This window comes from Bradysia coprophila, unplaced genomic scaffold (genome assembly GCF_014529535.1).
Source record: "Bradysia coprophila strain Holo2 unplaced genomic scaffold, BU_Bcop_v1 contig_138, whole genome shotgun sequence".
Classification (NCBI taxonomy): Eukaryota; Metazoa; Arthropoda; class Insecta; order Diptera; family Sciaridae; genus Bradysia; species Bradysia coprophila.
Window position 1 is genome coordinate 9,882,374 of NW_023503409.1, and position 70,322 is coordinate 9,952,695.

Below are 70,322 nucleotides of genomic sequence, written 5' to 3' on the forward strand. Positions count from 1 at the left end.
GGCCTTTAACATAGATTTAATCATATTACTTACTTACATTGTGTATAGTAAGCAAATTTAGAAAATAAAAGTTTTTCCTCGCATCAATTGGATTCCTCAACAAAATAGACATCCAATATGCGCGCGAAGAACAAATATAAACGAAACAGAAAGAAAAAAAAAAGATTTAATGCTTTCCTCCGGTTATGTGTTTAACTTCATTGTTTGAAAAACGAAATCAATCTTCTCATGCTCCAATGAATGCACCAGAAATATTAGCTTTACGATGAGGCAGCCTATGGAATGTGTGAGCTGTGATTCGATCGTATATTGTTTGGAAGTTGGGGCATAACGAAATGATGGTAAAGAAAAACAAAACAAACTTTTGTATGCGATTTTCTGATTAAAATTGCGATTGCATGAAGACCGGGGCGATATAAGAATTGTGTTGTTCATTTTCATATTGTCATTTTCATTTAAATCGTCAACGGTTCAACATCGATCACATGAGTTATTAGTTTTGCAAAAAAAAAGTATTTAAATCGAGGAAAAATGTTTAGCGAAATTAAAGTGCCTAACAAGAAATGATTTCCACTGGATGGATTAACTGTGAATGGATAACATTGAACGGCGAACTTTTTTCATTTATTTTGTAATTGTTGCGAATAGACGAGATTTGGATTTGAATTTATTAATTTTTTTAAATTCAAACGGCGAATAAGTGAAAATGTTTGCAAAATTGTTGTTTTTGATGAGCTGTTGCATGTTCATCGAAATTGGTTATTGTGGTAACTCAAACGAACAGTACGTATTTTGGTGCAATAAATAATTCATTTAAATTGTTCCGTTAATTGTTGTGGTCTTTGTGAAATATTTTATCTTGGAAGAAATTGATTCGTTAAGCAATGGCTCGACTCAGTGCAATTACTTTCTCTGTTTGTTTTTATTTAAATGATATACATCGGTTGAATAAACGATCAGTTTCGGGGAAAATCGCAGCTATTTTCAAGTTGATCGATTCGCTTTTGCACTGTCGTAACTGGCGCACTGTCAAAAAAAATCACATTTTAGCCTAAGTTCTAAAAGTGAGGTATTTTGCCCAAAGGGGCCTTGTTGTCCTACCTTTTTTAATTAATTTCATTTGCCCTAAAACCCTTATTGAGAATGACTGAACGATCTAAATTTGTCTATTTTCCAGTGTTCATATAAAGCTACACGTCCCAGAGATAATAAAACGACACACTCACGTTCGCACCGTATACAAGCATCTTCATAAGCCCAAACCGCACAAATCAAAGAAATCGCACGCCAAATTGAAACATTCACATTTTGATGTCGCCGAGTCCAGACCCATTTGGATACCGAAACCTGTGCACTACAAACCCAAAGCGAAGGAAGAAACGGTACCAATCAACGAATGGCAACATAAACTAGCGATGCAGTCGCTTAAGAAACCTAAGCATTCGAAACAGAGTCCGTATGCGTTGATAGAGATGATGGCTGAAACGGGCGATGATGGTTATAAGGCTAAATTGTACAAACAGTATCAGCTGCAAGAACAACTGAGAAACCAACAAATGATGCCCGATTACATGGTGATGGATGGTAGTTTGAGTTTCGGTGCCGAGGAAGATGATAACGATGACGTTTATGCATCTTCCCCGTCCGTGGAGCATTTTCACCAACCGCATCTAATGAAAATTACAGAGGCAGATATTCGGCCGAAAGTTAAACCTGCGCCTCAGTGGGATCATGACAGTAAATCGCAGGAAATTGCATACTATAAGAAACCACACGAATGGCCGAAGGTTGAGCCATCGTCCGTGGCCTATCAGTACACGACTTTGGCACCGTTGCATTTAACAGACGATGAATTCGTTCCTAGTGCATTGCTACAGCAAACAAAGCACTCGAGTTTGGATGAGTATCCGAATTTGTTTCAATCGAATAAACCGAAACCAATGGATTTGCAGTACACGTACACCAAATATAAAAACCGTCAAAGTATGAAAAATGCTATGTCCAATTTGAATACTCGAGTTAATTAGAAAAGTTTTTTTTTATTATATTTGTGTGTTCATGCTCCACATTGCACAGTGGCGATTGTTATTTTAAAAAATTTGATTTTTTTTATATTTATTTAACTTTGTAGATCAAATAGTTAGTTTAGTGAGTTAGAAAATAGCTGTAGCTGTATGGACGTTTTTGTTACAAATAAAAGAGAAGACTGTTTTCACGTAAATAAAATTAGAATTTGAAGAAAATTCTTTTTTGAACAAAAGAGGCGACTATAGCCTTTCACAACGAGGTCTATTTTTGGATTGTTTTAACCTGTTACAGACGGCAAGTATATGACCAATATTATTGTCGGGTCTATTACTTCCATCGATCCAAGTATTTTAAATCTGTTGATTTTAAATCTTGTACTTCATTTTCTTAACATGCATTTTACTATATAAAGGATCATATTACCCAGAGCTTGTCATTATTTTTGTCGTCATTATCGATAACAGATGAATAGCCGTATGTGACAGGTCAACTTCCAAAAAAGGATTGTAAGCAATGGCTAAACATAACCAGTAATTAAGATTTGATTTATTTCTACGTTTGTTATTGTATTAACATTGGATACAGTGGTTTGAGCTGAATAATTATATTTATTGTCCGAGCATTCAAAACCTATCGATTGTTAAGTGTCCTACATTTTTATTGCACGAGCGCCTAGATTTTGATATAACAAACTGATAAGATGAATCATAAATCTGGAATGAAATGGTAACCTCATAGTAACGGCGTGGAATTTCCTATTTTCTCCCTTTGGCTAACAAATCACTACTCTTGTTTTGTGTTTTACGCTTGCGCATTTAACATATTTTGTCGTGCCTTTTATAATTACTATAAGTTGGGTATGGGGTAAATCAAGGCGTTGGGTAAATAGAAACTAGCAGACGAATAGTCAGGTGTATCTATTCGCCTGCTAGTAACTACTCATCCCTTTGTCATCCAAATTACGCGACGCGGACGATATTTACTGATTAGAAACAGAATATAACCTGTTACAGACGGCTGTCATCTATTATATCGACAACGACAGCAAGAATAAACGACAAGCTCTGACTGATGAGGTTTTATACAGCAAAAATCATGTTCAAAACAAATGACGTAAAAGATTTCTGAAATTAATTTCTGAAAATCTTCGATAGAATGAAGTAACAGTTTGAATAGTAAAAGAGGGATTCTCTTGAAAATCCACCTATCAAAATCGGACCCATTTCGTCTGGGATGGATATATACATGGTTTGAACGGTCTTTGCCAATAGACCTCAAAACAGGCCTCACACAGTCTCGAGCCACACCTGGTTGCTGGTGGAAGATTTCCGAAGTTGGAAAAATAGTGTTTTTAGCCCCGTACGAAGTACAAAGGGGCTTATAGGATTACGATGCCGTGTGTAATTGATGGAATTCGAAGCAGACGGTAAGGGCAAAGTGTTTGCCTATGTTCATAGATGACGAATCCGCAATAAAAATTTTGTCTGTCCGTCTGTCCGTCACGTCGATATCTTGAGTAAATCAAATCCGATTTCAAAATTTTTTTTTCCCCTGAAAGATAGTCAAAATAGTGAGGCTAAGTTCGAAGATGGGCATATTTGGGTCGGCCCTTCGTGAGTTAGGGCCGCCTAAGTGCTATAAGGTCTTTTGGGGATATTTACGGCAAAAAAAACGTTGGAAATGTAAATGAAACGGCAAAAGATAGGTAATGTCGATACCGATCCAGGAAAAGAAAGTTTATTAAAATCGGGTGAATGGCCCGTGAGTTAGGGCCCTAGAAGTGAAAGGCTATTCGGCCCTAAGTGTATTTTGCATATAACTCGAGTAAATTTCATCCTTTTTTCGTGATTTTTGTTTCATTTGAAAGGTAATCGAAGCCCGAATATAATGTGGCGAAGAACGTTTTAAATTTGGGTCCTTGGACTGAGGCCGCTCCTCGGCGCTAAGTGTATTTTGCATATAAATCGAGTAAATCTCATCCAATTTTGATAGTTTTTGTCTTATATGAAAGGTAATTGAATACCGAATAGAATGTGGTGAGAAAAATGTTTGAAATGTGGGTCCTTGGACTGAGGCCGCTCCTCGGCCCTAAGTGTATTTTGCATATAACTCGAGTAAATTTGATCCAATTTTCCTAATTTTTGATTCATTTGAAAAGTAATCGAACGAGGAATAGAATGTTGCTGAAAAAAAATTAAATTTGGGTCCTTGGACTAAGGCCGCTACTCGGCCCTAAGTGTATTTTGCATATAACTCGAGTAAATTTCATCCGTTTTTCCTAATTTTTGTTTCATTTAAAAGGTAATCGAACACCAAATAGAATGTTGTTGAAAAAAAAATTAAAATTTGGGTCCTTGGACTAAGGCCTCTCCACGGCCCTAAGTGTGTTTTGCATATAACTCGAGTAAATTTGATCCGTTTTTCCTAAATTTTGTTTCATTTGAAAGGTAATCGAACACCAAATAGAATGTTGTTGAAAAAAAAAATTTAAAATTTGGGCCCTTGGACTAAGCCCGCTACTCGGCCCTAAGTGTATTTTGCATATATCTCGAGTAAATTTCGTCCGATTTTCCTAATTTTTGTTTCATTTGGAAGGTAATCGAAGGCCGAATATAATGATGTTGAAAAAAAAATGAAATTTGGGTCGTTGGACTAAGGCCGTAACTAGGCCTTAGGCCTCTCAATAAATTAAAATTTTAGGTCAACTTGAAATTTGTGTTACATTTGAAAGGAACGTCGTACGGGGCTTCGTAATTGCGCTATGCGCAATTTGTAAGATGTACACATTTCATAATAATTTGACTTCAACTAGGGTGACAGACGCACTAGGGTCACGTGCGCAATAGATGTACGGGTTCGTACGGGGATCAGTCGCAGCAAACGCTCCGACTGTTCTGACGGCTCGTTTATACGAATTTTTTGGCCGTTATAAATGTTTGTTCCTGGTGATAGTGGGCACGTTGGAAACCTGACCTTAAGTACTTTCGGGTCATGCCTAGTTTGATTAGATTCATTGATACATGTTTGCAAAATTTGCAAGAAAAATTTTCAAAATCTGTGTGAACTTTAGACAGGTTTGGGCTGGTTCTGATGATGCTTAATGTGAACCTAACATGCTAGTCGTAACAAACATTGTTTAAGCTTTCCGTTGATACCTCATTTGCAGTGCTGGTGATTGCCGACATAACCGAATTTTATGTTAGTATAACCACTACTGCAAATGAGGTATCAACGGAAAGCTTAGACAATGTTTGTTACGACTAGCATGCCTCAACATTATGCTACTCGTTAAACATTTTTCTATTATTTTGATATGAAATGTTTTGTGTGACTGAATGGGTTGAATGCAACACAACTGCTTCATTTGTTGGACGCATTTGTCTCACACAATTCCATAAAATTCCTGTTTTTTTTTATTCTTTAAGGATTGTATCGAATTTGCTGTGAAATATTTTTAGAGTCTTGAGCAAAAATTAATTTGCAAAAAAGCCGTAAGACTGCTAAAAATTCAAAATTAAAAGTGTCTGAGTGTGCACTTACGGCCTGAATTCTAAACCCAATAATGCCAAAATTGATTAACGACATCAAAAACACTTGATGTATGTTCAGAAATGCTAGAGAAATCTACCCGAATCCCAAAATCTAGGAACCATCATGGGAGCACCTCGCCCATGTACAACAACAATACTGTACTGTTCGTAAAAGTTTTTGTTGAATTATACTTACCTTAAAAGGTTTTAGTTATATCCGAGGTTATTTCCAATTTTGACAAATCTCGTTTGTGATTTCATTGAAAATTATTTATTTGTGGACAAAATTAGGAAAAATTTTCCAAAAGCCAACTGTTCACTTCCTCGCCTTCTGCTTCCAACCACCTAACGGCTTCAGCAACTACCTCCATATTGTAATCAATGTCTTCCTGCTGTATCAGTCCAGCGTCACGTAAAATGTTTTGAAAAGCGACATACTGAGAGAGGACAAAAGTAAATTCAAGAGAAATTTCTCTGAAAGTTAGAGGATTCACTCCAATCAACTACTTACACTTTCAATGTGATCGGCTCTGCGGACGATGTAGGAAAGGTTATACACCAAATACCCTCCGAATGTTTCAAATGCTTCTACTGCATTTTCGATCAAAAAATCAAGTGCAACCCCAAGTCCAACAAGACCGCTGTGCTGAACTGAACTGAAAACGGAATATTGCTCATACTCACTGTATTCGACATTGTTCGCGTTCGTTGAATTCAGGGATGACCTCACAAATTCATTCAGTAGTTGTCTGGATGTAGAACATCCCAACCAATCAATAATGTCGGCTCGATCGCCAAATTCATCAATCGGTAGCGACGACAAACGATTCCACATGAAATGGAAATCAGTTCGGCTGGCACTACGAAATGATGCGCACATCAACGTATGCTTGATATTGTGATGGAATATTATGCCAGTTTCTATGTGCCGACGAAGCTGTCGATTTGCATCGCTTCGACAGTGAACGGAGCCCATTTCGCATGCTAATTGGACGACATTCTCGCGCGAATATTTCCGCAATATTGGCTCGTCGGGAATGTCTTCAACACCAACGGATTCATATAAATTTTCCGTAAGACTGCGCACAAAGTCAGCCCAAATTGGATAGTTTTGATGTCCCCGGAAATGCTGGTCGATGTAGTAAATGGCATAAAATGCTGGACTCCAACTGACAAAATCGGTTTCGAATTCGAGAACTCTTATTAAATCCAACAGTACTGTTAGATCTACCTGTCCATCAGTTCTGTAAAACTCGATGGCGTCATCAATCAGTTGTGCTATGTCGGTCGAATGGAAAAGCGATCCATTTCGTAAAATGGCATCGGAGATGAGTCTGTAATTCCGTTCGTCGTATAGAGTCCTGTAATAACCTGCTGACTGTTTGTTTATCAACAAGTAGTCGTCAGCACTCAACGAATCAACAGTTATCTCCACAGAACTGCTGCCTTGAGGTATCCATCCTTCGGCTCTTGTATTTTCAAAACCTGGGTTGCTGGGAGTGGCAAAATTGTACGGAATCCACCATGTCGTATTCTCAGTGTTTGTTGGTGGGTACGAATAGTAACGTGCCTGTGTAAGCGTCACTTGATCGGTCCGGTCATCATAATTCCGTTCGACGGTTACCAAAGGGAATCCAGCTTGTCTCGTCCATGATGCCATAATTGTTGCTACATCTACGCCAGGAGGAATAACAGTTTCCACTTCTTGTTGAATCGAATCATCTAACGCTTCGAAGAGTTCTTCCTCGGCTGCATCAGAATAAGAACTGAAAGAAACAAATGCTTTCAGAGCATTTTGGACTTGCTATTCTACAAGCCGACACTAACTTGACTTCCAGATACGATCTCACACCTCTCATAAATGTGCTTTCACCGAACATAAACCAAAACATTCGTAAAACCGAGCCGGCTATTCAAACAAAAAAGTCCGTGGTCAGTTGGATTTTCGAACCATCAAGTTAAAGTAGTCGCACAAACCTTTGCCGTATGTTATACCGTCGTAGTTATCTTCAATGTCATTAGGAATTTCTATGTGAGAAGTCATTGGCCGAGAGAATTCGTTCGAATCCACGTAGAACACATTGTGCTTTACATCTGTTACGAAAAAGTCCATGTGTTGCCAGTCAGGATAGACCTTAAAATCAAATTTATTTTCGATATAAAATCGTTTAAAAATTCACGATACCAGAAACGGAAAATGAGAAGTGAAAACGAATGAAAACCTACCAAGTCAATGCCGAAAAACTCGAAGAATGTTGCGAATCCCTCCTTCAGCCATAAGTAGGTCCACCATCTTCGAAAATTATTTTCAATATTTTAGAAAATCGTTAAAAATTTAGTTAGAATAAAGTGTTGACAGCATAGAGGTGAGCGGGCCAGTGATTTTTGCAGTCCAGCCTGATTCTCGTTTCGAAAAGTCCGATATGCAAATAGGCCCGCTAACCTCTCTAATAGTCGAACGATCATAACCTTGGAGTAACCAAATTGCCAAACCACTGGTGCGCCAATTCATGTGAAATCGTTTGAACAGCTTCAATCTTTGTAGGGAAAAGATCAAGAGATTCGTCAAACAGGAAATAGTATTCACTGAAATTATTCGAACAATAAGAAATGGTGTGAGGTATGGATCGCCATAACACTAATTTACGCATAGGTCAGTAGTCCCCAATTCTCCATGGCTCCCGATAGAAAACTAAAAATATATTTCTTTTAAATCTAAGTCACTTGAAACACATATATGCTGGTAGACGAGTAGATTACCCAGGAACGGCGACCTGGTCCACTTTCGGTAGGGAAAATTCAATTTCAAAATATTCTCTAAATCCGTCAATAAGTAATTCAGCAGCTTCTACCGCCACATCAGTTGTATTCAAAGCAGTCGGTCTAACGAATATTCGTTGAGGGATGTCTCCAGGAGTTAGGCTTGTCACATTCGGAAAATCGGAAATGTGAAATGCTACAAGATACGTTGACATAAGGGGTGTCGTCTCAAATTCTGTCGTTACGGATCCATCGGGACTGTGTGCGCATAATAAGTTTGTCTAGAGATTCGTAAGCATTTAACGTTTCAGAATTTCGACTCACTTTTGCGTTTCGGAAACAGCTGGCATATTCGAAATAGCGGAGTAAGAGGAAACGTGAGTCAATCGAATCCTAAATGTAGATCGTAGCGCTGGCTCGTCATAGCAAGGAAACGCTTTACGCGCATAAAGTGGCTCAAATTGTGTAGAACCAAACCATATTTGCGTATCGTTGACCTCGTAGTAGTTGCGATAGAAACCGTTGTACGTATTCATAGATCCGACATAGTCGATGTCAATAAAATATCTCGTTCCTTGTATCAAATTACTTCCGGCAATGGGAATCGTTAGAAAATCTCGTTCTTCATCGTACAAGAATTCACCGATGTTAAGTGGCACCTCATCAACTGATAAAACTCTGACACTTTCGAGTCGTCGCACATCATGATGTAACGTAATAAAATCAGTCGCTTCAACTGCTACAATTCCAATTCGTACCGATCCGGTGAATGTCGAATTGGCTGCATCAACCCATGTCCTTATACTAAGGTCGTAAGTTTCTGGTCGTGTGTTGTTCGGTAGTCGAAATGTTTCAAAGTCTTCTTGGGCTAGAGCTGTTGCAATGAATATCGTTGCTAGTACAGGTACAAAGCGAAACATCTTAACTCGGTAAGATAGAACACTGAACTGATTTATCAGTTTGGTCGGGTACAGAAGTTATCAAGCGAAATGATAATTTTGTATCTGAGAAAGAACTGATACTCGATTGATCAATTTACACTCGGTCGTCACATATTACGCAAAGACTTGATAGCATGTCATTATCATTAAACACAATATCAGTGCATGCTGAGTAGTAGGGTGAAGTGATTGGAAAGGTTTGAAAACCTAGGTCAGATTAATCTTCATTCAATCAAAGATTGGGTGATGATGCTCTCATTCATCTTCATCTGATTCTCAATCTAAAATTTCGTGGACAAAAATTAATTTAAAATCTCAGAGGAAAATATTTGATAAACTACAGTCGAAGTCAACCAAATTTAAATAAAAATTTGCTTCAGCTGTTTTCCAGGCGGGGTCCCCTCATATCACATATGGTGGTGCGTTTGTATGAGTAAATCAGCTGGTAAACAGCTGAAGTAAACTTTAACACATATTCAGTTGATGTCATGGAAAGTATAGCAGGGCATATTGCGAGAAGAACAGATGGCAGCTGGACCAAAACCATCATGAACTGGAGACCATCGACAACAAGATCGATAGGAACACCGCCAGAGAGATGGACAAATGAGATCAAGAAAATAGTAGACTCTGAATGGCAACAAGAGGCAATGGACCGTTCGAAACGGAAAGTTATTGGTGAGGCCTACATCAAGCAGTGGATACAAACAGGCTGAAAAAGAAGAAGATAACAGCAGCTCTGCTACTATAGCATGAACATGCAATCGTACACGCATACATCTTTGAAAATTTGGAGGTTTTTTGACGTTGGGAAAATGAAAGTTCGTGCTAGGAGTAGTGCTATGTTATAATTGATTTATTTGTACCAATACCAGAATTTTCAGTAAATTCAGTAAACTAATTTGGGAAAAAAGGCCCTAAATGTGTGTATCCGGGTCTTAACAATCGATGAACTGATCACATTTCAGAAATGTCTATCATTGTCAGCATGGCGAAGAAGAGGAATGACTTTCTTACCTTGTAGAGCACACTTTAACTTTATTGTAGATTGGAGAGCATTATGTTCTCTATTAAAATTGAACCAAGATGTTAACTGTTCGATGTTGAATTGATCACAAATAAAAATAATTAGAGAACCCGATGTTATGGGAATGTTAGTTAATTTACTGGTTATCAAAGAAGGACATATTGTACATGTCAACTTTATTTAAAGTAATTGAAGTACGTGCAATTTAGAGCAAAGTGGTTGATTGTTCAGCAAATGTAATTCGTTCTTTTCTGTTTTAAGTGAATTTTTCTGGATTTATATTAATTCAATCGATTTTTTCGATTTCCAAGTTTCGATGCCATTAAATATGGTGAAACGTTGACACGTAAAATATGTCCTTTTTTGATGACCAGTAGATTAACTAACATTCCCATAACATCGGGTTCTCTAATAATTATATTCTCTGTTGATACAGAATTTTTGCGAATTTTTGGTCGTTTTTTTATTCAAATTTTGTAGGAAAATTTACAAGCCGCTGCTGATCACTTCGAACAGATTCTTTATGATAAATTGGTAAAAATTAGCAGAGAGAGAGAGAGAGAGAGAGCAAGAAAATTAATGAGAAGCAGATTAGCAGAGAAGAGTCAAATATTTTATAGATAGTGAACGGTTGTTTCCATCTCGGTATGGAACATTACTATCCTCTAATTCTATATCGGGTGAATATAGTTAGAGGAGTTAGAGGACCAAACAAAAACTGAAAACGGGTGAGTTCTCAGAATGTTACGGACACAAACTCGCTTCGTTTCCTTCAATTTTTTTAATTTTTTTAATTTTTCAATTTTTTTAAAAACAAATTCTTAGCAGTCACACTTCGCACTAATAACCACAAAAAAAACAACTACGGACTAGGCAGGCACATATTGAGATTTGAAATTGTTCCAAACATTTTTTAGAACAAAAAATCTGACGAAAAGAAATGCAAAAATTTAACTGAGGTACTAACTTAGACGCAATCGTTTCGCAAACATTTGCACTATCGATCGTCTTCCCAACCTCCGTATCCGCCGCCGCTATGTCCGAAATTGTTTTCAATATTACCACCGCCACTATGACCATAACCGCTGCTTAAACCACTGCCACTATGTCCATATCCACTTCCACCGCTGAGATAGTCACTGCTTCCACTTCCACTATGATCATAACCACCATATCCGCCTCCGCCACCATGGTGTCCTTCGTCACCATGGCCTCCACCTCCATGTCCTCCATCACCACCATGATCTCCATACGTATATCCCAAAACCTTGTATTCGTGAACAGGTTTGACGTGTTTGTAGACGGTGTGAGTATGATGATGGTGTTTGATGAAGAGAGGCACATGTATAATCACCTGGATAGCGGAGGTTTTAAGTTTTTTTTAGCACATGAGATCGATTTTTTAATTAAAAAAAAAGGATAATCACCTTCTTGTGACTGCTGCCACCACCACCGGCAGCTGTGTAGTGAATCACATTTAGTACGAGGAAAGTAGATAGCAGCAACTAGGATTTTAAAAACAAAAAAAAAGAAAATTGATGAACAATGACAACTTTTAAGACCAGAAATTCAATTCTCACCGCGAGTAGATAACCCATTTTACTCAAAATGCAATGGTTTAGTTTAACCGAAATCACCTAAGGAAACCGACCGCAATGGATGTTATTATTGTTATGATGACAGTAAGATTTTTGCATTTACTTTTATATACCCAATTCTCCATGATTACTCATACTCTTTTGCCGAAGAAACGGCAGAAGCAAAAAAAGCCAACCAACGTAAATCGACCTCCTCTCGTTATTTTATAAAAACGAATAAAATTGTTATACAATAATAAACAAAATCATTTGCCCGTACTCTACACTATTTTCGTATGCATAGCATTACAGATTCAGTAGAGCATTTACTTTTTCACTCTCGTTGTGATGGAAATGTACACACAGCTCGAAGTATGAAAACAATTATCATTGAAAATTAATTGATTATTCTGCTGTTATACTGTCTACTGTTACTGAAAGCTGCATTTCTTATTAGTTCAGTTGATTGAGACGTTGGGAAATATAGACAGCATATTTCATGAAACTTTAAAGTAAGCTTTTATAGAAACAGTAGATTATGTACTGGCTTAGATATATGTATATTTGATGAGTTAGTTGTTTGCCACTCGAGCCGAAGGCGAGGGATGCGATGATTCAATTAACTTGACTTGTCAAGATCACCCGAAACGAGTTTTATCGCTGCTGTCATTGACGGAAAACGAGTTGGGGGATGTAGCGAGTAGACATCCTCATCCTAGACATTAAGCTCTTTCGAGATAGATAGATTAGAGTTTTGGGAAGTTTCTTTAATTCTTTCCAACATCAAAGTTGTTAGAATGGATTGACACTGATTTGATGTGCATCTGGAAAATGGTAACAGTGAGAAGTAATGACTTCAAGTCCCAATTTTTTGAGAAATGACTCAAATCACCACTCAACTGTTTCGATTTCTGTTTTTTTTTGTCCTATTAAAATTTACGATCACATATTGCAGAGCAGACACAATGCTGGGTGAAATTCATGCAAGGTACTCTTTTCTTTAATTTATCCTACGTGCATTTGTCGTTCACGTAATAAACGAAATTGTTGGTGCGAAATAAAAATTAATTTTATGATGAATGTGTACATCGTCACACAATTAATGCATAATAACAACATCCATTGCGGGCTAATTAAAATGTGGAAAACAATTCAACTCATTTGTTTTACTATGGTCCACAATTTTGAACAATTTGTTGTGAAGAAAGAATTACGAAGAAACTGATTAACAAATACGACCGTGTGTGTTATACAGTAATTAAAAAGGAAAATTGATAATAAGCGACGCCTGTGGAAAATGTGTATACATACACCATTCAGGTGTCATTGCTGATAATAAATCATATTTTTAGTTCATTTAAATTGTATACCTAGGAAAGGCGGTAATTAAATTCAAAATAATTCATTAAGAAATATTTCTGTTTCATTTCGCTTGTAATAACATCCACTAAGACACGAATCGACGATCATTTCCTCTAGACTCAAATTACATATAAAACTTTCTTTCTGATTGCCGACAAGACTTGTCTGGTGGATGCCAGACAGTATTGCAGTGTTAATGGTTTTATATGTGAGTGTTCCGTCAAAATCAGTACTTTGGTCACTCCCGATACATCACAAGTTGCTAGAACGGGCTACATTGTGAATCGAGAAAATTCAGTAAATTTGTTTACCCTTTTGCAGACGGCAAGTCTTTCATAACAATAGTTATTGAACATTGTTTGCCACATTAAAACCGAATACTAAATGCTTTCCAGCGAATATACGATCTGTGAAACATGAATTTAAACTGAATACGAAATGAAAAATTACAGATTACCCTTGATTCGACTCCTGTTCCCAAATATCCTTAAAATTCCTTAAAATTCCCAAAAATTCCTTAAAATTCACGAAAATTCCTAAATTTTGTTTTCTCGTAAATCTTAAGAAATATCATTTAAAATCAATTTGTTGGCTTTCCTAATATCAAATCCAACGAAAAATCCACAGGTTTTTCAATACGTAGCCTTAGAGGTGAATAAGTTAAAAAAAACGTCGAAAATTGTAAGAAATTTTAGGGAATTTAATTCCCTTAAAATAGGCCCTGCTCCTGTCCCCACTGGGATTCGATCCGGTGACGTCTCGGTTGTGAGTCGAGTGCTCTACCGTTCTTACCAATGTAACGGGAAAAATGTAATTTCTCAAACCGCATCATGTTATTGGTTCTACTACTTCCTTTGATCTAACAATCTACGAACGATTAAGGCGAAATCTTTCACTTCATTTCTTGCAAGGTACAGTTTGCTATATAAGAAGTAAGAGTACGTTAGTGCCAGCTTGTTGTTTATTTATATGTTATCGAGAAAAGATAAATATCAATCCGTTCGCAAAGCAAGAATTAGTCAAAGAAATTATGATTGATCGCATAGCCTATGGCATTGCAAATAATATTTATGAATTCATTTCTAAACATTGACTTAAAGTGCTTTGATCTTCGATTGACACGTGACAATGGGAAACCATTCGGTCTCCTTATGATCCTTCGTTATTAGTTCGGTCTATACTTAAGCAATCTTCTCTTGACAACCGAATCATAATGAGAACTACCCGAAAGAAATACTCAGTCAATGGTTCTCTGAAATCCTATAAACCATTCAAACGGAAATTTCTGTTGCCGATTTTCATTTCTCTTTGCATCCACAATTCGTGTACATACATCATCCTTTCACTTTCGATAAAATTACTTCAATGCATATAAAATTCACATCCAAGCGCCACAAACGGTAACGAGACAAAATATTGAATTACCTAATAATGAAATTAAAACCCAAAACGAAATGCTTTACTTTACATACGTCTTAAACTCTTCCATTGCTTGTATATGCTGATCGATATTACTTACATTGTGCGTAATACATAATAATGCCATCATCATAAATATTACCATTTCCTCTCCGTGATCTTATGCACATTAGTAAGAAAAAATTGTTTTTTTGTTGTTGTTGTTGATATTTTTGTCATGCTTCTGCGTTCTTTTTTTTACATTATATCCACATTAACAGAGGGAAAATAATAAAAAAATAGAAAAAAATTGAACTTAATTATAATTACAATTTTTTCAGTTATGAAATAAGTCTCTTTCATTGATCAGAAGAGAGCAAAAAAAAAACAAATTTCTTTCACTTATTAGATAAGGTTTACTGTCTACTTTTCGATTGTTTCTTAAATACTTTTAAGCTTTTTTCTCTGTGAAAATAATTTCATTTCTGTCCATGAAACCGTTCGTACTACACTTCGCCAATTCAATGTTGCGAATTTAATTCGATTTAAATTTGCTAAATCGGTGAAAAAGCATGAAAATTGGCACGTCTTTCGAAGAAAAGAAGTTTTTTTTCTTCGTTCGTCCATTGGACACAATGGGTGGATCCACGATAATAGATTTTGTAACATGAAATGAAATGGACATCCACAGAAATAGAAACATTGACCTTAACATTGCGTTTGGATAATATGATATATGGCGCTGCAATTAAACTAATTTAACTGATAAAATGTTGTAAAATGAGTACCCGGCATTGAGTATAATCAAGAGGAATTGTTATTGTTTTGCTGGTAGTTTATGCTTTTCACACATCTCATACAGTGGTGTAATGTATTTCCATTTATACATTTTACAACCCTAGGGTTGTAATGGATTTCTTGTAGAAGAACTGTCGAATTCTTGGGATAAAAATGTAAAAATCAAATGTCACGTTTAAGTGTGATAACTGACCTCAGCTTCGCCTCAGATCAGCAAAATTCACACCTAAATCTCGACTTTTCAACTTATACTGGGTTATGTGATCATGGTGCAATTACTACATATAAATCTGCTACATCTTTAACGATTCAGGAAATAGTAAATCTTGTACTTCATCATTTTTAACATACATTTTTCTTCCTAAGAGAATACAGTCAGAGCTCATCGTTTTTTTTATCTTCGGAATCGTTAACATAGGACTAGTTCTAAGAAATGGGTGATTTGAAATAGTACGTCCCTTGGATTTATAAAACGGAGAGATTTATTTCACCTGAACGTTAGCCGATTCAACATATATATCTTTCGTCGCTGATCTTGACTTACAGTTTTCAGTGCCACTTAGAGTATAAAAATATTTTTCCATTCGTTTAATTTTACAATTATAATACTAAATTAATTAAACTGCCTTGCTAATGACACGCAGTCGGGCATGTAAGTTTGCAATTTTTTGCGTGAATCTGTACATCACGTTATAATATATGTAGTTCCATGTCGTACTATGAATGTTGTAGAAATAGTAAAACAAAAAAAATCTTTAATTAATACGCCAACAATAGCGCACGGTCAATTAATTTTTTGGTGTTTGATTTTGATTAAAGAAAGGTTTTGTTTGCCACTTTGCAAATTCGGAATCATTTACCATAGGATGATCCCCCGCATTTGCGAAATATTTAATAAAAGTGTAAGCGCTTCATGTTTTGCGATCAAATTGATTGTTATTGTTGAAGGGATACATTTAGCTGTTACTGTTAGATTTAGTGTTTGCTCTTAGCTCGAAGTAGCTTTTTCGAACAGTGTTGTCCTGCTAGATATAATGGTATGTCGATTTATCGTGAGTGTTTTCGAAAAAGGACCAACAAGTGAATTGCTTAAAACAATAAAAGTTTTTGTTGTAGGATCATTGGTCGTGCATGTTAATGATTGGACTATGTTTGCGGTTTGTGGAGGGAAAAGTGGTGTAAGTTACTTTTGGCATAAACCTTGAAAAAATGTAAATTTAGACCAGACTTCATCTACCTATGTTCATGCGCCGCAATATATTTTGGAAAATTGGTTTTTTCGAGCTTCACATCTCGGATAATGAGAAGCCGGAAAAAGAATTTCCTTTAAATTGATTGACCAAATGTTAATTAGCTGCTTGTGAAGTATTGTTTTTGATTGTTGTATTAATCAGACGATGCTCGATGTTGTTGGATTTCCAATTGAATCATCTAGTAGACCTGTGTAAAACTCTAGTATGCCTTGTAATATTGTACGAAACAGAACGTTTAAATTAAACTCTTCATATATTTTGCATTTGCCCGTCTATTTGTCGTTCATGATGACCTCTGAAAACCAACATGTTTGGCTGAGCTGAAGAAATTAAAATTGTGAAGCGATGGAGTTATGGAGTTATGGAAGCAGAAACTTGTTTAATAATTAGAATTGATCATGGGGACCAGAAGTAATCATGGAATTTGAATTGGTTACGGAATCTGGTATCTGGAATTGATCATGGAAGAATCGAATTGGTGATGGAAACCGAAGTCACCATGGCAGAATAGAATTGATCGTGGAAACTGAAGCGATCATGGCTGAATTGAATTAATCATGGAAACCGAAGTGATTATGGCAGAAACAAGTTTATGTAGAAATCGGATTGGAAAACGGCTACAACGGTATTCACGCCGTAAGTGTGCCTAAAATTTGAATTTTAAGTGAACGATTCGATGAAATAGTGAACCGAAAAGTACATTTCAACGCTTCCTTGTATGAAAATGACGCTACGTCAGAAAGACCTCCGCACTTTCCATTTTGAATATCGACCGCACTTACGGCGTGAATTAGTGGTATCGGAATTGGCCACAGGAATATGGAAATGGAAGGAATATGGAAATTGAGGCAAATTGGAAATGGAAGGAAATCCAACACACCTCCTTAGTTCTCTTATATTAGTCGATTAGTTGGGACGTCTTTCATTAAAATTATTTATATTTTGTATCCTCTGCGTTTATCTATCTACCTGGAAACTCTGGATAACTAACAGGTTATGGGCCCAGAGTACGCGGACGGAGGATTACAGAAAATTTACAGATTTCACATGGTCGAATTAAAATTACAAAATTTGTGACAAAACTTGGAAAGGAATCAATTGGAAAATGTTTGGAACTAAAATGATTTGTTGAGCAAGGAACAAGCGGAACATCCGATATCAGTGGTGTTGGGAGTGGCGTAAGCCATAGTCCAGCTGATAATCGTGAAAAGTGTGGAGGTCTGGATCGGTAGAAACAATAAATATGGTCGATGTCGGATTTGAGCAATAGATGTGAGCCAGAGGAACGGCAAACGAATTGAGCCACAAGAAGAGCAATAAAATTGAGCAACAGAATCCAAATCGGAAACATTATAAAATTGAATCTGGAACCAATCGAGATGGGGAATTAAGAGGATCGTTAATTGAAGAATTACATTTGCAAGTTGTTGGAAGTGTTACGAACATGGATTGAAATCATTTGAACGGAGTAAAAGAAAATGTGAACTTATGAACGTTAAGGAGGTGATCCGGACGATTCAATTGAGGAGGTGTGTTGGATTTCCAATTAAATCATCTAGTAGACCTGTGTAAAACTCTAGTATGCCTTTATGCAATCGAGGCAATCGGGTTAGTTCTCTTATATTAGTCGATTAGTTTGGACGTCTTTCATTAAAATTATTTATATTTTGTATCCTCTGCGTTTATCTATCTACCTGGAAACTCTGGATAACTAACAGATGTGTCTATGTGTCTCTCTAGACCAAGAGGTACCATTTTCAGAGTCCGGAACCCCTAATGAAGTTAGATTTTGTATTTATTTTTGATACTTCTCATCTCATTTCTCTCTCTCATTTTTCCATATATTTTTGGGCAATCGTGATCTCTTTGCTAATAATGCTGTCATACTATTGTCGACGCTCGGTTGAGTTTAATTGTTTGAGAAATCCAGAAATTTCACTCTTACATTCCTGGGTTGTTAAGGATTGGTCTCTGTACATCTAATCATCTAATCATTATGCCAGCAAAACTAACAGTTGTGTCGAGTTGTGTGTCGTCGAAAATCAATCTTTTTCGTATAAAGACAAAATCCTCCAATAAATTCAACAATTTTCGACTCACTCCCCATTCAAAAGATTTTTTTTTGTTCAATACCAAAATCATTTCTTTAACAATCCAATTTCGAGCCAATACAATGTCTGTCCCTCCGAACATATAAATCATAATTGCGACTTTACATTCAAAAATAATGGAGACATGAAAATAAATTAAATTGCCGTAAAACGTATTGATAAGAAAGAAAAGTACAGCAGGTACTTTATTGTCTCAAACTTTCCAACCGTACGACGTACTTATTTACAAATCGAAATAAACGTTCGCCATTTAATCGATAATCTCTACAACGGAGGCAAACAAACAATAAAAATTTCATTGTTTGAGTGAACCTCAAATCATCGAATTAAAACGTCGATGAAGTCAAACAAAAAGCATTGAGAAATTGCAAAACCGTTCTAATGAAATGGGATTTTTTCGGTATTTTAATTATGTTTCCAATTTGTTCACTTTCTTCCACGATTTAATAAAATCGATAAGTACGTATAGGCAACGAGTCCAAAAAATATCGAGAAATTTTTTTTTAAAAACCGACCTAAACTCCACACAAAATCGGTTTCAATTCAATATGTACACTGAACCGAATCACTTTTAAGTACCTGAAACGTTAATTTACAATTCATCTTGTTAACAGCCAACCGTGGCTAAGGTCAATGTAACTTACATTTCACATAACATAATAACAAACATCGAACGGCCACGTTCACGATCAACAAATATTTTTACTTTTCCTTTCATCTTTCTTCTATTGCACAAACAATTGCTCTGTTTTTCATTTCATTTTTCTTTTTTATTCGCAGACATCATCATCAACCTTACCATTCGAAACCATTAGTGCATGGTAATGACATTAGGTTGATATCACTTAATGACGGTGAATACCAACCAGCTGCCGGCGAAATACTCGCAAAAGATTCAATTTTATATTCACAAAAGCCTGAAACGCGACTATTACGACGGCAATTGTGGCCTATCATGCAGGAGACAATGGATACGTTGGTGGATAGTGTATCTGTAGGGGCAAATTTATTCAAAAATATGCTGGTAACGAATTCTCATCCGATGGCAACGAAAATTCGTAATATCAAAAATGCCTACATATCGTCGTCGACGGTACCGCATAAGAAATTGACTAAATTTCCAGCAGCGAAAAAGGTGAAAAAGATGAAAAAGCTTCCAGAATCGCACCGAACGAGAACGGTATCGGAAGACTATGTTCACACGTATCACGACGAAACTTATACCGTTCCGACATATGTCACCAAATCGTCGTCAAAGAATCCGTATTTGGAAATGGGATTGAAAGATTATAAACATTTCGAGGAGACAGTCTTGAGAGAGTTGGAGGAAAAGGAAGAAAAGAAAGTGGAAGCGACGATGGGTTCACTGTTGCACAAGAAAGCGAAAAATATGGAGGAAGATTTAGTGCAGGGTGTTCCAGCTGACGGCTGGAGACCGGTAATACCAAAACATGATGTCCATGAGCAGACCAATAAACCAAAAGAAGTGGGAAAACTTCATACGAATTTCGTATCGTCGGGTCATGACGTGATCGATGGATCAATGTCACAATTACACGAATCCGTCATTGAACAGCCTATGACGAATGGTGCTGGTAAATTGAGAAGACGCAAGCCAAACCAAAATCGTTCCACAACGTCGACAACAACTGTTTCACCACCCAAACCATTTACTCGTAGAGTTCCGACCCAAGATGCACCCAATTATCCGTCGCATTTTCTTAACAAACAAAGGGATGTGAACAAAGAGAATCAGAATAGTCCGGACCTGTCGCAAGAGCTGAGTTACATTAAGCGAATGAAGTTCTATCGCGAACAAATGGAAGGTCTAACAACGTCGACAACGAGTCGTCCGCCGAACGCAAAAGATTCTTTGGTAATCGACGCAAGTGAAGAAAAGTTTGTGTTCATTACGCCTCTGCCAAAATTGTCTACTGATCGAAAAGTACAACGACAGAAAACTAAAATGTATGTCCCGTCCGTTGATGGGACGAATTCGGGAACCAAGAACAGAGGGAGCATAAAATTCAGCGATAGCCTGTCGTATGAATGAATTACAATAGTTTAGCATCTAAGACTGACAAATCGACGCAAATCCCACAATGATAAATTATTTTGTAGTTTTAACGGTAGAATTAGCAATAAAGACGTAGATACACTTAGGCCCGCGGCTAGAAGATTAATAACTCATTTCTACAGTGACGTATTTATACCTAAAAAAACATGAAATAAAAAGAGGGTGGGAGGCTCTTGGAAGTTAAAAAAAAGTTCGAAAAAAACACGAAACGAAAAAATCGATTCGCCATACCATTTTCCAAAAACATAAACAAAGAGACAGTTCGAATGAGAAAAATTCTATTTGCTCCCCATGGGAAATGTCATTCTACCAGTCGTCAAGAAAGCACAATTTTCTCATTGCCTATTGAGGGGAGAAAACAAGGCAAAACACAACGCGTGCATGAAAATGTCTTTTTAGGCTTAAATCCATCATTGTAGAAATGATTTAGTACTCAGAGATCTTCTAGCTACGGCCCTGGATGGAGTGTTGCTGGGTCTAACATTTAAAAAAATGTTTTGGTTTTGCTCATAAAAGACGTCCGGGCGATTTTCGATTATTTCGTCTTCCCTAAGACCGGTCGTTTATCTAGAGTATCTACACTTCAGATGGCATAACTCAAACGTTAATCTAGTTCCATAGAATATTATTTAAAAGGAATTGAGTGTAACCTAGATACGAAACTGTAATAATTCCTAGAATAAAATCGTCTGAAAAAAACGCTACGAAACAGGTTCAATTATTTAAATAAAAGAAAAACTTCAATCCGACAAAAAAATACTTCATTGCTTGCCTACCGCAACGTTCCTTCACATCCAACATAACAATAATTGAAATAATTATCTCTTACACAACAACATGCAAAAGTGACTTTTTCATACCTTTTCCGACGAACGAAATTGAGAGTCTCACAAAAAACTACTTTCTTCATCCTTGAAACGTCGGACATACCGTTGAAAATAAAAAACCATCCACAGGCATTTCGACTTCACTCTTTGGTGCTGGTATATTCATTATTCGTTGGTGGCTATCGATGTACCTGTAATTTATTTTCAGAAGAAAAAGGTGATTCATAAAGGCTGCGCAGTGTCTAAGAAATAACTTTACAACAATACAAAACGAATGTCCAGTCAGTGAAAGTTGTTATAAATTCTCTGCGCACTTTTAGTAACAACCATGAACGTTTATAATCGTTAAACATTTTGGGCTTTTTGTTCTTTTTTTTTACGCTTCTTTCGGTAAAAATACACACAAAACCACTTCGAAAGACACATATATGCGACTCATACCCACCAACTTATACATTACGATCACAGCTTGTTAATGACCGACGAATCTCTTTTCACAAGACAGATATAAAAGAATCGCTTCTTATTTCCGTTGGAATCGCATTTGAATGTGGTTACGCAATAAAACAATTTGTTCGAAAGAAGATTAAAATACCAAAAAAAAATGTTCAATGAATCGCTAAAATCTTGCAAAAAAATCATATCACGTTTTATCAACCTACACAGCCACACACACAAGAGGCAGCATTGACTGCATAAATAATCGCATTCGACCGTTTCGTGTCTAAATGGATGTTCGATCTTATGTAATCGAATATTATACGAGCTAATAAAGAGGTGCACGGCATGTTTGGGTCGTTTATGTGCATTTGTTTACGTTATCTCGGCACAGGATATAAGTCGATCGATATTGATGTTAATTGTTGCACTTAAACTTAAACTCAACGGTGAAGATTTAACCTGTCACAGACGGCAAGCATATTAACAGTTCTACTATTCAAACTATTACTTCATTTGATCGAAGACTTTCAGAAATTGATTTCAGAAATCTTTTACTTCATTTACTTTAAACATGCTTTTTGCTATATAAGACCTCATTAGTCAGAGTTTGTCGGTTATTATTGCTGTCGTTGCCGATAACAGATGATAGCCGTCTGTAATAGGTAAGGTACTATAACCGTTTCGAGAAAATGTAAATAAAAATTCTTGGTGTTAGGTCTGGCCCTAAAATGGCGGACGCAATTGCAAAATAAAATTTTCGTTGGCAGGTCCAGCGTCCATGACAAGTTCTGTCAGAGAGGCAAGACGTGCAAACAAAAATTTTATTTTTCAATTGCATTCGTCATTTGCAGCTTCGCTACCTTCCTTTTGTTCGTTTGACGGCTGAAATATAGACTAGGGCTATCCTTGTTAGCTTCCTCACAGTTCTGAAAAATTATCGTCCTACAACAGTCATCTTCAGAGACGTTCTGGGAGAAGTGCAGAAATCTCAAGGGATGCGCTGCGTACCTTCCACAACCTCAGTTGTTTTTCGTAGAATTCCATTTTGATCGAGAAAAGTCAGTTCACTGATTCAACTAGAATTAAGTTTTACTTTTAGCAACGTTATCTTGTGTGTATTATGCCGACTCAATGCCGACTCAATGCCGTCCTGTACGGGTTCCCAAAAATATCGAGGGTAACAGTTAACTCAGTTCATATCCAAATCCATAATTCGTGTACGGTCCTTGTGCTACTATGGGAGTGCAAATAAAATTTAGTAAAAGTATTGCATATCCGTACACCTATCCTGATTTCAAAAATCGTGGAGTCATTTGTGGGCTCAGCCCGCTTCAGGCGTTACATTTTTTTCTTTGAAGAAATTTCGCATGTTAACTTATAATTAATAGCGAGAGATGAATGAACGTGTATATACAGCCTGTCTAAATTTAAAAAACTCACGTCCATAATTTGATACATATTTTCGTACCGACAAACCTGATCTTGAGGTCCGCTGAAAGTCGAATTACTTTCAAATAAATAAATTTGACGAATTTCAAGTACAGTCAGAAAAAAGTGATTACGAACTTTATGTACTTTGCATTGACCACATAAATATTTGATACGAAATTACACATTTTTTTTACAATTCTTTTTTTTTCTCTTCGTCGCTCGTATCAATCGGTTTTTCAACAGTCAATGTAAAGGTTACGGCAATTTCATTTTACTTTCAACAAAAAAGTTTTTTTTTTCGTCTTTTTCTCAAAGAAATTAATTCAGATGATCTTGGTACTTGGTTTTAATGTTCGATCAGCTAATTATGTGGTCGATTTAAAGTAATCGGAAAACGTGATTGCTATAACAACGAAGTCGGAAGGTGTAATACCACTACCTCATCAATAAAAATTTGCACAACAATTTCTATAGCACACAACACCGTTGTCGTTACATGAAATTGTTATATAAAAATGAGGATAAGAAGGTTCTTTAGAAAGAGGAAGATAGACAAAGGTAGATCATGGTTTAAGATACTGAACAACAGATTTCCTTCTTTATGTTGGTACACAGCGCCACGGTAACATTCTTCACATGCTACATGCGTCGAAAACCGTACTTTTCATGTTTGGAGCACGTCTTTCGACGACCTCAGCATGTAAAATCTATTACATAACTCGGGATAAAAATGAAAAGTCTCGTTTTCGTGTGTTTATTGACCTCGGCTTCGCCTCGGATCAACAAAATTCACACGAAAACTATACTTTTCATCTTTTTATTCCTAGTCATGTAAAATACTATTATTTGCTTTTGATTTTCCGAAAGTAGCTTATTACACACCCAGGGAAAACAAAAAATTTGGTTCACGTTTCAAAAGCATGTAAAATCCATTACATAACTCGCGATGAATGTTGAAAAGTCTCGTTTTCGTGTATTTATTAACCTCGGCTTCGCCTCGGATCAACAAAATTCACACGAAAACTCTACTTTTCAACTTTTTATCCCTTCTTATGTAAATAACTATTTCATTTTTTTACATGCTTTTGATTTCCCTAGGTTCGAAAGTGGCCTATTACATTACCAGGGAAAGGAAGAGAACTGGCTTGGGAATCACTGCACGTAATAGATATTTATGTCACAAGGACAAGGACGGAGGAAAAGTTGACCTTTTGCGTGAAGTTTGTTGATTCGAGGCGAAGCCGAGAGCAATAACCACGCAAAAACGTGACCTTGTGACGAAATTATTTTGCATGCTAAGGGCACCGAAAAAATGCTTGATTGATTAAAATGAACCATTTTCGGCGCAGAACCATATAAAATTACAAAATTCTGGATAAAAAGTTGAAAAGTCACATTTTCGATTGATTTTTGACCTCGGCTTCGCCTCTGGACTGTTCAAAGTTTTATCCCTTGTCATGTAAATAACTAATGAACGTGGGAGTGGCTATTTTTTTGACTTGTGGTGTCACTTTTTTCTTAGATTGAAAGACTATCACGTATCTTCAACTTTGTCATATTTTTTAATGGAAATCATAATAAAGAAATAGATTTGGATCTTTGCTGCCATCACCAACATTTCGTAATAGCTGCGACAAGATCAATTACGTTGGTTGTGTCCCATACACATGTTAAACTCAAGTCATGCGTACGTTCGGATTTGTTGTGAGAATAATAATCAAAATAATAGAAGAGCAATCGTTAAAAAAACCCGTTAAAAGAAAAGGAAAGTAATTTCTCTGTGCAATGGAACCAATTTTTGGGTATGTGCTCACAGTCAATTTTCAAAATTAACGAGTAGCACGTAAAGTTGTAACACCTTACCACACAACACACCAATCCAAATTACACTTTTAGGAAGCATCTCGCATGCCGACTTTGACTTTGTCTATAGGTATACACATTGCCAATAATTTTATTGTTACATAACAGCCAGTATGAGAGAATCAAAATACAATTTTTAAATTAACTTTGGTTATAATTAAAGATCATTTTGAGAGTAATGAAAGTGATTTCAAGTTAAACAGTCTTTTTTCGTTCGTCTTATTGTTTCGATGTTGAATACAACACAACATACAACCAGCTTGTAGATCAAATTATTTAAAATTTCTAATGAAATTTCGGGAAATGCCTTTTTCATTACACAAATGTGAATCATTTGGAGGAAAGGTCAATGTATCGCCGCTGTTGCATGCGCGAAATTACTTAATCTTTCAATTTTTAACTTTTTATTTCATATAGCGCGTCTGCATATGGCAAAAACGTAAACGGAAGAAACATAAATTTCTGTTTTGCATATACGCACGCACAGCGCAGGTATGAGAAATTTTTGCGCATTTCTTTTTTAAAGATGCTGTTTCCGAGCACAATTTTAAATTAATTATGGTAAAAACCGTATGTCGTTGCAACATCAATAAATAGTCTTTCCTGATAAAATAATTTCAGATTTATGTGCCACATTCTGCGTTATGTGGATTTTCGATGATTGTGGAACAGGAAATGCATAGGTTTTTACAGAAAGCAAAGCTTGTCATGTTTCGTAAAGGATATTATAAAGGCCACGACGGTTGGGAAAAGTACAGAAATCTCCAAACAATTACTTTGCATATGTTTATAGCAATGGGGGTCTTTGCAACTTTAACAGCTACTGTCCGTGAGAGGGATTCTTTTGAAAAACAGCCTACCGAAATCGGGCGTGTTTTCCAGTGGACTTTTTTATATGTGCCTAGAAAGGACTTCGACCCTAGAACCCAAAACCACTTTCAAAAAAATTCTTCGAAGCTTTTGTGACTGGTGAAAGGTGATCAAAAACCGAAAACTTGCACTTTTCTTACCAAAATTTGTCCGGGTACACGAGCCGTACAGGGTCGTGTGGGGTGTCATTAGAAAGGTAATCACATGTACTATTGAGCCGAATAGAGACTCATTGGTTTTAAAATTAATCCACACTGAAATATGTGCAGTTGAAGTTTTCAACAGAAAACTTGCACTTTTCCTACCAATATTTCTCCAGTTACACGAGCCGTACATGGTGGTGTGGGGTATCATTTGAAAGGTAATTTTATGTGCTTTTGGGCCAAATAGGGTCTTATGGGGTTTGGATGCATATGCGATGAAATATGAGAAGTTGAAATGTTTAAGTGCCCATATTTCATCGCATATGAATCCAAACCCCATAAGACCCTATTTGGCCCAAAAGCACATAAAATTACCTTTCAAATGATATCCACACCACCATGTACGGCTCGTGTAACTAGAGAAATATTGGTAGGAAAAGTGCAAGTTTTCTGTTGAAGACTTCAACTGGACATATTTCAGTGTGGATTAATTTTAAAGCCAATGAGTCTCTATTCGGCTCAATAGTACATGTGATTACCTTTCTAATGACACCCCACACGACCCTGTACGGCTCGTGTACCTGGAGAAATTTTGGTAAGAAAAGTGCAAATTTACGGTTTTCGATCACCTTTCACCCAGCCATAAAAGCTTCGAAGAATTTTTTTGAGAGTGGTTTTGGCTTCTAGGGTCGAAGTCCTTTCTAGGTACCTATAAAAAGTTCCACTAGAAAACACGCCCGATTTCGGTAGGCTGTTTTTCAAAAGAATCCCTCTGAGGGAAATGAGTTTATGGGAGATGCATTTTTCCTGTCACCTATATATGCTCACGCACACATTCAAACTCATGCAGTCATGACTCACTTACTTGATCATAGGTTGTAATATACTAATTACATCTTAGCGTACGGTAAGGTGTACTTTACTTCACTGTTTGTGATTGTGACAGAGATGGCACTTACCGCCATCGATTTTACGTAAAATAACTTACTTGATTGCTTGACATTTATTTCTTCGGCTAGTGTGCATACTTCACTCGGCTTCGACTCGTCCCGCAACCGCAACACTTGCCACAACAACAAAATCTACAAGCAGGAACGTAACATGCAATTAATGCATACGACAAGAGTGTATTAAAGCACTGAATCCGTTGGAAGGAATTATACTTTAAAACAGGCCAATAAACCTTGTGATGCATATTGGGCTATTTCGGAAAGCACTATTTGTCTATGAGGAAAAGGTTGTGCAGATTAGAAGAAATAGGACAATCTGTCAAAATAATGTCACAAAGGATATCCTCAGAGATCATTTCAGCCGAATTTCTTTGAATAAATCCAATGCAAACTTTTGTTGCGACTTATGCTTCTGTTATTGTCATCTCATCATTACTGCGATTTTTAAAAAAATGCTAAGAAAAAGTGTGAGGAAAGTCGGTCTGCTCACACTGAAATCATCGTTTTTTGAAATTAACCTACCGCCAAGCAAAACAAATTAAAACTGTGTACGTACGCTCTGCACACATTTACGGAACAAAAAAAAGAGTGAAGATAAATGTTACAATGCATAATCAATTAATTCAATAGGAAAGCACCGACTTGTCAAACAAATTAGAGTTAGTAATTTGCTTCATTTCACACATCACAACAAAAGAAAATTTTAATTACACATTTTGCATGAAATTCAACGAAAGAAACGATTCGACCATATGTGGGGTGTTGTCCGCACTATACTCGCGAGTACATTTTTTGCATTCATTTTTGTTAAGATATTTAATTGGCAATGAAAAAGTGATCTCGTTCGACTTGACCTTACCTGTTATATGAATAGCAAAGACCTATTCCGAGGATAGATAGTAATAGATAGTAATAGATAGTAATAAAATAAAAATGTGACAGGTACACTCTAACTACTATAGGATGACTGAAATAAATGATAATTATTTTAAGCTTGCAAAAATACCCAAATTCGAACTCTGAATCTCAGGAATTGTCAGTCTTATTAAAAGGCATTATAAACAACTTAAATATTCGTAAAAAAAAGCATGTTTGTGATGCATTGCCTGTGCCTCAGCAGTAAATACGCAAGAAAATATGTCCTGATAAAGTCCTGACTGACGCTATCATCTACTAAATCTATTACTTCATTAGTTTTAACATTAGTAAGAGACGCCCATTGTCAGAGCCTGTTAAAGACTTAAGTATGAACAGTGTTAACATCAAACACATGACTGATGCCAAATCAATTTTATTAGAACAATGCAATGTGAAACCAATTCACCAGAGCATCAATCCCAATAAACGACGGCAATTGTCATCGAATCCATTTACCGTATAAAATAGCGATTATATAACGATTACCGATAAAATAACGAGATATATTCACAACTCTGCACTCGTTTCACACTGCAAATACGAGCAATTGCCGTATATACGTACATGTAAAACATAAATATTATTTACATTTAAGACAATAAAATTTAATCTCCTGCGAAACCAGAATTGAAAAATAAAAATAAAAAAATCAACTCGATCGTTTTGCATTTACATTTAACAGCAATGCATTTAAAATGTAAAGTGATTTTGCTTCGTCAAAATACTTGTGTATCTAAAGCATATGATAGACCGGGAAATAGTCTCTCTCTCAACACCATTCACTTATGCTAAAGATTTTAATTCACATTTCTTTAATTAAATGAATTCCAACTTTCCTATTCGATGATGCCGGATAGTTCTTTTAAATACCTGCTCTACATGCAGCTGGGTTGTGTTTTGCTCTATGTAGGTATTTTGGTTGTTTTTTTTTTCTTTTCTTCAATTTTATTTTTCTGGTACTTTTATAAAAGTGCAGATTTTCGCTAATAAAAGCAATTTAACAATATTTATTGTGTTGAATAAAATATTGTCTGCATTAAATTATCATGTCATCTATATGATGAAGGCATAATGAAAAAACCACTAATAATAATGCATACCGACCAACATCTATCTATATGCCGAATAGAGAAATAATTGTTCACCGTACTTACCGGTATAATCTGCAAAACCAGTTCATATTGAAACGGAAAGTACGAGTACATGAGTATATGAAGTGCCATTCTTCTTATGAGCTGGTAAAGATGATGGATTGATCGTTCATAAAGCTTATCACCAACACGATTGTCTATTACTTCAATTGTTTAATTCACGGCAGAGTAAAATAAACCAGGCAGGAGCGGTTCATTTTCGAAACGTCAAATAAGGGACCTAATGCATGGGATAAAAATGAACTCAAATGAACACTGACATAAATTGAAAAATTTTATTCGCAAAATATCAAGGGCTACTAGATTATTCAGGTCCCTAGTCAAACAAGCGCTCCTGCCTGGTTAACTTTACTCTGTCGTGTTTAATTACTTTCAACAGATTTTAGGTAGAAAATCTTTTACTTCATTATTTTTACTATTTTAATATTTATTAGAACATTAACAAGTCGATAACAAACAGTGACGGCAGACTCACTGGTTTTTATGAAATTCTTGAAATTCTCCCTCGGAGTAACTACTTTGATTAACCAAAAGTTTGATCTCGACTAATCAGTGAATTATTCGGTGATTAACGTTGATTAATCGCTATTTTATGTTGATTTATTATGATTAGCAGCTAACTAACGACGATTAACAGAGTTTATCACTTGTTAATGGCCTGATTAACATTTGGTTAATTATGTGAATCATCTAAGAGATGTTTCCTCGGGCACTACAGTGTAGTACTGAACTGCTACACTTGCCTTTAAGTACCTATAATTGTGTTGTCTAATTGATCCACATAGCCAATACTCTCTCTCTCTAGCAAAGAAACTTCGTTTTGACGCAGTCAAAATACCATCTTTTTCCACAAGTACGACAATGAAATTTTCTATGACTTATATCATAGCACTTCTACTAGCACGAACACTCATTTTTTAAACGTCTAAAAGCCTGCAACATTTTCTGTCATGCCTCCTGTCTGTAAGACAGAAATGCAAGGCCTATTTTTATTGCATAGTCTCCGAATATTTCTTATATTCATGCTAGGAGCAGAGCTGTGCATATACGGTTTTACCACAATAATTTTCCTAGTTTTGGGACAGTAGTTTTCCTAGGGATAGTATTGACATAACCAATGGATAAAAATTATCTTGTTCACTATGTTTTTATCAAGCAGTTGGAAGCACAAGTTTTCAGGGTGTATAGAGTGTTTAAGTGAGAGAGATGGCGAAACGACAACCTATTGTTCCATCTCGGGGTCTGCTGTCAGATTCTTTTACATGCTACATGCGTCGAAAACCGTACTGTTCATGTTTCAAGCACTACTTTCGACGCCCTTAGCATGTAAAATCCATTACTTGACTATGGATAAAAATAGGCCTCGTTTTCGTGTGTTTATTGACCTCGGCTTCGCCTCGGATCAACAAAATTGACACGAAAACTCTACTTTTCATCTTTTTATCCCTAGTCATGTAAAATACTATTGTATTATCAATGAAAGCAGACCCTGAGTTGATTTTCCATCTCGGTCATCTCACTTAAACACAGTATAATGTACTATTGACCTGTGGCGACTCGATTGTCGAACGAGTACTTCGAGAACTAATTCTTTGCTCTATTTATGTATCATTCTTTATATGAAGCTAAATATAAACAAGAAATCGACTCATATACATTTAAAAAAAAAGTCCTCACGATCGGGATATCGATGAGCGAGGAATTTTTAATAACACAACAATTATGCAAATGGGTCGTCAATTGAACTCTACGCAACAAGCATTAGGTAATCCATCTGGCAGATTCTTAGCTTCGATTAAACGAAAAAAAAGAAGAAAGATTGTCATCTGACTGAGAAATTTACATTGCCTATTGTATTTGTTGAGGAAACGTTAACAATTGTAAAATTGTAAACATAACAATCAACGGAACAATTCGCTACCGAGTCGGTAGTACCGACGTCGATTCAATAATAAAATTTAATGAAACAGAAAGCTTTTACGAGAACTATTCGTCAAACTCAAACATAATAATAATCAATGACACATGACCGTGACCCAACGGCATTTTTCAATCTTAGACACAAAAAAGGAGACGAAAAAGTGTGGATAAGGTGAACTGGTCGGTGGAGTTTTTCTTTTCTTTCTAATAGACCTTCCCCTTCAATTCATGTATAGCATTGTAGCCTCACCACTTTACCTATGTAAAAAGTGATTCGTTTAGCTAAAAGGTAACGTGGTGGCAATACAAATCCCATCAATATCGATCTTACAATACACATTTCACTCCGTTGATGATAAATATATTTTTTTTTTTCAATGGCCCGGTCCATTATCGCATAGTATAGCGATGGGTATATAAGCTGGTTCGGTGAAAATTGGCAACTCAATTCATTTCGAGTAGTGAACGGATTAACAAGTAGATTTAAGTTCTTTTTTCTCGTGTTGTGGTTGAATAAAACTTTTTGTGAAAATGGCTTCATGGCTTATAGTAAGTACCTTTTGCATCGGTGAATGTTTGCATTTATGTTTAGATTTGTTTATATGTTGTGCTTCGTCAGCGTTTATTATGCAGGAAATGTGATTCAATAAAAATTATCGAAGTCAGTGATTAACATTGTATTTGAGGATTTATTTGGTATTTAAGGTGAACGAACACTAATCAAGTCACTTGATTGATTGATTGATTTTTTAATCTGTGGATATAGTCGAAGCTAGGTGAATACCCGTGTAATGGTCAAGGGTTCCAGATGAATTGACCAGTCTTAGTTAAATGGATTAACGAAAATATTCGAAATGTTTATTGTTACGCTCGTAGCATTGAACTCGTTAAAAAAAAAACTGTAACATTCTGTAGACGCCTCGGAAATTGTCTAAAATTAAATTTCTAACCAAAAAAAGATCAGAATCTGTTAGGTTAAGAGCGTGTGCATTGACAATGAAAAATAAATTATAGAAATAAATGGACGGGTCAAAAACCGACCTTGTTTATGGGACAGGGATGAAGTATATGAATTTTAAGGCCATGTACCGAAATAAATAAACTTTTAAAGAACGCTGGGTATGTTATCGTGCTTTCTATTGCACAGCTAAACCGATGAGCAAACAAAAAAAAGGTTAGCTACGCATTAACTTAACTCATTAAAGAGACCATTTTAGAAAAACCTCTCAAAATTTTTGGTAATTTTTTTCTCCAATTTCCCAAAAAAAATTTATGGAAAATTTGTAAGAAAATCTGGAGAAACGGAAAATTTTGTGAAAATGCCTCCCACAAATTTTGTACAAATAATGCAGAGGGAGAACAGATTTCGCTGGATTCCTTGTCACATATAATTAGAGATGAAATTAAAAACTTTGCTTCTCTATTAGTTGACCATGACTGGAAATTATTGTCGAATGGAATTAATTGTTGAAATCGATAACTATTGCAATTTTGATTCTGACTCATTAAAACCATTAAAAGTTGATTGGTTCGATTTTAATGGCTTCTCATTATCTTTAATTTCCATTTTAAAGAAATTGGTTGAGGAAAAACCGCCGACACGTAATCCATCTCGCGTCAGCAAGTTCAATGACAGAATGTTTTACGTAAAAAAGCATAACCGAGATGATAGTCAAATCAAATGCCATATGCTCTAATTAAAAAGAAATTTTATGAAAATAAAAACAAAATAATAAAAAAAAACTTTAAAGCCGTAGGTACAATGTTTTTAGTTACTTGAATGCTTCTATAAATTCAAAGCCAAAGACGAAGACGAAAACGAAAGCAAACTATGAAAAAAAAACCTGTGTTACGTAACGATCGAATTTGAGAAGAGAAAAATAAACAACGAAAATAATTCACTTCCTTTCACCTCTCTCTACTTCCGAAACCGAATCATACTGTTACAGTAATAATAATAAGTATAATGTGGTGACTCTTAATGTATCAATTGCACACGCAATTTGATGAGCACTTCAACTTACGAAACGTTTGTGGTCATTTTGAAATTAACGACTTCACATCCAGCTATTTACCTATACTGAATTAAATTGTTTTAGGTTACAATTTTGACATTATTTTAATTGAAAATCGTTTTCGTTACTAAGGTCAATTAATTTTTGTTTTCAGTTCACCTGTGCTTTAGCAGCAACTTTAGGTATTTCTGGTGCCACCTTCGGTGACAAAGAACAGTAAGTTTATTTGATTCAGTAAAGATCGATCTGAGGATCTCATTGACAATAATTTTGTTTCTGCTTAGTGTGCATATTCGGATTCACTTGCCAGAACTACATGAAGAAACGCATAGCCATAAAGAAGTTATCATACACGACGATCATGGCCATGGTCACGGTGGCGGTGGACATGGAGGTGGCGGACATGGCGGAGACGGCGGCTTTGCTGAAGGCCTAATCGGAGGATTTCTAAGTAGTGGAGGTGGACATGGTCATGGACACGGCCATGTAAGTCATGGACATGGTGGTGGTGGTGGATTTGGTGGTCATGGAAGTGGTGGACACGGACATGGCGGGCATGGCGGGCATGGAGGACATTCGCATGGTGGTCATGGTAACGACGATTTGCTGATCGCAACAATAGGTAAGATATTTTTACGTAACGGCTGTCTTAAATTCTAAGTTGTCGTCATATCGTGTATCTTAACAGAAATAAGAAACACATACATTTGATAAATTCTATCCATCGTCACAATACTAAGTCGGGTAAATTCCCCTTTAATCAATTCTTTGCTTTATTTAAAAACGAAATTATCGTTTAGTTTCTCTCCATTCTCCCAACGAATTCATTTATCTCTAATTGCAAACTTTGCACTAAGTGATGGAAAGTGTAATTTTTTAAGATTCGGCTTCGCCTTGTTAAGTCGAATCTAATAAATTCCTCTCTTGGTCTTTTGCATTCAACATAAAGCAAGGACTATATTGTTATCGCCGTACTTTTCAAGGCGAATTTGGTTTTCATATTGTCCTTCCAAAGCAGATTGTCAGGAAAAAAAGACTATGACTTTAACTAATGATGCCATTTTTAAGGGCCTCCACCACTATTTCATTTTGACGGAAACGTACACACATTTAATTTAAAACATTTCCGCCAAAAAGTCGTTTTTCAAATTAACGGTGAAAATGATTTCATATTTTATGTGCCACTTGCGACTATCTTCACAACAGGCATGTAAAATTATCAGGGAATTTCTTAGCAAGTAAATTCGGGGAATCGTACACCAAATTCCACAATTGAAGCCAAATTAATTATAAAAATCAAATTTACAGCTCACCAACACTTTTGACAGAATTATTTCCGAGAATTAGTCGTAATTTTTGTTTAGGTAGAAACTGCACACGCGAAACTATTTTTTGGTCGAAACTGAAAACTCTAATCACTTCGCTTTACGCGAAATACCTCTAATCGACTCGTTTAAGGTTAAAAAATGTAGTTTGACAAAAAAAATTCTTTGAATAAGTGAACACTGGATGAACTGGGTGAACAATACTACTGTAATTAAAAGGTCACAAACTTAAATCATCTGTTTAGCGCAGAACTTTGGTTTACCCTTCCGTTTACTTTTCAACAATGAGAAGTGGGAGGAGCTTCCATTGTTCATTCGTATAAACAGAGACCAAAACGTCGTAGGTGCGTGGGCATCTTATGTGGAATTTGGGTGGAAAAAGGCGCAGAAACATATTTCAAGAATTTATAAAGTGAAAATCATTTCTGTCTCAACTTTTTTGGCTGAGATACGAATACCTTCATTGTGAATATTCAGCTGCTTTATGCAAAAAAATTGCGGAAAAAAAATCGTTTTGGAGTAGTCTATATAGTCAGCAACATTAATTAATACAAAAAGAATTTTTGTTAAAATTCGAAGCATTGAAAGATTTGTTTTGCTAATTTTTCTTTTTTTTTAACTCAACAGCTAGTAGTTTAAGCAGTGGAAGTCATGGTCATGGTGGACACGGAGGTCATGGTGGACATGGAAGTCATGGTGGTCACGGAGGTCATAGCAGTCACGGAGGATTTGGTGGACATGGTGGAAGCGGTGGTCACGGTGGTCATGAGGAAATAATTGTTGTTCAAGACGGCGGTCATTCTGGAGGTCATTCTGGCGGTTTCGGTGGTGGTCATTCTGGAGGTTTCGGAGGTGGTCATTCTGGCGGTTTTGGAGGTGGTCATTCTGCCAGTTTCGGAGGCGGACATTCTAGTAGTTTCGGAGGTGGACATTCTGGTGGATTTGGTGGTGGCCATTCTGGAGGATTCAGTTCAGGAAATCATTTAGGCGGTGGATTTGGAGGACATTCAGGCGGATTTAGTGTTGGTCATTCTGGAGGTGGACATGAAGAGCAAGGACACGGTATTGGCCAGGAAGAACTTTTGATTGCTAGTGTTGCTGGTGGAATAGGAGGCGATCATGGTGGTCACAGCGGTTCTACTTCTGGTGGTTTTCACGGTGGATTGAGCACTGGAGGTGGATTCGGTGGTTATGCAAGTGGCTTCAACAGTTACAGCAACTCAGGACATGATAGTTATAGTGTAGGCGGAGGAAGTGGACAAGGACATGATAGTTACAGTGTAGGTGGAGGAAGTGGGCAAGGACATGATAGTTACACAATTGGCGGAGGAGGGATACAAGATAGTTACAGTTTGGGTGGCGTAGGAGGTGGTCAAGATAGTTACAGCATTGGCGGTGGAAGCAATTCTATTGACGCTGGTCACGATAGTTACAATTTGGGCGGAGGTGGAGGTGGACATGATAGTTATAGTGTTGGAGGACATGGCAGTAGCGGCGGTTTCGTTGCTTCAAGTGGATTCGGACATGGAGATGTCGGAGGATACAGTGGTGGAGGATTCGAAGCATCATCAGGATTATCAGGTGGCTACAGTAGTGGTCACGATGCTGGTAATTCTGGCCATGACAGCTACAGCTTGGGCGGTGGAATTGGAGGCAATTCAGGCTTTTCCTCTCTTGGTCAAAGCAGTTTTGGGGGCGATAGTTACACAGGAGTTGATAGTTACAGTCATGCACCATCAGGGCATCATACGCAAAGTTCGGGACATTTAGGAGCAGCTCCAGAAGGATACGATTACCCGAAGCCATCTGTCGGCTTGCACCATTGATAAATCCATAAAATTGTATTCGTAAACTTGCATTGCCATCATTCATCTCTTGTTATGTCCGTTTTTCAAAGGACACTACCTTGTACATAAAACTAGTCTTCCATTACCCTTCTGTACATTATTTATCATACCGCTAGCGTCTTTATTTTTCCTCCCTCATTCCTCTATTTTTTGTGCTTAAGTGTGTTTGTAGCTTTAAGATTCGTAACTAAGCTTTTGTTTCAAAAGTTGTTATTTCGTTTGTAAGAACTTGTTAGCTTGTAAAATGTTACGTTTTCGTTAACATTACTTTCAATAAAAATCTTAAAAAAAAATAATTGAATCCACTCAAATTCATCATTATATCAACTACATCGAGTAAAATTTCATCAATTCTTTCATGGATATTGATCAACATGGAAAATTTGAAATGTTAGCCCAAGTGTTGGTTGTAATCAGATCATAGGTTCGACAAAAATTCATCGACTTAATTTCCCTTTTATTTATTAATTCTGATGGCATCAATTTTGAATTGCTTTTCAACATTTTAGTCTTCGGCGACCACTACATACTCATCGATACAAATTGATTGGTGCAAGCCAATGTTTATCAAGAATTTAGTCAGTTCTTCCAACCTCTCGGCCAACTTCTTTTTCTCGGCTTCTTTTTGTGATCGTTCCTCTTTCTAATTGTTCTGGCAATTCATTCTGTAAAACGAAACATTTTGACTACTTAAGGATTTCGCAAATATCTCTGCAGATCTCTGCCTATTCTAGTGCGAGGTTTATTTTGTATTGCAGATTAGCAATGGTCTTGGAAACAAAAAGTGATAAGTAAATAGCAAATGCTTAAAATTGCCGTCTGAGCAATTAATAAACATTCTTGTGGTCCTTGCACATGTATCATGAATGTGTCCAATGTTTTTCGAAAATCAATCATTCACATTCATTGAGCTATTCACATCAATGAAAGTCTAGAACAGGTATGGTCGATCGGCAAATTCGTCTTAAACGCACTCACATTTTATGTCAAAATAATATGAAAATGAGTGCGTTTAAGTACGAAAATCAAATTTTTATGTCCTCCGGGCGGACCATAGACCATACCTGTTTTACACTTTCATTGATTCACATGCCCTATGCTTTATATTTGGTTTGGAATCAGCATAAACTCGAATAATTAGTATTGATAACTTCAAAAATAGTGCATACATAACTGATGTTAATTACCAAGCACGTGGTTTTGAATAACTTCTTAATCATAAATTTTTTGGGCTGTATTAGGACATATTCTCAACGATTTGCTGCTCAAAAAATCAAATTTCAATTATGAACGTGATTGCTCCAGCGGGTGTAATTAATTCGATATTTCGAGTGCAATTCGTCGAAAGCTTTCAATGAGTATTTGTATTTGTATGAATATTTGTTATTAGCAATTCAACTAAGCTCAGCTACTAGCACTGTCTCATGTTCCATGTTAGTTTTACAATTTCATGATCTAGTATTCGATTTGCTAAGTTACAACGAATCTAGTTAGTCCGTTTATACTACTGGATCTATTCGGTTGTCTATGAATAAATTCTTTATATTTTCTACATCTTGTGTTGTCTTATTAGTCTCTGGAACCTGGAAAACCAACATTCCAAAGAGAATTCAGTGCACTTGGAAATGCGATCCTGTTCATACTTAATCTTTTTTAAATGAGTCTCTGCTGCTGCAAATCTAGAATGCTCGCCATGAAATTGAAATTGATATTGTAAACATGTTTTCATTAATAATAGCAATTGACTCAGGTCAGGTATATAAATGTGAGATTTTCATAATTTTGACGAAGTTTCGGTTACATTTTATACCACTACAAATCGTACAGCAGTTACAATGACCGCGAGACTATGTTTACTTACTATCGGAGTGTTGGGGTTGTTCCTGAGCGGTAAGCGTCGAATAACTTCTCTGATTGCTAATTATAATAATTTACAAACATTTTCTCTATCTCTCTCTCTCCCGTTATAGTGAGCGGAGAAGGAACTTGCCAATTCATTGTGGCATACGAATTCCGTGAAAGTGAATTGTCCGGATGGATATCACTGTGATGACAGGTCAAACTGTGTCTGTAACGGAAACACTGCCGGTAGTTTCTGTGTTCACGATTCCCATTGTTGTGAAGGGATGACATGCAACGTTCATGAGCAAAAATGTGGATGCATTTCGGATACGTATATTCCTGTAGAGTCTAATTGCTGCAGCAAGAGTGGTGCATACTGGCCTTCTTGGAGTGGTAGTTATTGCTACTGAGAGATGATCTCGAAGGATGTTCTCACTTCTAAAAGAATATTTTTATTTTTTAATTCAATTGTGGATTTCATGTGATGTCACGCAATAAATAAAATATTCAAAAAGTGTATTCTTAACATTTTTCATCGCTCCAAATATCCTTACTTTCGGCAAGGGGAGCAAATGCACACGGTTGAACCCCTAGCTTTTACCTTGATGTGCTACGTGTCAAACATAGATAGATATTAACTAGACCAATCAGTAAATCTATGATCTTTAAAAATTGGGTTTGTGGATCAGTAACCAGGTGCTTTTCTTATGTAAAACTTCAGATGAAATAATTGTTGTAAAGAGTTACCGATGTGAAAGTTGTTGTTATAATTTTCCTGTTTTCCCGCACCTCCCACTGGCGAATGAGCCCTCACTCGACTTTGATGCTATTAAACTATGTGAAATAAATAATTCGTTCAAGATTACGGTAAAAGTGTAATATCTCCGGTATATTGGCAGCACTATGCACCAAACTCGAGTGAGGGCTCATTCGCCAGCACTAAATGAGTACATTACCGAGCCTCAAATACGAAATTAAAAATTTTGATAACTTCTATCAACAGGCAGCATTAAACTCGGGACAGGTTTCATTTGCCAGCACTAAATTATATTTATACTCCAATATGTTAAGTATCCATCCTGAGCCAAATGTCAAAAATGACACATGACATACTTTCAAGTAAGTTTTTCTCTGTTACCTGAACAACACCAAACTCGAGTGAGGGCTCATTCGACAGCACTCAACGAGCACAAAATGATAGGCATATACCTCGAAAAACAAACGTACAGATAAAATCGCCTGTGCACCACAATACTGTAAGACCATGTATACTTCGTACGGGTCTAAAAATCGTTGCTTATTCGATCGCAGTGTCTTTATTAATATGAGAGCGCCATCAAGTCTTCTTCTATTATGCATAAAGCCTCAACTTTCCAATAAAAGAGAGATACAAATAAGACAGGTAGAAACACCTTAACGTTTCATCTGAAAGTTCGTGCAATGTTGACTTCACACTTTACTGGTAAACTTTTTCAAAACAAATTGAATGTGAATATAAGAACCTCAGACACGGCGAGAGCTTTTACCGTGCATACTTTGAGGCTGGTAGTAAAATCGAGTTGAGTGTAAAGGAATTGTTGAAGCACATGAATATTAAAAACTTTTTGGATTATAAGGTCATCTCCATGAGTAAGTTGTGTTTGCTACCAGATTTAAACGTTTATCTAACAGAAAAAAATGATTTCAACTGAAAGCTCTTGATATTATGCATTATAAATGATGGACTTTGTTTATGTACTGTCCGTTTGACAAGAGGATCGCCACGGTTCAGCAGGGGGTTTTGAACATTTGTTTTTTACACGTTGGCACACGTGCTCTTGTCAGATTCAAGATTCTTTTTACGAAGGTTACGCTGATTATGCTTTGTGAAAAAGGCCAATACCTTGCAAATATGTCACATCTTGGACAGAATTTGACACTGCAATATCTGCAACATGAAAAAACTAAATGTTCGAAACCCCCTGAAACCCCGTGCTTCCACCTACGTAATACACACAAACTAGGTGAGCCAATATTAATTTATTATCTCAGATTTGGAGATTTGTCCTACAGATATAATCGCAACGAAGGACGTTGCCTGATAAGCGATTTTAGCTGCGTTTTCAGCTTAGAATAATCCATTCGTAAAGATGTTCCGGTTGAAAATTAAAAAATAAAATTCTATTTATAAACACTAAAAGTATATCAACCGATGGTTTCAGGTGGATTCGTGAATTAAAATTACAGTCCTTGCCTTATTGTGAACTAACTTCACTGCTATGACATTTCATAGATAATTACCAGAGTGAAGTTATTTCACGACAATAAAGTACTAAAAAAACTTGTAGCACCTCTAAGAGCCAACGGAGATTTCCAACAACATGTCTTATTCAAAATGATTTTGATGTTTAAACTCATGATCACCCTGTAACCGTGTAACATGAAAAGCTAAGCATAAAACAAAACTCCGGACGAAATAAGATCACAGCAGATGAATTTGAACAATTTGAATGCAATGATGACAGATATGTCGAATTGATAACCATGATATATCGATATGTTTGTGATGAGGAAATCTTTTCGCTATGTGTATGCTCGCGGTATACACGTACTAAGTATACATTCAAATCAAATGAATATCGAATCGAACTTTTTCTTCCATCGCACATAATTACACAATGCGCAAACATATTTAAAGATTCGTTTCGGAAACTTGTTTGCAATGAACTTGGTTTATTATATTGATTGCATTATAATTATACCGATGATGTTAAAATAGATCTGAAATGCAATTTTTATCCAATAAATGGTATGGTATGCTGTGCCTATCGTCTTATAGACGTGCAGCTTTTGTATGGGGTGAATTTTTTTATTTTTATTTTCATTTCATGCAAAAAAATGAACTTGTTATAGACAACAATCCATTGTGGTTACACCGTGCAACGTTTAACTGCTGCAACTCAGAGGAAATGGATCATTATTTCCTAAAGCGGAGATTGTTATTTTTAATAAAAATATTGAAAACGAATTTCATTGGCAGCGTTTATTGATTCGAGATCAACATACCTCGAAGATATACATTAGGGTGCCAGAAATTTGTTGTAGTTTTGTCAATTTGCATAGGGACACATTTACACAGCATGAATTCGAGAATCTTTTTTACTTCTTATGCTTGATTTCCACTTACGAAAAAGTACTCCGTGAGAGAGACAAAAATGACTTTTTTTCAATTTTTACTTTGTTTACTTAACAGTTCACGGCTTTCTCACGGAGTACTTTTAGTTGAGTGGAAACCATACCCTTTGTTGTATGGTCATTGGATTCAAAGTTTCTTATGTCCAGCCGACTCTCATCGGTTGAATTTTTTGACACCCTAACATATGTGGTACATACAAATGCTTTCCTTAGATGAATCCAATTTTAACAATAATTTGGTTAATGTAAAAAAGAAAACAGTGTACTATACGTAAGGCAAACCGTATGCGTACATCGATGACCATATCCCACACAGTTAGTTTTCATATAATTATGTAAAATTGCGTAAATTTACCGTACTTAATGACAAAGAGTTGTCTGGAGAGAAAAAAGCCACAAAACTTTTACTTATATTCCGTACAACAATAACAAATATTTAAATTTAATGAGCATCATAAATGTGAGTGATGTTAACACTTCTTTTTATGTTTCATTCATACTTAAAATTAACAGATTTATGTTTTCAACGACGAGAGGTAATATGTTTAAAGACACACTTTCATGTAATACTGCAATTACCGCCGTGGTAGAGACTCAAAATAATGGAATGATGCAAGAAATTTACAGGTTTTCTTCTTGGGCTTGTAGATACTAATCTATGAACATTTTCCAATACAAAGTTCTAAAATAGTTATTGGTTTACCGATAATATATATTTTTTATATGTTTGGTTTACCGATGGAAGAAAATAGGAATTTCCAACGAGAGCGAAGTTTTGCGGTCTGAGGAAAGAGGGCAGCGAATCGCTTGAGTTGAAATTTCCAATTTTCTTCCCGAGGTGAACACAATGCTTTTTCAATTACAAAATTTTCCAAAAAAGAGTTAGGGTGACAAAATTTCTTCTTTGTCCCCTGTCAAAACAAGAGGTGAGAAAATAGACATTTTCTCCACCAAACTGTCATCATAGATTTTCTCATGGCTTTTTACGTGGAGAAAATAATGTTAATCACACTGCACATACGAAACATAATTTGCATGTCTTGGGCATAAATTTCAGAATTTTTCTGAGAGGTGAGATAACAGTAACGTATAAATGCAGTCTACTCAACTCGACAATCTTTATAAACACAAAATATGAATGAATTACGGTAACGTTAACAACTAGCAGATCAGTTGAAAAAGTTTTGATAAAATAATGATCAAGCACCAGATCCAACCTGACCGTGCTTTCTTGTGCGGCTGAGCCAAGATGAACCTCTCAGGAAGAAACTGATGGTAGAAATTTAAAAATTTCATTCGTTTATTCAGTAACAAAAACGGTTCTTTGCCATTGAAGGTGCAAAAATTTTACTTTATCCTCGAATTTGCATATCTGAACTAGTTCGTTCTACTAGAAAAATATGATTCATGGACCATTTTACACACATTAATGTTGGCTATGTCGATGTAGACTAAAGTTTCAGAAGAAATTTTCATTTTTTTTTCGAATATTGACACATCCATAGTAACGATACCCGCGAAAATGTTTAGATATTAAGCAAAAATATGCATTAAACCTCCTCCCCCTATTTCTTTCCAGCTACTGAAAATGTTTTCCGATTTTTCTTTTAATTGCTTTGCTTCTCAATAAAAAAGTTGATTTTCTTCCGTATCAGAATGAAATAACTCAACGGACTTAAACCTCTAATCAATGGGAATTCAGTCAGAAAGAAATCATAATTTCTTTAATTTGATATGAGTAGTTCCACTACCATCGACCATCAGCGCAAAGTAGAAGAAAAAAAATCTTCATATTTAACCAACACTCAATAAAAACCACGTTGCACAGCATCTTTGATCTTCGAGAGAGTTGAACAGAAAAACGTTTTTTTTTCTCATAACTTTTTAAATTGAGCCGTCACATCAAGAAAAGTGGTTGTGATCACACGATAATCGGTCTGCGAAAATTGTGTAATAAAATTATCTCATTTTGATGTTAATCGGATACTATTAACCATGGCAGATCATTTTAAAAATGTAAGTGGATAATGGAGTCATTAAAGTTGACCAGAGACAGTGAGAGTAATTAAGTGATTCTGTGTTGTGTGAATTGATAAATTGATAACTTTTGCGTTCAAAAAGTGAAATAATTTCGATTAATTTCAGATGTATTCAATACCGCTGGTGATACTAATATTTGTGACAATATTTGCAGCTGCTAAGCCAGTACCAGATCGATCCAAGTATGATAACTGACCTAGGTCTAATATTGAAGAGTTAATTCACTGAAACCTCTTTGAACTATTCTTTTTAGTGATTTTCTTCAGCGAATTTAAGTGAATCAATTCCTAGATCTTATGTCCCGTGTTATACGCAGTGCTTATTGCAGCGACTATTTTTGAGAAAATATATTTTTTTTAACTTTCCCACATTTTCCAGAATTTTCAAAAAAAAAACATTTTTTGTGAAAATTCAGGAAAATGTGAGAAAATGTTTTCTCAAAAATAGTTACTGCCCTAATAGGGCAGTGCCCTATTGTGAATTCAATATAGCTCACATCTCTGTCTTCTCTTTGTAGAATTCGAATTCACGTTCCCGTGAAACATCATACGCATTACCACACCAAAACAATAATCAAGCACGTTCCAGTAAAACATGAATATGAAGAGGTTCATCACAAACCATACAAATATCCTCATCATCACCATCATCCCCATCGCTCTGTAGCTGCTGTCGATGATGACGATGACGACGAAATTATATGGCCGCAAAAGTCTCACACCAAGAAGAAGAAATTCCATCATCCCTTCATTAAGAAATAATGTAGAGGATTGAGTTAATGCGTTGATATACAATAAAGGAACAACATTTACCTGTCTGTCTATACCTGAAAATGATTAAATTTAATTTTTAACTTTAATTAACTGTTGAAAAGTTACGAAATGTGCAATTTTTTAAAGCCAAATTCCTTTTATTTAATTTAATTTAACGTTAATCAAGCGAAAAATGCTGATTCTTTTATATTAATGAAATTGAAATTGAAAGAAACAAAAAAAAAACTTTTGACTCATCGACACTCTCATATTATGCATATCAAATAAATGTATTGAGATTGAATTGGGTGTTATGTCATTTGTGGGCATAATTTTGATATTTTTATTTGTTAAAGAAGAAAAAACTTTCTTTTTTTTCATCTGTTTCTTTGATTTCTGCGTAAACAATGTCACTATGTTTTAAGTTGGATTTTTTGTTGTTGTTGTTGTATGTTCGCTGCTATATATGTTATGTAATGTAAGTCATCCATAAAATTGTTGTTTAATTTTGTTAAACTTGTTGAATAAAAAACAAAATTTCTTAAATTGATACCGTTTTGAACTATTTTGAAGTGCTGGTCATAAGAGCGAATTTTTGAGAAAATATTTTCCCAAATTTTCGTTATAATTTGTATCAAGAAATTTGAACCAAAATTCGAGACAGGGACAGAAAAGTGAAAAAGGACATGTTTTCTGATTTGGCAGTTTGTATTTGACCCCACAAAATTTCGTTGAACAAATGAAAATCTAGATTTTTATTTTTCAACTTTCAGGACGTGTCCTGAAAAAATTCTGCTTTCGTCACGAGTCACGAACTGCGTTTTCTGTGCCGTAAGGATCATAATGAGACGAAAAACAAAACAAAAACATAACAATTTCAGCTTTTCTTAGCAATCACTTTTCGATCGTAGGTGCAGTGACGAAATACGTCGAACTATGATTCTAAGGCACAGAATAGTATTTTTCGTACCAAGGCAGGAAATGACCAGGCAGAAAATTAGGACGTGTGCTGAAAAAATCCATTTCCTGTCGAGGTACGAACAACGTTTTGTGCATCGGACAACAGAAATAGACAAAACACATCAATTTACTTGAAAACATACACACTTCACATTCACCATATTAAATTTAATCAATCGTATAGTCCTAGAAAAATTCATGTAATTCTTTATGTAATTCCCGCACTATAAATCGTAAAGAAATGAAGTTTTTTCCCGCACGTTCGGGAAAAACTGACATTTCTTAATGAAAAATCATGGCAAAATAGGTCGTATTTCAGTTGTCGGATGCACAAAATATTTTTTCGCATTACCTGTGATATCTGCCTAACAGTAATGTTAGGAATAGTAGATTACGTTGGATGCTGCGAAAGTAATTCATTACACAAGGACACAATTTTGTGATACGAGCAAACTCACGAGTAAGTTTTTGAGCAACAAGCTTCGGTAACTGTTTTCGAGGCAAGTGTAGAGTTTGCATATCTGAGCCGACGGCGAGGTATGCAACTACACTTGTCGAGAAAACAGTCACCGAAGCTTGTTGCTCAAAAACACGAGTGAGTTTGCGAGTTCTACAAAATTGTGTCCGAGAGCAATGAATTACGTCGCAGCATCCAACGTATTCTGGTTTATTGCCTGCTCATGCGAAAATTGACTATTACACAGCTGTTCTTCAGAAATTCTACATAAATTCAGTATCTCAATAAACCAACAAAACAAAAATAAATCTGTTCTTCCGATAAAACGTTTACAAACAAATCTAGTGTGCTGACGAAATCGGCTCACACGCTACACGTCTACTAAAAAATTGATCCCGAAAACAGCACTTGTGTTACATTAGTATTGTCGCAACAGTAGTTACAATTGCGTTGGTGACATGTTGACATTGAATAGTTTTTCGCAGTTAGTATCGATGAAGACGCATTGTTTGTGCAATTATTTTGTTAGTCCTTTTTAATGTTTTCAAAAAAATGTGCAACAAAGTGTAGTGTTTGTACTATTATAAGCAAAAGCATTTAGTGTTACAAGTGAAAAATACAACGAAATGTGTGGCCATAAAGTGTTTATTGTTACAATAAATATGGCCGACAATTCTGTGTTGCTAATTCTTCTAAAAGTATGTTGTAACCAGATTACTTGCGTAACAAGTTTTTCTGAAATAACTGTGTTCATCGATCAATATTTTTATCGAAAAAATGTTATTTTAGCAATATTTCTTACATTCTTTTTCGATCGATCGATTCATTCAACAAAAAAGATAAAATGAAAGCAAGGCAAATTTTACTTGAAAGAACTGTCAACTTGAAATAAACCCCAAATATCCCTAGTGTAATGGATCACTTTCGCAGGGGGTAAACAGCCGTGTAATAGTCAATTTTCGCATGGGGCAGGTAATAAAAGTTATAATTATCTGCCACAGATAACATTACAGAAATGTATTACCTGTGATTGTTAACGTGCCCCAAAACGTTCTGTAAGTAGGCAATTCGTCAAAAATTACCTGTGGCAGATAATGTGACCGGCCAATGTTATCTGTCACAGGTAAACTGGTAGGTAATCTACATTGGCTGTCATAGCTTAAAGCCATGCAAAATCATGTACTGAATGGCTCAGTAAGAACGCGCTAGGCTGGAGATCCGAAAGTTGTCGGATCGAACCCCGGCGCGTGCAAATTTTTTTTATTTCATTTGTCACATTACCAGTCACAGAAAGATTACCTGTCACAGATAGAGGGATTCTTTTGAAAAACAGCCTACCGAAATCGGACGCATTTTCCAGTGGACTTTTTTATATGTGCCTAGAAAGGACCTCGACCCTAGAACCCAAAACCACTTTCAAAAAAATTCTTCGAAGCTTTTGTGACTGGTGAACTCAAGCGATTCGCTGACTTTAGTGGAGAGCAGTCATCACACCCGTATCTCATTTTCTCCAAAAAAAATATCTTGTTGATAAAGTAGAACTATTCTGACAGATCTAACTGTAGTGTCTATTTATCGTTGACGCGCCTCACAACGACAGTAGATTTATCAAGAATCAAACATTTTCACAAAAATAATGAATTCTATCAGCGCATTGTTGGAATCTGCCGTAGAATCTGTTGATTTAAAAGACTTTCGTTTTGGTATATTTTTGTCTATGTCAAGGTCTGTGCAATAGTGATTATTAACAAAGCAAATGTTTCTTGTAGGCAATGTGAAATCGAAAGACAATGATGAATGCCACGTTGTGCAAAATTGTGACGTAGACAGGAGTTGTTTCATAGATAAAATTATGAACCACTACTTGAGACACAATCTCAGCTTAATTTGCCTGGAAGACCTAATGAAGTTACTTAATGATAATCGAGAAACCTGTGACCGATTTCCAACGTCAAAGGATACAATACTGAAAATGTTCGGAGAGCAACGTGATTTGTTTCATATGTTCAACTTCATAAAATGTGAAAAGTGTCATTGCATGAACAAAGTCTGTTCAGATGTCACAATATCTAGTTGTGCGCGATGTAATACAGCGCTAAAAACTACTGAAACAAACTTTTTTGTTGTGATTCCGATCGAACAACAAATTAGAAAAAGTGTAAAAGACAACTGGTCGCATATATGTGAATTCGAAGCAAGCTACAATAAAAACAATCAATCGTATTCGGATGCGCGCGATGGCAAAATATTGAAAGATATCAACGAACAGTATGCTGAGTCTGATATAAATATTTTATCTTTATGTTTGAACCTGGATGGAGCAAACAAATATAAATCAAACACGCTGTCTGTATGGCCAATTCAATTGATCCAGAACTACTTGCCACCAAATATCCGATTCCTTCCGCACAACATCATTGTGAGTGGGCTATACTACCATCAAAAAAAACCGGATTGTTACGAATACATGCTTCCACTCATAAATGAATTGAACGAATTAAGCCAACGGAAAATCACATTGAATATTGGCGGTGAAGAATTCGTATTTAAGCCGATTATTACACATTGCTCGGTCGATTTACCTGCCAAAAGTTTGCTTCAAGCGACGAAACAATTTGGGGGCTACGAAAGCTGTACATACTGCGATATTGTTGGGGAATTGATTGTACTTACTAATTCCAACCGCTGCAACGACGGAAAAACAGGCAAGAAGAAAAAAAACATTAAAGAGAACACCAATAAGCCCAAAAAACCGAAAAAATTCGTTCGTTACACTGAAAGAGATGAACCGTGTGCATTACGTGACGAAGTCCAAACGCTTCAAACAATGTTAGCGGTATCGACGTCTACTGCTGGCGAATCTATCAACGGTGTGAAAGGTAATTTTTTTTGTTGATTTTGTTCGTTTCCGCTTAGTAGTTTCTTAAGTAATTTCGTTGAATGTACTAAAAGGCCAGCAGATCGCCAATCAAAATTTTCGTAAAATTGTTGAAAATTCAAAACTGTAAATGTCAAGTCAATACGGCTTTAAGCATCACTTCACTTGCTGACGTTAGTTGAAAAAGAATTTTTTATCTTTCAGATGTATCGTGTCTAGTCAGTTTGGAGCATTTCAATATCATCTTTAGCATAGGAGTGGAGTATATGCATGCAGTTCTGCTTGGAGTTACAAAACGTTGTTTGAATTACTTCTGCAACCCAAACAACAACTCCAAAACATATTATATTCCACCGAAGAGTCGAGCATTACTAAATGCGAGACTTTTGGCTATCAAACCGACGAGCAATATTACTCGCAAACCGCGATCCCTCGACCAAAGAAAAAATTTTAAGGCCAGTGAGTTTCGATCGCTGCTGTTGTATTATCTACCAGTATGCTTACCCGGTCTCGTATCAAATGAGTACGTTCATCACATACGCATTTTATCAGCAGCAGTTTACAAATTACTGAAAGCCGACATCCCGTACAAGGAAGTGGATCAGGCGGAAAATTATTTGCTCCAATTCGTGAAAGATCATCAACAGTTATTTGGCAAGGAAAATATGGTGATGGTCATTCACTTGCTGAAACACTTGTCGAACAGCGTCCGACAATTGGGACCTTTATGGTGCCATTCTGCTTTTTCGTTTGAGCGAAATAATGGATGTTTGCTGAAGCTGGTGAACGGAACGACTGATGTGCTTGATCAGATGTCGAGCAAGTATACTTTATCAAAATCGGTTCCGAGAATTTTCAAGCAAAAAAAATTTTGTCGTGGAAAGCCGGTTATCATCGTGGAGACACATTTGGAACTCCAATGTATCGAATCATTGGAACGTTTCGATTTATCAAACAAGTCAATCAGTGCATTCAAACGAATCAAGCTAGACAACGTAATCTATACTAGTTTGTTGTACACACGGCCGAAAAAGACAATCGACTATTTCATTGGACTGAAAGATGGAGTGAGCATTGGAATGGTAAAATTTTATTTTGAACTGAATCACAAAATGTGTGTGTTGATCGAACAATTCGAAGTCGTGGACTATATTTACCACATCGAAAAAGTTATCAAGTCTAACAAACTTATTTTGGCACCCGTAGAGAACATTGCGAAAAAATTCATTTTCATGAAAGTTGGTCTCAATCAGTATATTGTTACGCCTCCGAATCCTTATGAAAACGAGTAATTTACCGACAAGAACAATGTAAAGATTAATTTGTTACTCTGCACTGTATGAATTGAATTGAGTAAAGGACTGATGTTAATTGGGGATTTTCGTTTTTTTTTCATGCTATTGTCTAACAGGTTCCTTACTTTTCAACTTAGTATCTGAGTCTGCGTCTGCAAGTAATTCAAGGTTGAAATTTCTGTTTGACCATTAGCGAAGTTTTTGGATGACTCGGCAATTAACAAGAACGCCTGTTTAATGTACTCTTACTGGAGAAACTTCTTTTTCATTTTAACTTCATCAAATCTCTGGTGAGAGCCCATACAGCATGGCAACGAATGTCCAAAGTAGGTTTTATGTTAAGTTGTCTTGTTAGACTTGCTAAGACTTCCCTTATTTCTATTTTAAACCCTGAGAACGGTTTTGTGCTTGAATTAAGAAGTAAACTGACTCATGTCTGACATTTAGTAGAATCTGGACTGAGATTAGACTAAGACTAGACTAAGATTAAACTATAATTCTGTTCCTTTACTTAAACCTATACGAAGTACTGAACTTATAACTTTATACGTTTTCACCGATAGTCAACAGTTTACGTAAACCAAAACGATTTTGTAAAACCTGATTTTTCCTAATAATTCTAAGCATTTACCAATTCTTGAGTCTAGATAAATTTGTATGAGGTTGCTGAACGACAAATCCTGTTACAAGTATTAGTTGCGACAAGTATTGTAATCAAACGAATGCAAATCGACCGATTTTCATCTAGGACACTAGTGTTGTGAGAACGAATACATACCTGATTCAAATCGTACTGTCCGGCTTATTATCAACTTATGATTACTTATGACAGCGTCGCTTCTCATGCTGCTGAATGTTTTTAACGACGAATCCAGGTTCAATATTTCATCCATTACCTCACAGGAAAACCACAGATTTTCAGACACAATTCAATTTGTATTCAAACAAGTTTTTTCAGCAACAATATCGAAGTCACGAACTTCCTTTCTTTTTAGCAATGTTTCGCACACCAGATGCTATTAGTCGGTTAAGGTATGCATCCTTGATGCGCTCAGAATAAGAAACAGCATCAAGCTGACATTTAGATACACGCTGAATGAACAAATTTCTGATTTGTTCAACCTTTCCCGGTGTCATCGGATCTTTGCCTGGAATTATCTCGCCGATTTCCCCATTTTCTGCAATATGTATGACCTCAGCTGTTCCCTTTAATGATCTTTGGACCAGGATGAGCGGATTGTCTTTGTACGCGTACTGGATGCAATGGTGAACAAACGTCGAGTCGGATGTCTTATCTAAGGGCATGCACTCCAAGAATTTTAGCTCTCTCGCTGAGAAAATGTCATCCGTAGCCGCAGTGTCGCTTGAATCTGGTAACATCTGATTTTTTCCAGATTTAACTTTCAGCAGATCTTCAAATTTTAAGTCCATGTCAGCGTTACGAATCGTTAACCGCAAGCATAACTTCTGCAGATTGTCGTACTCTTGTTGCCATGCTTTGCATCCAGTACACTGTGGATCTTTTCCACTTTTGTGGAGATCAGCGGGCGTTTCTTTGGCAGTTGACTTAACGGCCGTCACTGCAATTTGGCCTTCGGTGCCACTTTCCGCATCACATCGATCTGCTTCAATTATTTCTTGCGCGTCGTGTCCAGCCAAACCTGCATAAATAATTGTTTACGAAAACGTCAATATGATGGACTCTACTGTTTATTTCGATTAAAATAAATGAAAGACTAGTACAGCACCGAACCACTTTAATTCTTTTAACTCAACTAGAAACTCAATTTTTATCTAAAAGCAACAAATGTGTCGCTGATATTTATTTCGATTCCTTTTTTGGATATAATCTACCACTCGTATTTCCTTTAGAAAATGTCGGAAATAATCAAATTGGAATATAACCAATATGGAAATTTAAGGCGCTCCAAGGAAAATTTCATCGGAAATTAACATTGAACTCCGAATACTCCAATTTGATAGTCCAGAAAATAGATATTTCTTTACCTTGTAACTTCATTTTCAACGCGTCAATATAAATATTTCGCACAGCGGTTTCATCGGTTATGTTTTTTTCTTCGTCGACATTTACATCCAATTGTCTCGCAACCGCTTTAAAATATGTATCAATTGTTGGGGTCGATCCATTACCATTCACATCTTTCTTATTAGATTGACCATCTTTCTTTTTTGAGGCTTTCATCTTCAATCGAGGCAAATAAAAATGAATTTACAAACGATGCGATATACAAACAGCTCGAATTAGTATTTCAGTTTAGAAAATGGATGACATACACTATCCCCACTCTTTCCTATTTGAAAATCGATAACGCAGTTTTGCTAGCATTCATATCAGTTTTTTATGGCGCGAAATTGAAAACAAAATTATATTTGACTTATATACTACTAGCACTGTTACTTTTATTTATTTAAATTTTACTCAATAGATTATGATAGATTTTCTTTCTAAAACATGCACCTCACAAGACTGTGTTGTGACTGTGAGATTATAGCGGCTTTTTTCTATATGAAAGTATTACTTTTTCTGTGGTATTACTTATGTCTTATTTTCATGCCTTGGACATAAATTACGGTTTTGAGGCTCTTGGCATGAAAACGTGTCTGTTGTGGACGATTTATTTTAGGCACTTTCTCTAGTCGCCCTCACTCAGTGCCTATTTTTAGTGAAATTTTCATGAAATTCGTGAAATTTCGTGAAATTCGTGAAATAAATTTTGAAAATAGGCACTGCCCTCACTACGTTCGGGCTACGACTCGCGAAATTGCGTAAAATATACCGTCCACAACAGACACGTAAACAAGTGTTTGGTTTTCTATGATGACCCGCTAATTCATTGTAGGCTATGGTGCAATGAATTGACGCGTGGTTACACGCGGTAACTGTGCAGAACTATTTTACAAGACAGCTGAATATTACCATATATGAAAGAGTGATACGACAAAGTTGAATATTCGTGGAATAAAAAAACCTGTGTTGGTAGTACCGAATTTGAGCTAGTTAGCTGTCAAAATGTATGGGACTTTGTAGCTCCTACAGCGCTTCAGCATCTACACCATCGTCTCATACAATTTTGACAGCTAACTAGCTCAAATTCGGTACTAATAACACATTCAATTTTGGCCTATATTTTTCTTCTACATGTCGTATATATCTCTTATTCATATATGATATTACATTCCGCACATATGTACATTTTACATACTGGCCACACTAAGTGCAGCTAAGATGTACTTCGTACAGCTATGTTAACAAATGTACTTGTCCTAAAATTTGTACATTATAGCAGTACGTTTTTCGTAGTAGGCGTACTATTGTACTGTTGAACAGTACTATTGAGCTACACTATGCACAGGATAGATGAGAATTATGGCCTGCTCAGCTGAATAGTAATGCATTTCAGTTGTAAGTCTATACTGCTACGTTACGTTACACATTTGTACTTTTCTCGCTTCAAAAAAAGTGTTCAGCTGTGCTGAATATAATTTTCTGGGTGTGGTGCACCGAGGTGACGCATGATGTACCGAGGTGACACGTGGTGCACTGAGGTGACGCATGGTGCACCGAGGTGACGCTTAGTGCACCGAGGTGACACAATGTGAAATGAAGTCGATCGATTTTAAGATTTATATTATTGAGAAGACACACTTTCATGTTTGGTCCAGTAAATCACAGTACATCAAAATTGATATTTTTTGTTACGAGGAATGAGAAGTGTAATTTTTCAGGACTAGTCGTTGGCTTGCCCTATCGAGTAGAAGCCGACCATGCTGAGGGATTTGAAAGTAGTGATTGAAACGTACAAACTACGGTTTTCGACGCAAGTAGCATATGTAAAGCTTAATACGTAACTCTTTCGACCTACTCAATCGTTGCGTAATTAACTATTCTAAGCATCTTCATCCTTAACACATAACAGAAAATTGGGTGAGAGCACAGCACTGCTTCTAGCATGAACACTGAATTGACAAGTGTCAAATTTGGAGGCTTTAGTGATAAGAGCTACAGCTTAAGATTGTTTGTATTGTATGTTTTAACTCATACAACGAAACGAGTCATCTATCTATATAAAAGCAACGCGGTGCCAACTGTGATTTCATCAGCCTCCGAATATGTTTTATGTTCATGCTAAGAAGCAGTTAATCTAAACCTGAAGCGAGCCGCCCACAAAAAATTACAAAAATTCCTTAGGTGTTGACCATATTGAACTTGTGATATTAGAGATATTTCCAAAGGAATAGCTTTCAGTAAATTTAAATGTTTGTGGTCCGAGAAAACTCAAAATTTCCCGAAAATTGACACATATTTTGAGTTTTTTCGTAGTTAGGTAACACCACCACAAACATTTAAATTTTTGCTGAAAGCTTACACATTTTAACACCAAACCAAACGATGTTCATACTTTTCAGCTTTAGAAATACTAGAATCGAATTGGATTTGAAATAAAAATTTTGATGTGGACGGGTGAGACACGTGAGACACGAACTCACAACCTTCAACTTGCCGGGCTGATGCTCTAACCAATTGAGATACCGTGGACATTTTTATTTCAAAATCCAATTTTGAACCGTTGGTACAACACATGTATGTTCTTTCTTCTATGTGTATTTCAATCTCCATTAGATGTGTATGTGTTAGTTAGTATACATCATATCAATAAATTTTCCAGAAACTCTAAACACCGCTTGCAGTACAGAATGTATTCCAAACATGGGAGAACATAGTGGACAAATTTCTAGAGAAACGCTATATTCCGCGACGAATTCTTTTTCATTTTCAGCTTTAGAAATACTAGAATCGCATTGGATTTGAAATAAAAATTTTGATGTGCTAGGGTGAGACACGAACTCACAACAGAGCATCAGTCCGGCAAGTTGAAGGTTGTGAGTTCGTGTCTCACCCGTGCACATCAAATTTTTTATTTCAAATCCAATTCGATTCTAGTATTTCTAAAGCTGAAAATTAAAAAGAATTCGTCGCGGAATATAGCGTTTCTCTAGAAAGATGGTCGTACTTTTTCGAAAAAAAACTGCGAGTCCAAAATTATCATCAAAATAATAATAATTTTGTCCCGAAATGTACGCACCAATTTAGTCATGTGTAAATCCGTCTTTTCGTCTTAAGGCAACTGATGTAACCGACTTTGCATAATAATTTGAAAATAGTTCGATAAAAAGGAGTAACAGATTCGATAATTTTACTTATAAGAATATGTCTGTGACAGGTTAAGGAACGTAATGATAGTTAGAAGCGCTGCCGGTCGGGGAGAAGCGACTTTTCTGACTCAATGGTGGTTGGTCTTATGCACAACAAATGTTCATAAGCTTTGGTTTAAAAACCATTGATCTCCTCCTGTATCAAATAAATTCTCATCTTACCTGACATTTTTAAATGGTCAGACTGTTATGTGTTGTGTAAGTTACTACGTGTGGTGTGACACAAACTTTTTGTTATCGATCAGGAAAAACTCTGTTATATGAACCTGTTCTTTACCCCTAAATAAATGTAGTTTGTTTCCTAGAGAGAGTATTGGCCTAAGACAAACCTACACTCAACAAATTAAAAAAAAATATATTCGACTAGGAATGAAATTCGTGAGGTTAAGTTCAACGATGCGCTATAATCGACCTAGCGAACTTAAGACAAAGCAACACAAAGATAAATTGTAGCCTAAATTTGTACCAACACCATACACTTTGGCACAAAACGATGGTCCCACTTTTTTCAGAAAAGAAGCTGATACAAAGTTATCATCGAAAATATATTATTTCTATGCATAAAAGGCTACAATTTAGCGCTGCGTCGATTCTTCTTAAAGATAGTTAAGAGAATATCTGTCTGGTCTCTTTATCAAAGGACAACTTGTGTAACTTGTTCGTTAATAGATAATACTGGATCTAGGATTTATTCTTAAAAGAATTTTTTGCGTGATATCTTGGTGTCGATGATTATTCAACAGGTAAGCAAGAAACACTGCCTTTTTTGAGATTCTTTTAGCAGACTAAAGCATCGCTTGTTTGAAAATGAAGTTGCCTTTGTTTAAACTGAAAAAAATAGCTGAAAAATAATGAACAATTTATGGCAAGCAAGACATGCTTTCGCTTTGAGCAAGTCCGTTTTAGGGTAATTTGAGTCATAAATATATTGAGAAAATCAGTCAGTCAAGGGATCTGACCCACCCAACTTGTGTAAGTCCTAACAGTATTAAGTTGACATTTAGATATACGTTTAATGAAACGATCTACCAGCAAGACCAGCATTATGCTGGTATTTAGTTTTACGTATACATTCACTAGAACAATGGTCTTTTTTAATCTATATGCTCATATACAGACGAGTACTCTACATCCCAGTGGAGACAGTTGCGCATTAGATTTATCTAAAATGTATAGCAAGAAATTGACATCTGTAAGCACACCATTTCTTCATAATGCGGGTGGTTGGAGTGGTTGGGCTCCAACGAATTGTACACAGAAAAAAGACAAAAAGAAACGACAAAAGACATAAGGTGTAAGGTCCCTGATCGTGATTTGTGGTATTGTAACAATTTTTAACTTTGTGCGTTATTTTCTTGGAATCTTTTTATATCCAGAAGTAGGGGCTAACTTTATTGTGAAGATTGAACATTTGGCTTCGTAATTAATAAATAATTGAAAAATTTCTTTAATTAAGTTTAATATTTTAATTAGATATTTTTATATGAAGCTCAATAGAGACCGATATTTGGAGGTATTCCAAAACGTTATACAAATAATACTGCAAATCTATGTACAAGAGAATCGTGATTTGCGGTATAATTTATTTTACATGTAAATTTACATAAGCAAATCATGGTTTGGTTTCGCGTCCGCAAATCACGGTCAGGGACCTTATATAACATCATCAATATACAATGAAATTTGTGTACGTAAGTATTATCTGAGTCTGATGTACTTTGTGCCTAGTTCGTATAGGCTCATCAGGCTTATTCAGTCAGTTAGGCGAAAAGCCGGTTGACGGTGCTGTATTGTTATTAATTAATTATGATGACCTCAAAGCGACGAGGGGCCGTGGGTGTTAATTTTTTTTAAATATTTTTATAATTCAATCTAGATCGTACTTGTTTCATAAATGTATGCAGAAGTGAATTTCTCCGCTATAGTTCTGTAGTTCTAAGCTCATTGAAATGTCTAAAAAAAAATTACATGCAAACACACAGTTGCATGTGGTGTGTCTTTCAGCTTCTTTTAGTTCTTGGAAGCTAGAGTGCTATGCCTCTACAGCAATGGAAGGGGCAATTTTGGAAGGACCAGCTTACTGCTATCAAAAGCCGAAACTCACCACTTATTTCTTTAAAAACTATAGAATTTCATCTAACTGTTGGTAAAATATTAGAATCAATGGAGAGGAGATCCTGGTTCTGTTCAATTTATTTTATTTAAAAACGTGAGGTAAAGTTAACTTTACCTCACATTTTTAAATAAAATACCTTGTTTTAGTGTGTTCATTGACCTCGGCTTCGCCTCGGATCAACTAAATTCACTCTCTAATTTTCATATTTTTTTCACTCGTTATGTCAAAAACAATTTCATTATTTCTACTGATCTCCCTGCTGTGAATGTGTTAATGTGAAATTTCAAGAACGTTCATGAATTGTCAATTTTCGTATCTAAGCTGCTGGTCCCATCCGTTTCCAATGGGGCAAATGATGGAAATTGCACTTCTTGTGTGTTTACCAGCAAAATTTCACACAAGAAGTACCATCTCCATCATTTGCCACATTGCAAAGTAATGTACTGCAACAACACGTTTCATTAGTTATCTAATGTAATAATGCTGCAAACATATCATGAGTAGTGTTTCTGAAAATTATTAATTTTATTGTTTTATTTGATAAACATCAACTTCGGGATTCCTTTAGCACAAAAGAAACCATTCCACACTCAACGTGCACTCAAGTTTCGAATTATTGTGATTTTGACACTGGAATAGTTAATGCACCTACTAAATTTCTTATCAACATTACAAAGCTCATTAGGTTGGGAAATTGAACCTGAAAATATTTTGCTCGTGAACTGATCAAAACAAATGAATAAAAATTTCAACTACATGCAAATGATATGTCAAATATACGAATTAATCTGTTGTAACTCAGAACTATCGATTGTTCGTGTAATTATTGAAAAATTCAGATTATTTGAATCAAAGTCACATAATGAAAAACCATTAGTAATATACTTAGGCCTATCTACATTACATAAGTATTATTATTAAATCCGGTTTGATTATCATCTTTGGAAATCGTGTCATATTTTTACATTGTAGACTTTTATCCAAATCGGTAAAGAAGATTTTGCAATTTCTACAACGCCGAGATTTTGCAGTCATATTGGCGTGAACTGCAGTAAGATTATAGTCGTTTGATTGCTTGAGAAAGGTGATCAAAAACCGAAAACTTGCACTTTTCTTACCAAAATTTCTCCGGACACACGAGCCGTACAGGGTCGTGTGGGGTGTCATTACAAAGGTAATCACATGTACTATTGAGCCGATAGAGACTTATTGGGTTTAAAATTCATCGACACTGAAATATGTGATGTTGAAGTTTTCAACCGAAGACTTGCACTTTTCTTACCAATATTTCTCCAGTTACACGAGCCGTACATGGTGGTGTGGGGTATCATTTGAAAGGTAATTTTATGTGCTTTTGGGCCAAATAGGGTCTTATGGGGGTTTGAAAGCATCTACGATGAAATATGAGAAGTTGAAATGTTTAAGTGTCCATATTTCATCGCATATGCATACAAACCCCATAAGACCCTATTTGGCCCAAAAGCACATAAAATTACTATTCAAATGATACCCCACACCACCATGTACGGCTCGTGTAACTGGAGAAATATTGGTAAGAAAAGTGCAAGTTTTCTGTTGAAAACTTCAACTGCACATATTTCAGTGTGGATTAATTTTAAAACCAATGAGTCTCTATTCAGCTCAATAGAACATGTGATTACCTTTCTAATGACACCCCACACGACCCTGTACGGCTCGTGTATCCGGAGAAATTTTGGTAAGATTTGGGCAAATTTTCGGCTTACGATCACCTTTCACCAGCCATAAAAGCTTCGAAGAATTTTTTTGAGAGTGGTTTTGGCTTCTAGGGTCGAAGTCCTTTCTAGGTACCTATAAAAAGTTCCACTAGAAAACACCCCCGATTTCGGTACAGTGAACGACATCTCAAATGTCTCACTGTCAAATTTTTCTGAGAATTTTATTGTGTCATTGCAAATTCACAATGACATTCTCTGAAAAAAATGACAGTGAGACATTTGAGATGTCGTTCACTGTAGGCTGTTTTTCAAAAGAATCTCTCATAATGTAACGAAATTACATTACCTGGAGACGCACATTACCTGTGTCCGCTGTTTAATTTTCTGTCAGTGTGGTAACGAGAAGCATTTTATTGGAGAATGTCTCTCGAGAACTTCGTGATGGACCTCCTGTAGTCACACGGAAATACCAAGAATGTGAATTAGATTGAGACGGATATCCAGCATCCAGCTCCTTTGAAAATGGATGCCGAATCGATTTGAATCGAAATAACTGGAAATGGCACTGATCGGCCAAAGTATATTATATCGGCGCACAGGTCTACTTCAACACTTGTCGAATTGCAACTGATAACAACGAGTATCTTGATTACGTAGTTCAGTTTTGCCGGTTTTTTGTGTCAAAGAGACTATATCTAAATTATCGTCAAAATAAAGGTAATCTTATCAACGGAAAGAAAAGACAATTTTGTGTCACACATTTTTCGTAGAGCTTCACAGCAACGCCAGTCAGAATTTGGATTTCGCTACGAGAAATGGTTCAATTAAATGATCTTGAGCGGCAGGTTTGCATCCAGTGATCGGAATTAAAATTTTGTAAGTTGATCAGTGGCCGAATCTATTTCAAGGTCGATGAAATCATCATCAACGTACCGTGGGGTCATATTGCCGGGAAATGGTGGGGTTCGAAATCGTGTCGGCCGATTATTCTACTTCATGGTTGGCAGGACAATGCTGGCTCATTTGATCCGCTTGTTGTCGAGTTACCGAATCACATCAGTTACCTGGCAATCGATTTACCGGGTCATGGACTATCGTCTCGAATACCTGATGGAATGATGTACTCAATGGAAACACACTACCTTGCTCTGCTGTTAGTGTTGGAACATTTCAAATGGGACAAAGTGTCGTTGATGAGTCATTCGCTGGGATCAGTGGTGGCATTTTATTTTGCGGCGAATTTTCCCGACAAATGCGATCTTCTCATTGGACTCGACGGATTGAAGCCAATTAACATAAATTACGACATTTTGAATCGATATTTTTCTTTCGGTGTGCTACAAGCCATCAAAGCCGACATTCGTAATCGAGACGACAGTGAGCCACCATCGTACACATTCGACGAACTGTTGGATAAAGTGAAAGCGGGCGTTTTCATGGAAATTAGCAGGGAAGCTGCACCGTATCTTCTTAAACGCGCAGTAAAACCGTCACAGCTCTATCCGAACAAATTTTATTTCACTCGAGACGATCGATTGAGAGCATCCACCGTGCCAATGCAGTCACACGAAGCGACTGTGAAATTTGCCAAAAATATCACTTCTCCCTACTGTTTTATAGAGGCATCGGAGAGTGCTGCCATGTTGGGGGCATTCGAAGATCCAAAGTATTACGACGAGATTATGGAAATTATGCATGAAAATCCGAATTTCGAAAAGCATCGGGTCATTGGTGGTCATCACGTTCATTTGAATGAGTGCAATAAGGTCAGTGGAATTATTTCGTCCTTCATCAATAAATACCGACCACCAAGTGTGTTGAGTAAATTGTAACAAATGTAAACATGAGCCAGAAATGAATGCTACACATGTGTCTGCCGACACTTTATGTTTTCATTCGTATGCTCTTTTGTAACCTTTTCCCTGGTCTTCCAACTTTACTGCGCTGTATCAATAATCCAGTGACCTATGAGAAATTGCAATTTAAATACCCGAAACATAACATTTTACAAATCTTTAAGTGGCGCTAATAAACGTAAAGTATAGGAAGAAATGTATAACACTCAGTGAATGAATACGACCCCATCAACAACTGAATATGTATAATACAAATTCCCCGCCTTCAACAATTCAATAAAACCTGAAAACAATATGCAGAAAGCTTTAAACTACGAGCACTTTCGAGCAAAATGAAAATATGTTTTCGAAAGTTGTGGGTTTTAACACTTGGTTATAACTGCATAAGCTTTCCATGGCTGGTCAACGACATCATGTTTGTCGATATATATTGCAGCGCCTATTCTTATACACATTCCCGAATAAATGTAAAAACGAATAAATATGCCTAAAGCTTTAAAAGGCAGAAACCTTACAACGTTTTCTATTCATTAACGCATGATGAGTGTTAAAGTAACAACAAAGTCAGCACTCTGGATGAATTGCAAAATTCATTGCAATGATGGTACCGAATGTCATCCATTAATGAATTTTAGGTGGCAAACATTTCCTCAGGACCATATGGGCCCTTGCCTTTTTTTCAAATTTAAACTCATACATAGACGCAACTTCCGAGTGAAATTTACTACCTGCCTTTCAGGAGCCAGTTCAGGCCTGGTGACAACAGACAATGTGGCTCGCTTGTGTTGTTTTATAAAAATTCTGTAGCAAGCTTTGTAACTGACCCTCAAAAATAGTGAAACAACAGGTCATACCGTGGTAAGCTTTCTGTTTGTGAAATGTTAATTTGGAATTAGCGAGACGATCAGTACAATGATGCTTGGTGTAATCGTTTAAATTTGTAATCAACATACTGAAGCGGAATTTTCTGTCACCTTTATTCTTCCACAAATTGTTATATTACGCAACCGTTGTTCTCCTATAAGATGAAACCGATTTGTAGCAATTACTGATTACGTGATCTTCAAAATCGATAACGCCAGACATAATATCAAGATAATAAACTATCCCGAAACGAGTTCTATTGCACCGTTCGGTGTGTGTGCATTCACTATATAAATTGAACTGAATAAATTTGAAATGTTCAAAAACGAGAATTTAATTCATTTCACATGAGAGATGTGTGTTACAAAATCTATCAGGAAACGAATATCCGTGAAAACGAAAGTTTTGAACGGTATTTTATAACCGACTGGATTCGTTCTCTAGTTACTCGAAGAAAAACACAAAATTTTCTCGCATAAACGAGATGCTATAAATGATGTCTGGACCAGTTTTTTAGCGATTTATTTGATCGAGCAGCAAATATGTGTCATTTGGAAAGTAAACTTACACTTTTCTTGAGATTCTGTTTTTTTTTATGAATCATTCATAGAGTGTGTGCCGATGTAGTCTATCTGAAAATTACTCGCTTAAAATAAATGCACCGCAGCCTTTACCGTAATTAAGTAAATTGTTTGCAATTAAACACATTATCTAATATCAATTAGCGGATGTATTATGCAGAAAAGTAGTATGATCAATTGGGAGTTTTAAAGAAAATGTAATCATTAGACTCTGGCAATTTAAATTTATTTACCTTAGTTCAAATCGGTAATAAATGGAGCGTACAGCTATTCTGATTATCTAAATGAAATGAACATCATTAACCACTACAATGAGTGAGTTACGTTGACTTGAGTAATTTCTTTGAATAAGCAATAACAAATGTGTTAGTATTCTCACATCATATGCAGAAATCAGGAAAAATCTTGCAGTTAGACCAGTAAGACCATTCCATTTTCTACGTATGGCATACAGACGACATACAGACGAGTAAAGAGAGCTCACTTCTCTTAAAGTTATGGCATGTGACGAATCATTGAAAATCTTATTAAAGCCCTTTTCCTTACTACTTACTTCCGTAATAAAAACATTTCACTCAGAACGACAAATAAGCTTCACAAAATTGTTTAAAGGGCTTGATCTGCTCAAGATGAAACAAAAATTACATTTTCTAAAAATTTCTCAAAAATTTTTATGTTTCGAATTCTTCTTGAAATTATGGGCTCAATAACGGTTAATTTGACCTAAGTCATGATGCATCTTGGAAACAAAATTCTAATTTTGAACGCCATCGAATTTAATGTTATATTAAAATGCACTTTGGCCTGTTGTCGACTTTTTTTTTCGTAAAAAGTGTTCTACTTAAAAATTAGTTGAAAGTAGGGTTCCCATTCGTCCTCTTTTTAGAGGACATGTCCTCTTTTTTCGTCTCGTTCTTCTTTTTTACAAAAATTCTAAGAACATCACTTTTTTGAAGAAGACGTCCTCTTTGTCCTCTTTTTTTCAGATCTTCTTCTTTTTCAAGTAAATTTGATGCAGCTCATACCTAAAGAACAAAAAAATTTCGCTGCGCGGCATTGCCTAATAATCTTCTTTGTCAGATAATCTCTGAAAGGTAATACAACGAACTCTTCATCACAAAAAAAAATTTAGCTCGCTCCGCTCGCATTCTTTACCACATATATTCATACATTAAATTAAAAGTTAGTCATTTTACAAGAACAGTGTAGCATTGTTTGAGATACCAAAGATCACGCAAGGATAAGGTAAAACGAAGTCTGTATCAGGCATGAGCGCCGCCGAAAATAAGCCGCCGCCGGCCATTTTTGAGCAAGCCGCGCCGCAGCCGAGCCGGTGCCAAAAACACGGCTCAAGCCGGCTTGAAACGGCTGGAAAATGAAATAAAGATTTCGAAAGGTGAATGGGTGAAATAATTTTGAAAACCGAGATTCCTGTTGATCCTAAGCAGCTCAAGTACATTTTGAATTTTTTTTTTCAAAATTAAGAAAATTTTGAAAATTTTCTTGAATTTTCATGAATTTTCCAGAATGGTATATTACGTCCTCGCTTCTAAGTTTGTTGTTTTGGTAAGTATGACCTTTGCGGAACGAGCCGAAGGCGCACAATCAGTTAATTCACAAATTTGAGTAAACTTTATCGATCTTTGCGAATTTTCTCGATTTTTTTTCTTTTCAATTTTTACTTGATTTTCGTGAGCTTTCGATTTCTTCTCGAAAACCATTTTCTTAATGAGTTAAATGAGTGTACCGGAGCATGATTTTCCATTTAGTTCAAGTTTTGAGGCAATAAAACTTGACGTGTTAGTGAACCTTAGACTTAGAGACTTGCTTGTAACAAGACCGGTTCCACTTGCACTTTGAACAACCTAATCTACCTACATTTTCGCTTTCCGTACAATTTCATTTTCATGCTTACTAGTTCATTTTCCATGAATTTATCTAAACGTTTTTATTTTGAAAAAAAGTTAAAAGGAACCTCCAGCCGAGCCGTTTTAAGCCGGCTCAAGCCGACTTTTTCGCCGCCGCCGAGAAATTTTTTTCGGCTAGCCGCCGCAGAGGTTTCTCCGTCGGCGCTCATGCCCGGTCTGTATACAGGTAATATGAAGTGGATGCTATCACTGAGAAGGAATCCAAAAGAATATTAGTAAGATTTCAGTGCATATTGCACAGAGCATTTTTGATTTTTCTGTTTTCTGTTTTTCTGTTTCTGCATGAACTGTGGTGTAAACTACACAATAGTTGCACAAAGTGCATGTACAGTCGCTGTAATTCCGCGTCAGAAATTCACTTTTCGTCCTCTTTTTTGAATGTGAAGGCTGAAAGTGAAACTGTTAAAATGTAAAATTTAAAAAAAAAATCGGAAAAATGATCAGCGAACTCGGACGGTATGTGCCTTTTGGATTCAAATTAAAATTTAAAATTGCTCCGCCCTTGCATTTACTATTTCGTAGCAAAAACCATTGCATTGTCTTACCTCTTGCAGGTGTTAGGGAATCTCGCGCCGCGTCATTCACAATAACTCACAAAGTGACATCTTCCTTATACAAAATGTGTCAAAATGTGAATTATTGTGAATGACGCGGCGCGAGATTCCTAGCAGCCAATTCCCCTCATCCGTGGAGCTATTATTTGTTCTAGAATTCAAAATTCACGACAAAACTGGACTACTGCACTATAAACAGGGCGGGAGCCTACTAGTCCATGGTTTCAAATTTATGTGCCATATCACTTACACTTACTTACAAATCGATGTCTTATTACGGACTAATATACACTCGCGGAATTTTGAAAACCGACACTGTTTCTGTTTTCCGTGTGTGTACACCTGACGCTCTCAATTTATAAATAAGGGAAGTGCACTTAATCAACATCACTTCAGTCTATTTGACTTTTCGCTTCTCGTTTATTGCCCATGCCATAGAGTTATTACTCTATGGTCCATGCAGTCAATTTACCAGTCTTTTAATGTACATGGAATCTCTTTATCGACGTATGATTTGGAAATATTTATATTCAATTGAATGATAGAAAACCATGATCTACCTTCGATATGACACTGTTATGTGTCCTGCTATTTATGCTGAGCAATTACTCAAAATGTTCATCCAAATGGAATGCGAATAAATTAAAATTTTATTAATTCAAAATCGAGATGATAAAATTGCGTCAAATAGCATATAATTGCACGATTGTTCCGATTCAGTGTGAAAAAAGAACCTAAAACAACAATTATCTCAACGGACAATTTTATTCTCGTTATTATGTGAACCAGATTCGTTTAATTGGGCAAATAATCAATTTTGATATCTAATGACCCGCAATATCAACCGAGTATGTACACTTTGTGGACCTTTATGGTTTTTGAATTTAATTGGACTATTTTTCGCTTGACAATTGTATAATGGAAATGACTGGAGGGATCGACACAGGTATTATTACGACATATGTTTCTTTTCAGCGTGTTTAATGCACACAAAATGAAGTAAGTAGACCGCATATGAGCCGATTTTTTCTTACTTCTTCCGTGCATGTGCGTGAATCTCTTATATGAGGTGTAGACTTTCATCATGTTTTGAAAGAGGCTAATTATTGGAACTAGACATTTATTATAGCTGCACACATGGTTAACATTTATCATTGATATTATGTCTCGTCATGGCGTTATGTTCAGTCATTTCAATTGTGCATCTCGAAATCCTTAACATTTAACAACAGAAGAGCAGAATTGATAAGTACTTATGCACTTAAGGTCAGGCGCAATTTAATTATGTTAAAAAACAATAAGAATTTCAATAATACGATCCGCTCGGACATCGATTACGTGCGATGCGAAAGATGTTTTCAATTTGCCTTTTTTAAATGTTATTCCAATGTATTCAATTACGCATGGAACGGACATAATCAGCACAGTTCAGTCTGTCAGAATGACGCAATTGCGATAGATGGTTTAATTTTCATTGCAGTTATGAAGAGTCGTCTTGGACGCTGCAAAAACAACTATCGAATCGAACGTTTATGTAATCGGTAAACTCATTTTGTATTGATTTTATATCGCTGGTGCATTATGGAATTTTGCGTAAAGAAAATAGTAATTATGATGCATGTAATGATCTTTGGTCAACAAAACATAATTTATTTCATGTCAACAAGGTAATAAGTTACATATGTGCTCACAGAAGTAGTAGCAGCTATTTCTTGATATTGTTGACCTATTCCATAGAAGTAAAATGTAACGCTCGTCGTGTCGGTAAAGTAATCTGTAAAACTGTAAACAACTAAAGACACTTATAATAGAAAGACTTAAATGAAAATCGAAACCATTTTTCATTTGAAAAACAATTTGAGCTATTTTATTCAACGGTTTTTGAATCTGTTTTTTTTTTTCAAATTCACTCGCACAGACTTCCTTTCACCTTGATAACATAGCCACTTATATATGATACGTTCACATACTTATTTTTCTTCTTTCCGATGCTAATAACATTTGAAGTACTAAAGGAATTAAATTTATGACATGTTCAGTGAACGTGTGCGATGAGCTGAACAAATTCTAAATTTAGTACTTCATTTGTTGGACGTATTGCATTAAATTTAAGAGAAAGCATAGTGAACCCAATTCTTTAAACTGCGATCATATCGTCTGCTTTCTTTCAATCCGAGTAAAGATTGATACGAAAATTCTACTACTTCAAAAGTTTCACTATGTCGTTAAGAGGAAGAGGCTGGAGTATCCATGCCATTAGTCGTATAAATTTATACGTCAGAGAGAGCGTTTTTCGCCTCTGTCAGTTTTTCTATTTTGCGATTTAGTATGGAAATGAAAACTAAAATTGAGATATGCTTGCTGTTTTAAGTGGTTTTTCATATTTTTTTGGACCAAAATGTTTTAAAATGTGTTTGGAATCGATTGGAATTAACAGATTGTGTGAAAATATTTTTTTCTATTTTATTATTTTGGTAATGTCAATCGATTTCAAACACATTTTAAAACATTTTGGTCCCAAAAAATTAGAAAAACCACTTAAAACAGCAAAGATATCTCAATTTTAGTTTTCATTTCCATACTAAATCGCAAAATAGAAAAACTGACAGATCGTAACAAAGGAGAAAAAAGCTCTCTCTGACGTATAAATTTATACGACTAATGACGTGGATTGCAGCACAATAATTTAAAAACAAAGGAAACAAAAGAATGACGATTGTATAGTCTAAAAGATACGATTCAAAGGTGTAGAAAGCTGTGTAGAAATCTGACGTACGAACCCTTCTTCCTAATGCGAAATAAGGTAAGCGAGGGTATAGCTGACCGTGCAGGTGTACCTGACCAGCTACATTATTTATCAGTTTTGGAAAATAATTACGAATGAAAATACGCAAATTAACGTTATAATTAATCTTTAGAGCCTAAAGATTAATTTTTTCATGAAAATAATGCGAGTATTATGTTTACTTATTTGATAAAACCATAAAATGAAACCAGTGCACCATCTCAGTACAAAGTTGCACATTTCTTAAGAAAATCGTAAGATCGGTGTGGTCTAATTTATGGTTTTTATTGACAAAAGAATTATTAATGGACAAAGTTTTGGTGTTTTTAGGTAGTAAATAGTTCGACAATTAATATTATTAACATAAACAGCGTCTAAAAGTTAATATTTGATTAATTACATGGTGGTGAAAACATTGCATCATAAATATGCCATGTTTGTGTAGTTGACCGCACCAAATTCCGTACATTTTACTTCATGTGACAAATTCACCTTTTCCATGTGCATTGTTGTGTACAAAATGATGTGATTAAAATTCGTTGATATTTTGTGTTTTTATGCGTTTTCATCATTGAAATTGGTTAATATCAGTGAATTACGAGTGAAAATGTGTCGAATAATGCGAAATTATTGCGAAAAATGTGAAAAATGTCTTAATTTTGTAGCGGTCAACTACTGCAACAAGACTGGTCAGGTATAAAAACATCCGTTTTTTAGTGGTCAGCTACTGCATCAAAAACAGTGCTTCAGTAAAATCAGTTTTTTACAATAAAAATTAATTAATTGTCAATATTTCTGATATTCTACGGAATGGGAACAGATCAAATTAAATTCTGACGAAGGAAAAACTTAGCTTCATCGAAATCATCCTGAGATACTGATGACCAAAGTTGAAAAATTGCTTAGCCGGTCAGCTACTACCTCGCTTACCTTATCAGCTAAGAACCTCAAATGTTTTCGAATGACTTTTATGATTAAATGACTCCTGTATTGCCCTCGAGTAACAACAGTGCACTCAGTAAACAAATGACTCTAAAAAATAGTTGTGTCTGTTGTGGACGGTATCTTTTAGACTATTTCGCGAGTTGTAGCCCGAACGAAGTAGTGGCGACAGGCGAAAGTGCCAAAAAAAACGTCCACAACCGATGCGAAAATAAATTTTAGAAGCAGATGTAAAGGCCTAATTCAAATTTTTCTTTTGTTCTCCAACTATAGTAAAAGCTGTGAATAGACCGTGTGAAGTATAAAAAATTTATTTTTAATTCATGTAGATTACAGTCAACGGCAGTCAATTTTCAGCATAAATTTGCTTCAGCTGTTTTTCAGCTGATCCACACATACAATCAAAACTGGTTTTACTTGTTCATACGGTTCAAGCTGCTACACGCACGCGCACGATAGTGGTAAAACCGTATAAAGACGTATAAACGGTTGTGATTGTTTGTATGGATCAGCTGAAAAACAGCTGGAGCTAATTTATGCTGAAAATTGACTGCCTTTGACTGTATTATTCTGTAGAACAAATGTGTGTACAGAATTTTTGAAAAGCGTCTGCTTGATTTTATATCTCACTTTGAAAGCTGTAATTTGAATGAGACTAAAAGGATATCCGAACCATTCTAATTCATTCTAATTGGATTCTTACTAAGATTCTAATAAGTGGGATGGCATCGGGATGGCAACAATATTTTTCAATAATTTCTATAAAAAGAATTAAATATTTTTTTCAATGGTTTTCATGGTAAATCTTCTTTTTATTGAAAAATGAAACTTTTTTCTCAAAATCGCACACGGTCTATTTAGGGTTAACTTCCAACTTTTTCGATATCAACATACGGTCACATAAACTTAAACTTTGAAGAAGTCATTCAGATTTTGATCATAAGTCCATACAATTCACGCCGTATGAACCGAAAAATACATTTCAACGCGTTATTGTATGAAAATGACGCTGCGTTAGAAAGACTTGCTTGAGAAAATTTTCGAATTTCGAACGCACGTACGGAGTGAATTCGCCCCAGTAGAAGTAAATTGAAATTTTATCAATTTGAAAAACAAACAAACAAAAAACGATAACCGTTGCCCAGTTCCTGGATGAAGATAAGAAGTACTTCTCGCATCGAATACTGTCATGTGATGAATGTTTCAATTCTACGAGTAAAACCGACAATCTGAGAGCACTGTAGGCTAACGCATTGTTCGTCTTAGTCCAATAATTATGAAATTATGTTTTAATATGTTGGTGGCCTATGAACACATTAGATAAATTGAACCATTGACAGAGTGTCTAGCATGAGAAAACTTAAAGTACGTAACTTTTCTGCAATTTCCACATAATATGTGAGACTGTATCAATGACTGGGATTGTAGATCGTATTATTAAGTTAAAACAAGAACTGCGTAACGCAGAGCCCGGTTTTCATAATATTAAGTTACAAATTCATTAAGCTTGATGACATAACGTGCACAACTAAAAATGTTTACCAACACAACACGTCTTTCCGAAAAGGCTTTTATTGTTTTATTACAGAAAAAATAAACACAGAAAACAAAAACAAAACTGAATCACTTGTTTCGTTTTACATTAAAACATATTTGTCCGATTATACAATCGCATAATACACTTGGTATGTGTGATGTTTTGCTCATATATAAAAAATTAAAAAAAACATCTCGCTGGTGCAGTTGGATGCATTATATATGCGTTCAAAAAATGCAAATTCTACAAAATAAAAACAAAAATCT

The 70,322-nt window shown here is 35.9% G+C and overlaps 9 protein-coding genes and 1 long non-coding RNA gene across 12 annotated transcripts; 6 read left to right on the forward strand and 4 right to left on the reverse strand.

Moving 5' to 3' along the window:
• The first annotated feature begins 437 nt into the window (after positions 1-437).
• LOC119074029 lies at positions 438-2,243 on the forward strand. The gene is made up of 2 exons (XM_037179970.1): positions 438-783; positions 1,178-2,243. Exons 1-2 carry the CDS (start codon positions 707-709, stop codon positions 2,025-2,027), a joined length of 927 nt encoding a protein of 308 aa, XP_037035865.1. The 5' UTR covers positions 438-706; the 3' UTR covers positions 2,028-2,243.
• A 3,575-nt stretch (positions 2,244-5,818) lies between these two features.
• Positions 5,819-9,282, reverse strand: LOC119073994 (aminopeptidase N-like). Its single transcript, XM_037179921.1, has 9 exons — positions 8,643-9,282; positions 8,319-8,576; positions 8,206-8,250; positions 8,028-8,144; positions 7,785-7,851; positions 7,536-7,692; positions 7,386-7,467; positions 6,070-7,324; positions 5,819-5,995 (listed from the first exon to the last, which is right to left on the reverse strand). The coding sequence occupies exons 1-9, from the start codon at positions 9,236-9,238 to the stop codon at positions 5,846-5,848; spliced, it is 2,727 nt and encodes a 908-aa protein (XP_037035816.1). The 5' UTR covers positions 9,239-9,282; the 3' UTR covers positions 5,819-5,845.
• A 1,770-nt stretch (positions 9,283-11,052) lies between these two features.
• LOC119074054 (abscisic acid and environmental stress-inducible protein-like) lies at positions 11,053-11,976 on the reverse strand. Of its 2 annotated transcripts, XM_037180006.1 has the most exons (4): positions 11,867-11,976; positions 11,714-11,791; positions 11,505-11,640; positions 11,053-11,474 (listed from the first exon to the last, which is right to left on the reverse strand). In XM_037180006.1, exons 1-4 carry the CDS (start codon positions 11,882-11,884, stop codon positions 11,284-11,286), a joined length of 423 nt encoding a protein of 140 aa, XP_037035901.1. In that variant the 5' UTR covers positions 11,885-11,976; the 3' UTR covers positions 11,053-11,283. The 2 variants fall into 2 exon arrangements, with proteins under 2 accessions (XP_037035901.1, XP_037035900.1); XM_037180005.1 differs by having other exon boundaries at positions 11,053-11,640.
• Positions 11,977-15,610: 3,634 nt separating this feature from the next.
• Positions 15,611-24,611, reverse strand: LOC119074068. Its single transcript, XR_005087136.1, has 2 exons — positions 24,580-24,611; positions 15,611-15,647 (listed from the first exon to the last, which is right to left on the reverse strand). It is a non-coding gene; the product is annotated as an uncharacterized LOC119074068 (long non-coding RNA).
• LOC119074018 lies at positions 16,355-21,593 on the forward strand. 2 transcript variants are annotated; one of them, XM_037179953.1, is made up of 3 exons: positions 16,355-16,473; positions 16,538-16,599; positions 19,566-21,593. In XM_037179953.1, the coding sequence occupies exons 1-3, from the start codon at positions 16,456-16,458 to the stop codon at positions 20,836-20,838; spliced, it is 1,353 nt and encodes a 450-aa protein (XP_037035848.1). In that variant the 5' UTR covers positions 16,355-16,455; the 3' UTR covers positions 20,839-21,593. The 2 variants fall into 2 exon arrangements, with proteins under 2 accessions (XP_037035848.1, XP_037035849.1); XM_037179954.1 differs by having other exon boundaries at positions 16,355-16,458.
• Positions 24,612-31,821: 7,210 nt separating the features above from the next.
• On the forward strand, positions 31,822-36,857 carry LOC119074012 (glycine-rich cell wall structural protein-like). The gene is made up of 4 exons (XM_037179947.1): positions 31,822-31,925; positions 33,546-33,607; positions 33,676-34,013; positions 35,344-36,857. Exons 1-4 carry the CDS (start codon positions 31,908-31,910, stop codon positions 36,540-36,542), a joined length of 1,617 nt encoding a protein of 538 aa, XP_037035842.1. The 5' UTR covers positions 31,822-31,907; the 3' UTR covers positions 36,543-36,857.
• A 6,553-nt stretch (positions 36,858-43,410) lies between these two features.
• Positions 43,411-44,835, forward strand: LOC119074058 (transcription factor MafB). The gene is made up of 3 exons (XM_037180010.1): positions 43,411-43,595; positions 43,725-43,801; positions 44,137-44,835. The coding sequence occupies exons 1-3, from the start codon at positions 43,575-43,577 to the stop codon at positions 44,378-44,380; spliced, it is 342 nt and encodes a 113-aa protein (XP_037035905.1). The 5' UTR covers positions 43,411-43,574; the 3' UTR covers positions 44,381-44,835.
• Positions 44,836-47,366: 2,531 nt separating this feature from the next.
• Positions 47,367-50,013, forward strand: LOC119074000. Its single transcript, XM_037179929.1, has 3 exons — positions 47,367-47,491; positions 47,558-48,667; positions 48,871-50,013. Exons 1-3 carry the CDS (start codon positions 47,425-47,427, stop codon positions 49,956-49,958), a joined length of 2,265 nt encoding a protein of 754 aa, XP_037035824.1. The 5' UTR covers positions 47,367-47,424; the 3' UTR covers positions 49,959-50,013.
• Positions 50,014-50,862: 849 nt separating this feature from the next.
• Positions 50,863-52,361, reverse strand: LOC119074032. Its single transcript, XM_037179974.1, has 2 exons — positions 51,969-52,361; positions 50,863-51,622 (listed from the first exon to the last, which is right to left on the reverse strand). The coding sequence occupies exons 1-2, from the start codon at positions 52,162-52,164 to the stop codon at positions 50,934-50,936; spliced, it is 885 nt and encodes a 294-aa protein (XP_037035869.1). The 5' UTR covers positions 52,165-52,361; the 3' UTR covers positions 50,863-50,933.
• A 7,218-nt stretch (positions 52,362-59,579) lies between these two features.
• LOC119074028 (probable serine hydrolase) lies at positions 59,580-60,868 on the forward strand. Its single transcript, XM_037179969.1, has 3 exons — positions 59,580-59,726; positions 59,780-59,854; positions 59,918-60,868. Exons 2-3 carry the CDS (start codon positions 59,825-59,827, stop codon positions 60,839-60,841), a joined length of 954 nt encoding a protein of 317 aa, XP_037035864.1. The 5' UTR covers positions 59,580-59,726; positions 59,780-59,824; the 3' UTR covers positions 60,842-60,868.
• The last annotated feature ends 9,454 nt before the right edge of the window (positions 60,869-70,322 follow it).

Coding starts and splice junctions, on each gene's coding strand:
- LOC119074018 (XM_037179953.1), top strand. Junction 16,600..19,565: donor TTTGTGGAGGGAAAAGTGGT/GTAAGTTACTTT, acceptor TTTTATTCGCAG/ACATCATCATCAACCTTACC.
- LOC119074032 (XM_037179974.1), bottom strand. CDS start 52,164: ATGAAAGCCTCAAAAAAGAAAGATGGTCAATCTAATAAGAAAGATGTG. Junction 51,623..51,968: donor GTTGAAAATGAAGTTACAAG/GTAAAGAAATAT, acceptor TTATTTATGCAG/GTTTGGCTGGACACGACGCG.
- LOC119073994 (XM_037179921.1), bottom strand. CDS start 9,238: ATGTTTCGCTTTGTACCTGTACTAGCAACGATATTCATTGCAACAGCT. Junction 8,251..8,318: donor GACCAGGTCGCCGTTCCTGG/GTAATCTACTCG, acceptor ATATATTTTTAG/TTTTCTATCGGGAGCCATGG. Junction 5,996..6,069: donor GAGCCGATCACATTGAAAGT/GTAAGTAGTTGA, acceptor GTCCTCTCTCAG/TATGTCGCTTTTCAAAACAT.
- LOC119074000 (XM_037179929.1), top strand. CDS start 47,425: ATGAATTCTATCAGCGCATTGTTGGAATCTGCCGTAGAATCTGTTGAT. Junction 47,492..47,557: donor TTTAAAAGACTTTCGTTTTG/GTATATTTTTGT, acceptor TGTTTCTTGTAG/GCAATGTGAAATCGAAAGAC. Junction 48,668..48,870: donor ATCTATCAACGGTGTGAAAG/GTAATTTTTTTT, acceptor TTTATCTTTCAG/ATGTATCGTGTCTAGTCAGT.
- LOC119074029 (XM_037179970.1), top strand. CDS start 707: ATGTTTGCAAAATTGTTGTTTTTGATGAGCTGTTGCATGTTCATCGAA. Junction 784..1,177: donor TGTGGTAACTCAAACGAACA/GTACGTATTTTG, acceptor TCTATTTTCCAG/TGTTCATATAAAGCTACACG.
- LOC119074012 (XM_037179947.1), top strand. Junction 33,608..33,675: donor ACCTTCGGTGACAAAGAACA/GTAAGTTTATTT, acceptor GTTTCTGCTTAG/TGTGCATATTCGGATTCACT. Junction 34,014..35,343: donor TTTGCTGATCGCAACAATAG/GTAAGATATTTT, acceptor TTAACTCAACAG/CTAGTAGTTTAAGCAGTGGA.
- LOC119074058 (XM_037180010.1), top strand. CDS start 43,575: ATGGCAGATCATTTTAAAAAT. Junction 43,596..43,724: donor TGGCAGATCATTTTAAAAAT/GTAAGTGGATAA, acceptor GATTAATTTCAG/ATGTATTCAATACCGCTGGT. Junction 43,802..44,136: donor CCAGTACCAGATCGATCCAA/GTATGATAACTG, acceptor TTCTCTTTGTAG/AATTCGAATTCACGTTCCCG.
- LOC119074028 (XM_037179969.1), top strand. CDS start 59,825: ATGGTTCAATTAAATGATCTTGAGCGGCAG. Junction 59,855..59,917: donor TAAATGATCTTGAGCGGCAG/GTTTGCATCCAG, acceptor ATCTATTTCAAG/GTCGATGAAATCATCATCAA.
- LOC119074054 (XM_037180005.1), bottom strand. Junction 11,641..11,713: donor GTGGCAGCAGTCACAAGAAG/GTGATTATCCTT, acceptor TCCGCTATCCAG/GTGATTATACATGTGCCTCT.